Consider the following 60,948-nt stretch of genomic DNA (forward strand, 5'->3'; position numbering starts at 1 on the left):
TTCAGGTGGGCTCAAGTGTTTGTGCTGCAGAGTTGTGACCTTTTAAGGCTGCACACACACGGATCACCCGTTTTATTTCCTTAACTTTGAGAAATCTTACAGCAGGGTGTCCAAAGTGGGTCCTCGAGGCCCGGCATCTTGCATGTTTTAGTTCTCTCCCTGGTTTTACACACCTGCATCAAATGATGGCTCATTAGAAGGACCAAGAGGAACATTGACTTGCTGAGGAGGTTGTTACTACCACTAGGGAGAGAATAAAACATGCAGGACGCCGGCCCTCGAGGACCCACTTTGGACACACAGCTTCCTAAAGAAGTGTGTTCAGAGATGTTTGCTAGTGTACCTTGCCATGTTTCAGAGCATGTCTGCTTAAGAACAGGTGGTTATATTAGAATTGAATAAAAACACCACCAATAATTTCAGATCTTAATACCATAATACAAAAATAGGCACCATAAATGTCTTGTAAATATTTGGAAGTGTCTTTTTTTCCCCTCTGGTTGAACTTGGTAAAGCAGTTACATTTATTCTGAGCTCCTAATTATCCTTCTGCTAAACCAAATTAAGTGAACTGTACTGAGATTCCTCTCGCGCAAAAAACCATGCAGTGAGGTTTCCACAGTTAAAGCTCCTGAACAGCATGAAGACGTGTAGGGGAAAAGTGAGAACACATTTTCTTTCATGCTTTTAAACATAAACCTGACTTTAAATAAATGACAATATAAAGTCTTCTAACTCCATCTTCTACATAAACTTGATCTACATTAAAGCTGCAGAATGTAACTTTTATTTACATTTTTTTTTAGGTATTAAAACTATCACTAGTAAGGTTTTTGAAGACAACTCTAACAGTGAGGGGCAGTTCGGCAAAATTTACTCAGGTGGATGCCTTTTGTGGAATTCATCAAATCTTTGCCTTCATAATGTGTAGAATGATTTAACTGACCCATCATGTGACTGTTTAATAAAAAAGGTAAAATACTATTACCTTTTAGCTCCACAATGCCACCTCCCACCCCTTTATTATTTAGGTATTTATCTGTTCATTTCTCAATTTTATGTCATTATGGTGATTTCTGTTCATTAAGGGAAACAATTTGAGAAGTTATGAAAGTTTTGCAATATGTATGTAATGTCAATAAATGTATAATCTGACAAGAATAAAAAACTCACTAGTAATGTAACAGTATAAAATAATAAAGATGATCTCTGAAGCTCTTCTGCCAGTTCTCCAAATTCTAACCAGAAAATGCGCCACTCAGAACCAATCTGTGCCAGGAGGTCTCAGTGCTGTCAATCACTGCAGTGTAATGGCTGCTCACACCCTTACACTCTGCTAGGCTACAGCTGGTTCCCCACAACACAGCCTGCCATGAACGATCAGGCTAGTTGGCATGGGCACTGCTGGCGAATGAATGTTTTTTCAGTAATAAGTTGTTTCTCTGCTAAATGCATATTGAGCAGTGTGCACATGAGTTGATTGACAGCACTAAGACCCTCCTCCTGGCTCTTATTCATTCTTTCTGACCAGAAGCAATGCTTTTCTTTGGATGGCAATAAGAGCACTGGAGGTAGAGAAGCTCAATCTTTTATGTGTCGCATGTTAAAATGTTACAAATATGTGAAAAACATAATTTTGTAAAAGTTACATACTGCAGCTTTAATCCTGCTATAAGGGTATATTATGAAGTGCTTAAACAGTGTTGATTAAAAAAATAATCTGTTGAGATCTTTTATAGTTAAAAATGACACTTTTGATTAAATTAGCTTTTTTATTCTCTAATCCAATATTTTCCCTTTTGTGTTTTCTCAGAAATATAAGTTGACTAAAAGTTTGTCATTTCCTGGCATTAGTGAAACATACTCTTGTAAATTCATATTTCACTCCAGCTCAACTTGTGATGCAACACGTGTAATTTTTTTAACCTTTTGGCCACATGATCTTTGCACTGAAGGCTATCAGTTAGCCAACCTGATGTTTGTCCTAAATATAAGTTTAAACTCTTGCACAAGCCTAAATAATTTATGAATTCGCTGGGGGGTTATTCTACAGCAATTAACTATTATATTTTATTTACATCAGATTTAGAATGAAACCTTGTTGAGTCAAATTTACTTACTAACTCTCATAATGCATCTTTTTCATGAACAGGTAATGAATCTTTCGACCGTTTTTTGAGTTTGATCCTAAAAATCAAATGATCACACAATAACTTCCACAAATATCTGCATGTTTTAGTAGGAACAGGACATCACTCGCTTTTTTTGTTTTTAAGAATTAAACCAAACGGTTTTGCTTCTTTCAAATCTGCTAATCGTGACAAATAAAGTTTCTCTTGATTACTCTCATCATGATGCTCTAGTTTTATTGCACAAATTAGCAAATATATTTCAGGAGAAGCAGGCTGTGTGATGTCCCATATGGGCTGCCTGAGTAGCTTTTGGAGGGCGTAACTTTTCTCCTGTCCGCCGTCAAACCACCTGCGTGAAGCTGACACCCCACCCACGTCAAAAAATCCAGCAAATAGTCTGAATGGTTAGTGCTCCGTTTGTGCAGGTTTGTGCCGTTAAAATTTTCGTTTGTGCAGTTTTGGTTTCTGAGATATTAAACATTATTTTTTAGGTCATCTAGAGTTCACCATCCCCCCATATCGCTCCAAAACAAACCAAAGTGGGCTAGTTCGTTAGTGCTCCGTTTGTGCAGGTTTGTGCAGTTAAAATTTTCGTTTGTGCAGTTTTGGTTTCTGAGATATTAAAAGTTATAATTTTGGCCGATGACGTCACCATCCCCCCATATCGCTCCAAAACAAACCAAAGTGTGGGCTACTTCTTGTAATTCTTCAGATTCTCAGCTGTTGTACAATGTGTACATTTTGTTTTGAACTTCAATAAAGACTTAGAACAAGAAAAAATGTGTCTCATTTCAAGAAATGTTTTAAGATAGCAATGTTTTTTCACGAACGTAGCTTCTCTCCACAATAATTGAATCCTAATAAAGGACATGCAGCCTGACCCTAACGTAATGTGTATAACCTGTTCAACTGTGCTTTGATTTCGGAGGTGGTCTGAAGAATTATATTCACATTGTTGATGTACTGTCTGCTGATTATGCAGCAAACGTGTAAAAAAATTACATGAGCCTATAACGGCCAATTTGCTAGTTGCTTGAGCAAAGTTTTTGCCGAGTAAAACGGAAATGTGTCATTATTTCAAAGTTCATCCAAGTAATGTACTTAATATTTAGTAAATATATTTTCAATGCAACGATCCAATTTCTTACATTAAATGTGTATGGGCTTCAAGGATTTTGAAAAGCTCCACATGTTTTGCGAACTTTGACATAGTTCTCACACAACTGGGATTGGCTCCACCCACACTGTAGTGAGCCCCCCCCCCCCCGATCTTGTTTTGCAGAGCAAGTGTAATTTCAACCTCTCGTTAATATTCTAGCGGTCTCAAATCGTTTTGAATAAGTCATTTTGGAATTTTTTCAACCCCGATTTTGATTTTTGAACAAGGTAAGTAAATTAATGCTCAACTAGCAAATTGGCCGTTATAGGCTCATGTAATTTTTTTACACGTTTGCTGCATAATCAGCAGACAGTACATCAACAATGTGAATATAATTCTTCAGACCACCTCCGAAATCAAAGCACAGTTGAACAGGTTATACACATTACGTCAGGGTCAGGCTGCATGTCCTTTATTAGGATTCAATTATTGTGGAGAGAAGCTACGTTCGTGAAAAAACATTGCTATCTTAAAACATTTCTTGAAATGAGACACATTTTTTCTTGTTCTAAGTCTTTATTGAAGTTCAAAACAAAATGTACACATTGTACAACAGCTGAGAATCTGAAGAATTACAAGAAGTAGCCCACACTTTGGTTTGTTTTGGAGCGATATGGGGGGATGGTGACGTCATCGGCCAAAATTATAACTTTTAATATCTCAAAGACGAAAGCTGCACAAACGAAAATTTTAACGGCACAAACCTGCACAAACGGAGCACTAACGAACTAGCCCACTTTGGTTTGTTTTGGAGCATATGGGGGGATGATGACGTCATCGGCCAAAATTATAACTTTTAATATCTCAAAGATGAAAGCTGCACAAACGAAAATTTTAACTGCACAAACCTGCACAAACGGAGCACTAACGAACTAGCCCACTTTGGTTTGTTTTGGAGCATATGGGGGGATGGTGAACTCTAGATGACCTAAAAAATAATGTTTAATATCTCAGAAACCAAAACTGCACAAACGAAAATTTTAACGGCACAAACCTGCACAAACAGAGCACTAACGAACTAGCCCACTTTGGTTTGTTTTGGAGCATATGGGGGGATGGTGAACTCTAGATGACCTAAAAAATAATGTTTAATATCTCAGAAACCAAAACTGCACAAACGAAAATTTTAACGGCACAAACCTGCACAAACAGAGCACTAACGAACTAGCCCACTTTGGTTTGTTTTGGAGCATATGGGGGGATGATGACGTCATCGGCCAAAATTATAACTTTTAATATCTCAGAAACCAAAACTGCACAAACGAAAATTTTAACTGCACAAACCTGCACAAACGGAGCACTAACGAACTAGCCCACTTTGGTTTGTTTTGGAGCGATATGGGGGGATGGTGACGTCATCGGCCAAAATTATAACTTTTAATATCTCAGAAACCAAAACTGCACAAACGAAAATTTTAACTGCACAAACCTGCACAAACGGAGCACTAACGAACTAGCCCACTTTGGTTTGTTTTGGAGCGATATGGGGGGATGGTGAACTCTAGATGACCTAAAAAATAATGTTTAATATCTCAGAAACCAAAACTGCACAAACGAAAATTTTAACGGCACAAACCTGCACAAACGGAGCACTAACCATTCAGACTATTTGCTGGATTTTTTGACGTGGGTGGGGTGTCAGCTTCACGCAGGTCGTCAAACCTGGTCCGAGCTCACGGGGGCGCGCCGCCCCGCGCCGCGCCGCGCCGCCCCGCGCCGCGCCGGCTGCGGGCAAGTTGACACACTTTCCTCCTGCCTTCACATGCAGCTGGAGCGGCTGGAGTCCAGACGCTGACCGGCTATCGGCGCTCCGACGCTGACCGGATGAAGAGCTGAACATTGCTGCAGGAAACCTGAGAGCTCCGGCTAACGGAACGGAACTGGAGAAAAAGCAGCGAGCGGAAGCGTGTTGTTTGACCCGACTGAGAGCTGATGGGGGCTTTTTAGTCAGAGAGGTCAGCTGGGAGTGTGATTGTTGCGTGGACAGCGGGTACTAACACCTAAACGGCAGAGCAGCTCCGGGCACTGAAGCTTTAACCCAGAGAATAAAACGGGATTAAGTATCTGGTGGTTTGGACTGAAAGTCGGAGACGGACTGAGACAGCGGCGGTTATAGTTAGATAGCATTCAACAAGGTTTCCAGACGGAATGGGGTAAGTGTAATACTGCCTGCAAGAGGAGAACAAACTAGAGCTCTATTTAACTGAAGACTAAATCTGACTTTTTTGTTTTTACAGCAAATGAGTTCCGGTCACCTTCTAAGATGTTTCCTCACCACAGAGAAAGGTAAAGTTTTGGAATCTGTGACCTGATTCATCAGCAGATTTAAATCTTGAGGTTTGTTGCCTATGTAGGATGCAAAGCCCTCAAATCCATACCTTAGAAATTACCTACCAAGTTTTGGACTTGACAATCCGTCCGCTGCTTCGGTCGAAGAGAGACAGGTGTGTGTGTGTGTGTGTGTGTGTGTGTGTGTGTGTGTGTGTGTGTGTGTGTGTGTGTGTGGAGGGGGGGTGCAAGGGAGCACGCCGAGAGAAGGGTATAAAATACGGTCAAAACGGGAGACTTGACAGGTATGTTAATGAGATAGGGGGGAATGTTAAATCGCTCAAGATTTCCTTATTTTTAGAAGATGGGTGATCAGCCGATCCTATCCACCGACCTTCTTTCCCTCCACATAGGTCTGAAAATCAGTCAATGTCTTCTTTTGCTCTGCCATGAGAACTGACTGACTGACGGACCCGCCCACCAGGTCACATCTGCACGTGGGTGTTCAACAAGTCATCACACTTGTCAAATTATCAAATTTGTTCTATATTTAGCAACTTTTCAGACAAAAAAGATCATATTCACAAAACTCTGATTGGGCAGGTCACTTTTGGAAGAATGGAGATCAACCAGAAAACTGCAATGAGTGAACCTTGAAGCAAAACTGTTGTTCTGATGAATATTTCTCTGTTTTAGATTAATCGGATACATTCTGATGATTTTGCTTTCAAACAGTGTTCTGTTTACCCCCCTCAAACTCAAAGGTTGATTCTGACTAAATCAGTCATCAAAATGACACTTTTACTTACCATTTTCTTTGGTCTAATCCCATAATCTTGAGATAATTCACAGTCATGGCTGTTTATAGAATATTTTTTAAATTTTAAATTAAGAAATCAATCAATCACTTTAATTTTCGTGTTTTTCTCCTCACGTGCCCTGATGCAGAATTTCAGGAACACCATATCGAGGAGCCGATTGCCTAAATATATCAGGGCAGATTTGCTTTACAGAAACGATACGTGGAAATGCTATCCTAATTGCTTGAATGTCTATAGTATCAGGGTTTTATCTGACATCAAAGTAGACAAGTTGCTTTAACAAAATGTGTTTTGTTTTGCAACACAGCAACTTGTTAAAGATTAGTTGTTTTAACAACTTCTTAAAGACATGGAGTTAACGGTTTGTACAAATGCCATCCCCCTGGACAATTTGCATAGGTGGGTTGGTGTGAAAGTCAGAGTATGTGTGTCAAAGCGGATGAATGTGTGCTAACTTGATACCTGGAATTGCAAATATGTTACAATGGTAAGAAGAGTAGAAACCTTGCAACACTCAGCCCCCAAGAGCAGCGAGGGGCAGAAAGCTCTGGCTCTCGGATTGGCAGTCAAGAACTGAAGCAGCAGTCCCGGTCCAGAGAAGGGCAGGGAGGGTACGAAAGCCTCCAACCCAACTCCGCCACTATATTCCCCAAGTGCAGTCAAGCCAGCAACCTGTCCATCCCAGTGGCCAAATCACTGGCAGCAGAACTGGCCACCATTGAGAATGAGGTGGCCAACATAAAGCACTTTTGGGTCATCAATATGACCACTGAAGATGGTTTACACAAGAGCCACATTCACCTATTCACACTCACAAACAGATATGCAGATCAGTAAGTATGTTGGGGTGAAGTGCCAGGCCCAGGAGTACATTGACAAGTGGTAGGAGGATGATGAAATTAAACCTACAGTCTTCCAATTGTAAAGCGAAAACTCCACCCACAACATTTTTGGATAAAGCTCTGACTTATGGGATTGTCTATAAATACCCACTGAAAGGCAAAAATAACACAGTTCTGTTGGGAGAAACCCAATCATTTAAAGATCCTGCACTGAAGTAGTGTCCTGGTTTCAGTAATTATACATTTAAGCTCAGCACATCAACTAGATAGCTGACTAAAAAGAATGAGCAACATCATCTCTGTCATGTTTTTTCTTAGCAATTAATTTTGTTAAAACAGATTAGAAATTATTTATCATTTTTTTAAGCATACATATAGTTATTATGCCAGAGTAACTAAAAACCAAAGAACAAGTCATCTGATTAAGCAAGCCAGAAATTGTAAATCATCAGTCATGGTGTAAGGTTCATATAGAAGATATATATATATATATATATGGATCTGGTTCCAAACAGTTGATTAAGTGACCTCAGATTAATAGCAGCACATAACATTTTTATATTATGTCATTACTTATCAAAAACAGAAGCATATGAAAACCACTGCTCATCATGCAGTAGTTTTTACAACTACAGTGGCTCTGAAAAGTGTACCCACCTCCAGGGTTTAGTGATGCAAAATAAAATCATGATAAATTAATTCAAACATTTTATCGCATATAATGGACATTAACCCAGTGATTAAATTTAAAGGTGAATAAATCTGTTTTTAAAGGTGTAATATCCATGTTGTATTACCTTAATTTATTATTTAATTTAAGCTAATTTTAATTACATTTCAGCTTTCAGTCTTCTTTTATAAGAGTCTATAACCATCCCGTACCTGGACTTGACAATATGAACCGACTTTACGTTTTAAAAGTTCTCCACTCAAATTCTGTGGATCTTGTTTCCTCAGCCCTCCTTTAGTAGAGCTGGGGAAGATTTGGTTCTCTGGACTTTGGCTACGTTATTAATAAAAAAGAAATATTTCAGTGAGGGCATTCTTCCATTGGTTTGGATGCATAGTTTTAAACTTGTGTTATCCATCCATCCATCCATCCATCCATCCATCCATCCATCCATCCATCCATCCATCCATCCATCCATCCATCCATCCATCCATCCATCCATCCATCCATCCATCCATTTTCTTCCGCTTATCCGGGGTCGGGTCGCGGGGGCAGCAGCTTCAGAAGGGAGGCCCAGACTTCCCTCCCCAGCCACTTCTTCCAGCTCCTCCAGGAATCCCAAGGCGTTCCCAGGCCAGCCGAGAGACATAGTCCCTCCAGCGTGTCCTGGGTCTCCCCTCCTCCCAGTGGGACATGAACACCTCACCAGGGAGGCGTCCAGGAGGCATCCTGACCAGATGCCCGAGCTTCAACTGGCTCCTCTCATTGTGGAGGAGCAGCGGCTCTACTCTGAGTCCCTCCCGGATGACCGAGCTTCTCACCCTATCTCTAAGGGAGAGCCCAGCCACCCGGAGAAGGCATTCTACCCTTTTCCGGCTCAAGACCATGGCCTCGGATTCGGAGGCACTGAGCCTCATCCCGGCATGACACATGACACACTCGGCCGCGAATCGCGGCCGAGTGTGTCATGCTGAAATAAATTTCTATCTGATTGTTGGATATCTAGGAGACAACTCAATATTTTGGGTCAAAAGTGAAAGACTTTAGAAAGATCATTGTCCTGTTGTTGACCAAGTTTGGTCCAAGATTTAAATACCAGAGACTATGTCAGACTGGATTCTGAAGACTCTATGGTTAGATGATGCTTATGTTTGTGCCTGACAAACAACTGCAAATTATTTATTCTCCACCACCCTGCATGATACTTGGCAAGTGTTTGATGTTCTCACAACATGAAGCTATGCATTATGGCCAAAGTTGGTGCCATTTGGCCAAATTTTGGCTAAATGCTACTCTCTTTTCTGTACATAAAGAGGGTCCAGAAATCTTAAACGTTTCTTCAGTTAAATCTTGTTTTCTGCCATTTGAACTGATGGTCAAGTACTGGAAAAAAAATTGCAGTCTCCTCATATTATTTCTCAGACTGCTGAGCATAAAAAATTGGTAATTGGAGGATTGCTTTTGTCTTTCTTTTTTGGAACTGTATACACAACTGAATCCAAATAGTCAGAAAATCTGACATAGATAGACTTTGTCATTCAACTGTACATTTAGAACGTATATCTTGACTGAATTAATATGAGTGCGATCAATGTCTTTTATTTGACCTAGAATTAAAATAGTTGGGAGTTAGGATAGCAGCATGAATAACTGCTGAAGAGGAAATACTAAAAAAGTTTTTCATATTAACCCTCTGATGCGTGTGTGACTGACTGACTATGCAGTCTTCCGTGAGTGGGTCCTTTTTGACCCGGGTTACAAACAATGTGTTTTTATGCTACTTTTGTCATTTTGATTCAAAATAATGTTTTGTGTAATACATTCTACGGTGTTTTATTTCACACAAGGGTTATTTCATGTTTGAAATATTTTAATTTTTCACTTTTTCAAAACATTTTTAGAACAATTTGTAGAACATTTCTGACAATTTGTAGAGCATTTTTAAAACAAAATGACAACAGCATCAATTTTACAACAGCAATGATCAAATGTCAATAATGGACAATATTAACATCCATTATGTGTTATGGGTGTGTGTGTGGGCATGGGGGGGTACGAAAGAGCATGTTTCTTGAAACTAGCTAACCAAGCTAGCTAACATTACTGTCTATTATGGAAGCTTTAGCGAAAGTTCAAGCTGGAAGACTCCACCCCCTTCGTTCGCCCATCGATGTCATGCTCATCTCCGACCTCAGCACTGGACCTCACCCGGCGCGTTTAATCAGCAATCAAGCTCTGCATAAAAGTATCCACACCCAAGCCGTCAGCTGATTCCCAGCTGCGTTCAACCCACCACCTCCCCTTCTCCACCCACATCCTTCAGCTCTAGGATGGCACCCTTTCCTGACCACCGCCACCAGTGTCGGGCCCCGGGGGAGAGCATCCCTAATCAGTTATCGGGATGTTCATCGAGTTCACATCAAATCTCAGCTCAAATTAGCTGCCGGGGTCCGAGCGCCAAAGAACTGTTATTCATTCCTGTCATTAAATCTTTTAATTGTTCCCTTTTGTCCGTCTGAGTCTCTCCAGATTGAACTATTATTCTATGTGTATCAAGCATGTGAGTGTGTGTAAGTGTGTGATCCATCCATCCATCCATCTATCCATCCATCCATCCATCCATCCATCCATCCATCCATCCATCCAATCTGCTCGTTGATCTGCTCCATTTTTCCCTCATTGGTGAACAAGATCCTGAGATACTTGACCTCCTCCACTTGGGACAGGATATCCTCCCTGACCCAAAGAAGGCACTCTGTACTTTTCTGGCTCATTTATTTCTATAGCTATGAATTTTTATTTTATTGAGATGATAAAAGAAAGAACCTTGAACACATTGATCAACAGGTTTTGTATGTCATTCAACACACTCTCTCTCTCATGCTTTTCTCATCCAGGGTGTCGGACACACACAGAGACAAACACAGACACACACACAAATAATACACATGTACAATAAAGTATAGGTGGTAATGTTAGCTAGTTGGTTAGATAATTAGTGTTAGCTAAGTTTGAAGAAGGCTAATATGTTGATTTGTGACAATAATGCTGTCACAGTACTCATGATTGACACACAAACACATTTGTGAGATAAAAAATAAAGATAATACTTATATGTAAGAGTTCTTCCTGTGTAAAATAATATTATTCATGTGTGACACTTAGGTCTCAGTGTGTTTGGTTCACAAAAAAATGTTTTCCTGACAGTCACAGTTAGTAAGAAACAAAGATTCCCATTAAATTCCATAGGAAATGAATGCGGGTCATTTTGGACCCACTGATGGAAGAATGGGGTAGTGACATAAAACATGCTATTTCTTAAAATGTATAAAAGGTAAATTAAAAATTTGAATTACATGATATCAGTAACATGTTTCTTGAGGAATACCTGGAATATGAAGTAATAAAAACTTTTCATTACAAAGATATTGCAAAAAGATGACCTCACCGGGTCAAAAAGGACCCAGTTACGCATCAGAGGGTTAATGAGGAAACAACCCATCAACACTACAAACATTATTGCTTTGTACATAATTTATATGTTGAATATTTTTTTCAAAACCATTCTAGGTTCAGAATGAGAAGCTAAACATTATTCAAGTGAGCTAACAACATTATTTGCTAGCTTCCTTTGTACAGCTGGTGAATGGTAGAAAAATCATTCTACGGGAAAGACGGTGGGAAAAGGGTCTGATCCAATGCACACACACATATTAAGTTTTTCTCTTAAGCTAAAAAGTGAGGATGTCAGAAGGTTTTTGCAATTGCTTTACTACTCTTACCAACATTGCTTTCTGTGCATTATACTTTTTTTGTTTTGGCTCGCAAAACTTTTTTTTCTTCACAATTTCAGGATCCTTCTTGTCTTCCTTTCTCCAGGGAGCAGCCGATATTCAGCACTCGTGCCCATGTTTTCCAGATTGATCCCACCACCAAGAGGAACTGGATACCTGCTAGCAAGCATGCTGTGACAGTGTCCTTCTTCTATGATGCCAATCGCAATGCCTATCGTATTATTAGTGTGGGTGGAACCAAAGTGAGTATTAAAGACACTATAATTAAAAGAAAACTGTCAAATGGTAATATCCTTATAAAGTGACTTTTTTGCTGGATCTTGAAAGTTGTCTGGTGACATGGGTGGCCTGTCAGCATATGAGCTTCTAGAGCTCCTTTCCTTCAGGGATTTGGATTATGAGGAAGAGGTCACATCAGGGACTGGGGGAGGGTCTTTTTAGCACCTACTATGACCCATATTTCTACCTCTCAGAGGGCAGTGCGGGATGATGATCAGTAGCCAACACTGTTCTGGCTCCACAGTAATCCAGCATGTTATGCCAAACATGTCACAGCTGAAATGTGGAGTTTACATAATCATTTCTTAGAGTTGGTAAAACAGGGAGTAAAGCTCTGGGACTTTTAATCTGTTTCAGGATTGTGATCTTATAGATGATGTGGAAACCTTCAGGAGTAGAGTATATGACTACTTCACATTAATAAACAAACACTGTATGTAGGTATAGAAAATTTCTGCTGGGCATTTATCATTCTTTATAAGGACATAAATCTGTCTGTTTTGCTCTGAATGTAATATTTCATGGTGGCTGTTTTACTATAGAGTTTAAAGGGCTGCTGATCATAATCTATTTTTTTATTTTCAGTGAAGAGTCAGTATAGTCTGATTATATGTTTGGATTGTCCTGTGTACCTCAAGTTTTTCTCCAAATCATTTTCCTTGGTAAATTATTATTATTTTACATTTTAAGCAGGTGTAGATGCCATTTCCCCCAAAGGGATTGCTGTAGGTAATACATTGATTTTAATGAATCTGTCAAATATGGATCATATTTGTGTGTTAAAACTTATGTATGAGTATTAATGCCAGGCAATTATGTCATTTAATATGATGTTGCTAAACATCCATGGAGATGACCATGCATTCCTCTTGTCCAGGTAAGTGTTTCTGGGGACAGTCCCATTGTCCAAGAAGTAAAGATGTAGAATATGTTTATGTTTATGCATTTGGCAGATGCTTTCACTCAAATCAACTTACAAATGAGGATATGACAACAAAGTTTATATCAAACCTAACAATATTCTACCTAATAAAAAAGACAGACAGCCAGGTTCTTTCAGGGATGAAAATGTACCAACAGAGCGCAGGTAAAAAGGCAAGTGCAGGAATTATGTGGTAGAGGGGGTTGGTACAAAAGTAGGAAATGCTCTCTGAAGAGCAGGGTTTTCATATGGTTCTTAAAGTTAGACAGGAAAGTTTTTGTCATTTCACCACTGTGGAATAATGCATGAAAAACGTCTGGATTATTTTAGACATTATGTAGGTACAGCTAGCTGATAATTACTTTGATATAAGCCCTTGATATAAGCCAAGTCATGATATAAGCCCTCGCAAGAGCATTTAAACATATAGGAGTCACTTCTTTAAACATAATCTATGCTAACATCAATGACTTGAATTTGATGCAGTGTAGACAAGGGAGCTCAGTGAACAAATGGTTTAAGACTATATGTGGTGCCATTCTAGAACCATCTGCTGAGTTTTGACAACACATTCTAGAAGACCAGTTAGGAGGTCATTGCAGTAGTCCAGGGAGATCACCATACACTGCACCAGGAGCTAGGTGGCTACAACTATGTTTAACAACGCAAAGCGGCATGATTGAGTGACGTAGCCAATATGATTGTTGAAGGTCAGTTGGTTGCTACTAATGACACCCAAGTTTCTAGCCACATTAGATGGAGCAGAGAGATTGGGATTCATTTTAAATGTAGATATTGATGTATAATTAAATCAAATTTATTGATACAGCACCAAATTATGATGGATATCATCTCAAAATAATTGGCAAAATACGTCAATTTAATTTCAATCATACAGACATAGCCACCACATTTCCATTTGAACCTAGTTATCAAATAATGCAGTTACATTCAGGTTACTATTCAATTAAGTGCAAAACGTTTGATCCCTTTCCTTGTACGGTGAAATGTGTGTTGCAGTGTGAGAGACCAATGAAGACTTTCCAGGAATTTTGCCCTTGTGTTAAAATGAAGTATCAATTGTCCAGTGTGAAGAGATGAAGAAGATTGTTCTTGTAGCCCTGGTAGTTGTGAAAAAAATTACCCCTTTCATTGACAATTCTGAAAAGGAATTCATTTTAAATATTTAGCCAAACTAGTCTTATTTGTAGAATATTTTCTCAGATAGCAGTTCTAATTATTTAAATTATAGTCATTCTGTTGCTAAAAAGGGGAGACAATTCAAGTCAGAGAGTGATCCTTCAGTGTTTCTTAGAACCAACTACATTCAGTTTTTAAATGCAGGTATAAAGATAAGTTTTCCAGGTCACCCCTGAAGTTCCTTAGGGAAACACCATTAAAACATTTTGAGTGTTTTCACACTAATATTTAAGTGCTTTCCAGACATGACTGGCTGCTGAGGATGGATATCAGTGCCATGTGTGAATTGGATTGAGGCAGAGTGCAGTGGAGTCAGGTTTCAATAATAATAAAAAAAGTTTTAATTTCCTGTGTGTGTATATAACCAGCAATATAAAATTCACCTTACTTTCTTTCCATTTACATAGGTTTTAATAAAGACCAAAGTGTACAGGAAATCAGATTTAACATGAAATCAGACTTAAAGCAATCAGCTTTCCACAGCTATCTGTTTTTCCATAAAGTGTTATTGCTGCAAATCGTTGACTCAATGAGTCTGGGTTTCCCGAAACCAAAAACATTTTACCAAACTTAATAGGAAACTGAATCTGACTGTATTGATTGATAACCAGAAACAATTGATAACCAATTTTGTAAAATGCCTTGGGAAGACTTTTGTTTTTAATTGGTATAAATTGATAGAAATAAACTGAATTGGAATTGAACTGAATTATTGACTGTACCATTTTTGTTTTTGCATCTGAATCTCAGGTTCTTAACCTGACTTATCACCTTTGCATACCCAGGCAATTATCAACTGCACTGTTACACCAAGCATGACATTTACTAAGACATCTCAGAAGTTTGGCCAGTGGGCTGACAGCAGAGCCAATACGGTCTATGGACTGGGTTTTGCCACAGAACAGCAGTTGCATCAGGTATATTAAACAAAAATCAAACCAAGTATAACTGTCCTCTCATTTTCCTTGATTTGTCATCACTCATAGTTTTGAATTAATTAACTAAATTGTTTTTTTTGTTTTTTTTTTAAGTTTTCAGAGAAGTTTAAGGATGTTAAAGATGCTGCTCGTTTGGCCCGAGAAAAATCTCAGGACAAAGAACTAGCCAACACGGCTCTCACAATTGCAGCCCCTCAGGTGAGTGTTGCCCTTTTCATTCAAAACTTGCAAAAATAAGACGAATAATCCTGAAAAATATCTTTATGTTAGGCTAGAGCACAAGCTTACTGTAATTGTACCAAAGGAAGGATGGAGAGAGTGTAAAGAAAATCTAAGGAAATATGAGCTGGGTCACTTGCCTCAAAAGAAAGTGAGTGTGAGGAAATCTAGGACAATGATAAAATTAACGTCTGCTACTCAGCAGGACACTACATTTACATTTTGTACTTTCAGCTGCCCAGAACCCTTTTAGAGTAAATCGATCAATAAAAATGTTGGTTACATCTGGCTTTTGATCAATAAAAACTGATTAACCACAGTGTATTTCGGCTTGGCTATAGAAAAACGGTCAAATTCTGTTTAGCTTCTGTGACTATATTTAATGCACACAAAACAGCCAAATATAACCCATGAACTGCCAGCCAGAAGGAGTGGTCCAGTTAAGGTGAAATTTGGTAGAAGTGATGGTGTTGCTAGCAGTTTCAGGGTCCTCTGATAACCAGAACAGTAAGTGAAGGTCGGCAATAAGTATTGTAGACTTGTTAAACAGCAAGATCAGGTAGAGTTATGGTGGGAAATACGTAGTATCTGGGATAGTCAGAAATCACAGTGAGTTCTCACCTACTCAGATTTTTCTGTGCAGTGCAACTCAAAATTATTCACAAAAAATCCACCCATTCACTCATGTTTAATTCCACAGTATTTGAGAAGTTGAAATACCTTAGCACAACACTACTTGACACACTATCCATCCATCCATTTTCTGTGCTCCCTTGTCCCTAGTGGGGTCTGGAGGGTTGCTGGTGCCCATCTCCAGTGAACGTTTTGGGCGAGAGGGGGTCAGCCTGGACAGGTTGCCAGACGCCAGTCTGTTGCAGGGCAACACAGAGACAGACAGGACAAACAATCATGCACACACACACACACACACACACACACACATGCACACACCTAGGGAGAATAAAGAGACCATCAACCTGACAAGTCATGTTTTTGGACTGTGGGAGGAAGCCGATGCACGGAGAACATGCAAACTCCAGGCAGAAAGACCCCAGGCTGGGAATTGAACCCAGGACCTTCTTGCTGCAAGGCAACAGTGCTACCAACTGCGCTACTGTGCAGCCCACTTGATACACTATTTTCGGGCATTTGCAAAGCTTGCATCTGCAAAGCTAGTCCAGGAGCACCAGTATTGTTCCTTAGCACTGATTAGAAAACACAGAGAAGGAAGATCATGACCATTAATTCCTGTTGTGCTATGGTGGTTTCCACTGTGCAAGGTATATTTGGTGTTTATATACCAAATATACCTTAATAATCAGTTAGTACTGCTTATTAAAATAAGCAGTACTAAGGATCTCAGAGGGAGTCTCAAGTGTTAAGGTATATTTGATGTTTCAGCTGTTCACGGGTGGTTGTAGTCCCTAATCCCCAGAAGTACTGGGGAGCTGTTTGAAATGGGTTTACCAGGCAACCTACACATATTCTCAATGTTTCAGCGATCCAAAACAGATCGTTCTATTTTGTTCGAAGGATTAAACTTGCATCGGAACATCTGATCAAAGTGGTCCGCGCATGGATGTCCTCATGTACCTACTGATTACAACGTTGTATGTTTTGTAATATTGTCAATGTGCCCCAGATGCAGAACAACTGCACAAAAACAGCTAGTGGGATGCACATCCAAACTTTGACCCCTACCAAACTACCATCAACTACTGTTACCAGAACCAAACAAGGAGAAGCAGCATTCAGTTTCTATGCACCACAAATTTGGAACAAACTTCCAGAAAACTAAAACAGCTGAAACACTGAGTGCCTTTAAATCTCGACTTAAAACTCACCTGTTTAGAGTTGCTTATGGCTAAATTAGAATTAGAGTGTGGGTTTTGATGTCTTCAATGTTTTTAATGTTTTTATCTATTTATTAATTTCTTTTATTCACAAAAATCCGCATAGGACGGCGAAGTCCTAGCGCAAAAATCCTGCGATCTGATCCTCCGTATGTCTTTTTTACTGCAATGAGCCTCGATGTAGCCAAACTCCGTCAAGTATGGCATTGTTTTTATGCCATATTAGATTCATAGTGTTCATGCATTTTGACCTGCTTCACCCCACGTGCTTCAATTTTCCGCAGCAACACGCAAACTTCCCCATTCACTCAGTGCGTTATAGTTCCACATCGCTTAGGATTTGTTGCTGCGCGTTTGCGCAGTGTGAAGGAAAGAGGAGACCAGCTGCACAGGCAGGCTGAGAAATGAGATGCAGGTGATCGGTATCGGCAACAAGAGACCGTGATCGGCGATCACCGATCACGGTCAACAGTGGAGCTATAAAAGTTGAAAAAGGTTATTATTTTGGAGAAAGTCTCATCAACATCAATATTTTCACCAAATAAGAGGCAAAAAAGTGGTTTGATAGAGGAAAAACCTCTCAGACTCTGAGCTCAAAGCAAGATGCCCAAACTATCCATCCATCCATTTTCTATACACCCTTGTCCCTAGGGAGACCGGGAAGGGTACTGGTGCCTTTCTCCAGCAAGATGCCCAACCTATTTTTTTATATTAGACAATTAATTTAATTTCACATAATTATCGCGGTAGACACCATTTGTTTGTTAAATACTTAATGAAACATATTTACCGTGTTTGATGTTTGGTGTAAATGACGTATACTCACAAAGAACAAGGTAATTAGTCCAAGTTTGTCGTTTATTGAACGTTCAGAAACTGCAGCGGCTGTGATGAGCCACAGCAAAGGTAAACAAAGGTAAAACAACCTGAACAGGTGATCAACTCTGAACCACTCCTACCTTTTTACTCTCCGTCTCTCTTTGTCATTTAAGCACACTTGTTGTCATGGTAACATTCAGTCCGTTACGATAGGTTTTCAGGGTTAATATTTATTTTGCGATTATTAATAAGTGCTCCCCTGAACACAGTGGTGGTTGATTAGTTAATTGTAAACTTCTGCTCTGCTAGTTATTTTGGTAATGGAACCGAAACACACAGATTTGCGCAACACCTTGTTGAAAATTCAAGGGTGGAGCTATGGGGGGGACCAACTGATTTTAGTGGCATAGTGGGTGTAAAATATTGAATAAAATGTTGTGCTATATGACTGGCTTTATTTTCATTCTTACATTTAACTTTATGACATACAAATTTACAAGTTGATCGCCGATATTGTTTCCTAGTGTATTCTAGGTAAAACACGTCACCAACCATCCATACCGTCATCATCAGTCAAATACTTAGGAACGAATTACTAGGTAGATTGGAGTATTTTTACGACAAATATGAGTGGCTTTTATTAGTACTTTATAAAATTTTGTTCTCATGAGCTTTGTTATTTTGGGAATAAAGGGCCCGGTTATTAACCCCGCCCCCTGGCCCGACTCCAACTTGTTCTGCCACTGCAATAATTACAGAGATTATTATTTTTGTTGGGTCATTAATAAGAATTCATTGTTGATTTTTTTTTTGTTCTTTAAGTTACGAACATTTTGATAAGGAGTCAGAGGAGGACGTGCTGGTCTCAGTGTCCTGGTGGTGTTCAGTTTGTCACCTACCGCCGAGATCAACGTATTACACCGCTGCTCTAGCAAAGCACGAACAGCTCAGAAACAATATGAAATGGGGAAAAAAGCTATTTTTTAACTGATTAAGTCATGTTTTAGATTGTTCTTGAAAAACTAATTAGTCACAGCTGATTAGTGGGTGCACAGTGAACCCATTGATTTTTACAGCAGACAGCCGCTCCCTTCTCTTGCAGGTACTGCTTACCCAGGGGTGAAAATAGTTTTAAATTCTTGGGGGTACTATGACAACTATATATATATATATATATAAGCTGGGTAGCTCTTGAATTGCTACAAAATAAATCTATATTTCCTTCAGCCCACTGGCTGCAATGTTGACACCTTGAGATGCCATGAGACCTAAACTCTGAACATCACGGCATGGAGTCATCCCAGTTTTCCATGTCTGGTATATGACCATTCATTTTAGCTTTTAAACTGGTTCTATTGGTCCTGTGTCCAGACAGAGGGACAATCAGTAGCCCAGCATCATGACCTGTTTGTTCTAAAGATCCTGCAGCTTCCACTTCTCTTCCTAACATGGCGCCTCCTCACCCTGACTCTCATACTGACAGGAGGAACCACAGAGCTCTGTTAGGTTAAAGCTCATCTTCTGAAGTTGGGATATTTTTCCTCCAACAGGTTCCAGAGGAATCACCTCAAATCAGATGTTGGACTAGATTTTATTTCAATGTCATTTGTGAATGTTAGAGCCTCATTTTCACTATAAAAGTTGAAAAAAGTTATTTTGGAGAAAATCTCATCAACATCAATATTTCCACTAAAGAAGAGGCAAAAAAATTGTTTGATAAAGGAAAAGCCTCTTAGATTCTGAGCTCGATGGCACCAAACTATTTTTTTTATTAGACAATTCATTTATAATTTTACACAATTATCACGGTAGAAGCCATTTGCTTGTTAAATATTTTATGAAACATATTTACCGTGTTTAATGTTTGTTGTAAATGACTTATAGTCACAAAGAACGAGGTAATTAGTCCAAGTTTGTCGTTTATTGAACGTTCAGAAACTACAGCGGCTGTAAAGAGCCACAGCAAAGGTAAAACCCAAACAGATGATCAACTCAAAACCACTCGCACATTTTCTCTCTCTCTCTCACTTAAGCACACCTGTTTCCATGGTAACCTCCTGCGCTCCACAAGCCAACCCAAGATTACGTTAAAAATATAACATTCAGTCCGTTACGATATCAGGTTTGCAGGCTTAATATTTATTTTGCGGTGATTAATAATCCTCTCATGAACAGTGGTGATTGATTAGTTCCTTCTGCTAGTGTGTTTGGTAATGAAACCGAAACGCACAAAATTGTGCAACACCTTGTAGAAACAATAATCGCTGAGATTATTGTTGCTGTTGGGTCATTAATTTGAACATGTTTTGTTGATTTTTTTTTTGTTGTTCTAAAGTTATGAATGGTTTGATAAGGAGTCAGAGGACGTGCTGCTCTCAGCCTCCTGGCTGCGTTCAGTTTGTCACCTGATGCTGAGATCGACTCAAAACCTTCTGCGATCCACATGTTGCACCGCTGCTCTAGCAAAGCACGAACAGTTCAGAAACGATATGAAATGGGAAAAAAGTTATTAACTGATTAAGTCGTGTTTTAGATTGTTCTTGAAAAACTAATCAGTCACGGCTGATTAGTGGGTCAGCTGCACAGTGAACCCATTCATGTTTTAGAGCAGACAGCCTCTCCTCTCTCTTACAGGTACCCCTGCTAAATCTTTTAGGGGTACGCAGTACCCGACCGTACCTGCCTACTTTCACCCCTGGTTCTAACCTGTATCAGTTATGTCTGAAAGTCCCCTTTTACTGCTAGTTGGTTCTCAACTGCTTTTGTCAGAAAGTGTATTTTGAAAGGGCAGTAAGCATGGTGTGGTTATTAATGACAAATTTCTTTGTTTTTCCACTTCCTGGACTTCATCCAGTTCTCACAGGTGAGTCTTTCACAAGTCTTCTTGTTGGTCTTTATGAAGAAACTGAGCTAAAAATCTAAAAACTGACATTCACTTCAGTCAAGTTTTGAAACTTAATTTAGCAAGTATTGTATCGGCAAATTCCTAAGAAGCTGAGCTCATTAAGGACGTCAATCCTGACTCCTGAATGGTTGCTTCTCTATATTTTAAATTGAACTTTAAAAGCAGTTTATTAAAACTTTGAAAATATTTCCACCTCTATAGACAGTCACTTTGTTGTCCATTACCATGTACGTTCCATCAAGAGAGTCCATTTACTGACGTGTTTCTCAGGACCTCTCGGATGAACTCCAGTCTCCCCCAGTGATGTGTGTGAATGGACCGGAGGACAAGCTGTTTCGCAGCCAGAGTGCAGATATCACCCTGGCCTCTGAGAAGGAGAGGATTAAGAAGATGCTGTCAGAAGGGTAATACAATGGAACATTCAAACAAAAGAGCCCTCCACCCTTTCTTTAAACATTTTAATCTAGTTATTGACTCTTCTTCCTTTTAAGCCTATGGTTCCTCTGACTGTTTTAACAAATCATAATTACAGCATTACATATAAGTAGTCTTCAAATGCTTTAAAAGAGGCATTTTTCGCTAGTGTTTAGATTGATAGCTTGAGCCTGACCTGAAATTTAGGTCGGGTCAAAATTATTTGCTTGATGATGGGGTGGTGGGTCGTGCTTCTGTGGTGCATTGAATAATTCTACAAGAGATACAGAGAAATACATAGTGAAAGCCAAAAAGTAAAAAAAAAAGAAAAAAAAGACCGAATTGCCTTGTTGCTGAAAATGTGCTATATAAATAAAATTACCTTACCTACCTTACCTTATAGCAGTGGTTCCCAAACTTTTTCTCCTGGGCCCCCCAGTGGTTTCCAAACTATTTCTGGGCCCCCCCTATGGCTTACAAATAACTGTCTGGTTGGGGGGTGGATTCTTAGAGACTCCCTGTTCTACTCAGCCCCGGCTCCAGATGAACAAGGAGGGAATCAACTTTTTGGGGGGCAAAATGAATCGTAGCTGAACATAGACAACAACACCAGTAGCCTACAGGCTACTTGTTAAGTTTAAGGTGCTGTATTGATATTATCTAGTCATCTTTTAGCTAACTTTACCTGCATCCAACAGCTTCACTCAACTCAGTCAGTTAGTTTGGGGAAAAAACTGTGAAAAGTTCTTTGCGTTTTGCTGGTTTGCTGCCATGATTCTAACACACCTGCATAGCTCTGTACAGCAGCAGCAGGTCTCCTTCACTGCTGCACAGGTCTAAACCCAGCGCGATTGTCACAGTCTATGGTCGTAGCGCTCATGTTGCGTTTAAAGGCGGCTCGGAAAAATAGGTTACGACAAGTTAACAACGGATGAAACAGTTTTAACTGCTGATAAAAGTGACAGAGGACGGAAGCCCCTACTGTATCAAATTGACAGGAATAACAGAGAGTTGGCCATTCTAAGGTAAAAACCCAGCGCTTACAGTGTTCATGTTTTTCTTTCAATCCAGACAGTTGTGCAATGGCACAGCGACCCCCCTAGGGGGTGCGCCCCACAGTTTGGGAACCTCTGTCTTATAGTTCTTTGTTTAAAATGAATATATTTCATTTAAACTTATTATAATCTGAATAGAGGAGTACAGAAGCTATGGCTGTTGTAAACGATTATTTTAGTTATTGATAACTTAGTTCAGTTATCGAGTAGTCTTTTGATTATTCTGACGATTAATCGAGTAATCAAATAAAAAATTTATTAAATAAAATATTGGGAAATACTGCCCTCACAGCAGTACTAATATCTCTTATCAACATCGATCCAATTTTTCATATTTGTGCTTCCCTAGCAATTACTTTGATGTAGTTTAGATTTTTAACATGTAAAAATAATAGCAAAATTTTTAAGTTAACCTGGATAAAGAAATCAAAAATATGAAATTATATGCAATTTAATAATAAAGTGGCAGGCTCACAAATATGCTTATTAAAAAATGTCTATACAGATCTAACTGGAATGCATGTAATAAACTTGAATCTGTTTATATCAGGGGTGCCCAAAGTCGGTCCTCCAGGGCCGGCATCCTGCAAATTTTAGTTCTCTCCCTACTGGTAGAAACAATCTTTTCAGCATGTCAATGTTCTTCTTAGGCCTTCTACTGAGCCATTATCTGATGCAGATGTAATAAAACTAAAACATGCAGGATGCCGGCCCTCGAGGACTGACTTTGGACACCCCTGATCTATATGATTGAATTTACTACACATTTTGTACCTTTATTTGTCTTGTAAAGTGCCTTGAGATAACATTTCTTGTGAATCTGTGATATATAAATAAACTGAACTGAATTGCTGGTATTTATGTTAGAAATGCAAATAAGATAATACCATTATAAGTTTCTCTCCTTAATTTTAAAAGAATAAACCTATTAAAGACATTTAAATTTCATTGTTGAACTATAAAATCAAAGAAATAATTTTATTGCTCATCTGTGATAAACAAAACAGGTAAATAACATGAACATAAACATTGAAATAATTGATGTTTCTAGTAATTACTTTTAAGATGGGGAGAGAAGAACAATAAAATAGTGCATCATACATCCAACAACAGTGAAAAATATCTTTTCATTCAACATTTTAAGACACCCACACACTTAAATCCCACCATTGAATTACCAAGACAGTAAAAGCGTCATGAATCGTTTCCATGGTAAATAGTTGCCATGGAAACAACTTCAAGCTTTCAAGATGTGAATGGGCAATGCTCGGAAAAAGTATTAGAAATCAGAGTGCAAACATAGAATGAAAATAAAAAAATTTTGCCTGTACAATTCACTTTTACCTATAAATAAAAGGTAGGAAGACCTTTGTGTGCATATAATTAATGTTTGATATGTTCACAGAATGTTTTTTAACTATCTAAAGACAGCACAATTAATTTTGAAGAAACAGTAGATTTTGAAGAAAACAATATTTATTGGCTTGTGTAGCCAACATAAAGTATGCAGTCAGGAGAACATCTCCTAATCCACAGGACCTAGAGTTTGTTTCCTATGTCCCAGTTCTAGACAGATCCATCTAGTCCTTGAAATTCTTAGTCTTTGATTACTTTGTGTTACTGTACTGTATTGAATTGGAAGTATAAATCTGTCACACAACAAAAAGGTTGCAAAATTAAATGATCTAAGATTAATCCAGCAATGTTATCTACCAAGCTTTAATAGTTTAATGAATGTTGAAATATATTCATTTTAAACAAAGTATTAGATTTTTTTTTAATCAAAACTGCCTTTGTGTCTTCCAGATCTATTTGTGAGATTAACCTGGAAGCTGAGCTTTTCACTCTACAGGACAGTAACTCTAAGTTGGTGGCGGCTTTGCATGAGGCCAACGCTAATGTGGAACAATGGAAGAAACAATTAGCAGCTTATCAGGGGGAGACTGAAAGACTCAGAGAACAGGTAAACAAAATAATTGTATATGGGCAATAAAAACATCACATCCTAATCTTTTTTTAATTATGTAACACTTGGGACAACAATATGCTATTTTCTGTTGCTTCAACCTTCCTCAGAAATCGCAACACTACATCTAAAAAAATCACTGCTATGAAAAGTTCAATATTATTTCTCACTCTTTTCAGACCCATATATTATATGAATTCATTAAAAAAGAGTGAAATATTTCAAGTCTTACAGATCTTGAAAACAGTGTTTCTATTTCGACCGCCAGAGGTGATGCTTCAAGCATTGAACGATCATTCTTGCGCATGCGCAGGTTGAGTCCTAATGACAACAAAGTCTCCTGTCCGGGGACAGGTCACACGGCCTGTGACCTGTCCCCGGCAGGTGACCGGGGACACCTGCCTGTCACATAACCTGGCGTGTCACATGACTCGGCAAACAATCCCTTTTGTTCTTCTCGCACGCAGGTGTGTTGAGTACAGGTGTGTGGTCATGTGAAGCTGGTTGCTTCTGTGTGTACACTGTTGTCCTAGCTGCTTGTTGCTGGTAGCCCCATGACCGAGTTTGGTTGGAGCTGCGGGTAAGTCTTGCCCTCCTGGGGCTGCACAAGCTGTTTTCACCTTTACCAGATCTGCTGTTGCCGCTGCGATGACTGGTAAGTGTTGTTTTTCTTTTCTACAGCAGTAGTTTACTGTTCGCTTTAATTTACTGCGACACTTTTGACTCACCGGTGGAGTTTCTGCTTGTGCTGAGTTCATCTTTAGTTATTTATGGAACTCGCTGGTGGTGTTTCTGCTCACGCTGAGTTTGTAGCCTCTACGGGGTTTTCCTGCAATGGAGTTGCCAGTGGTGTTTTCTGCTCGTGTTGACTTCTGGTTGTTAGCGGGCTAATCAATCCTTTCAGCTGTATGATGCTGGATAATTTATGCTGCTCGACCTGTCTGGCTCCGTTTCAGCCCGATGACGGGCATGACTTGTGTCCCTCCTGTCTCAGTGTGGAACATCTCAGACAAGCGCTGTCGGACAACTCTTGCCCCAACTGTAGGTTCATGCCCCAGTAGGAAAGGCTAGATCGGTTGGCTGCACTTGGAGCAGCCTACTGACTGGGCAGGCACTGCGCCACACAGTCCATTGCCACCGGGACAGGCAATGTGCAAACGGACTACTGTTTGCACATTTGCACTACTGAAGCAAGCCAGATGGACCGATGCAAGGACATTGTCCACAAGAGTAGATCACCTCACTACTGAGCTGGCCCAAATGAAGGCTCTCCTCCAGTCCTTTCAGACTTATGGTGATCAGCCTCTGGTACCCATTTCTGTGAGGACCTTTCCAGAGCGGGACTCCGGGGCCTTTGGGTCTGACTCCATTGCCTCAATACAATACTCCTAATATCAATACAGCACCTTAAACTCCAAGCTTAGAGCCTTCTTTAGGCGCAAAAGATCAGAGGCTGCTTTTGTGGTTCCTCCCTTGGAGGAGTATATACGGGAACTACATGCTTTGATGGTCAGACACCAAGGCATTTTCACGTCTGACAACGGATGGCAGCACCCTGGCGGCCATGCAGGAGGCACACAGGGTTGGCTTGGGGCAGATGCCGGCTGTGGAACCGGCCATTGCCTCTCTTATTATCCTGCCTGATGAGGCTTAGAAGCACAATACCTGTTGTCCGTGGCCTCAGTGCTGCATTACTGATGATCTTCTCTGCAAGGCCTATAACTCTTTGGCCCGCATGGGATGGTTTGGGAATTCTCTCCCATCTGTCTTCCTCTTTGGAATCCATTCCACTGAACCACTCCACCCAAGGTCTGGCCTCTCTGCAGGCCTTTGCTCTTATGACAAGAAAGCTTGGACGCACACTCTCCACACTGGTTCACACTCGCCGCCAGGTCTGGTTGGTGCAGTTGCCACTTACTGTAGGAGGACCCTCCGAGCCCTGCCTGTAGTTGTGAGGAAACTTTTTGGCTCTGCAGCACTGGACGCCTTGGACTGTACAGCTCAGTTGTCTCGAACAAGGCAGCAGCTGGCAGGGCTTCACAGACGTGATCACCAACCAGTTGGCACTTGGGCAGCTGCAGGTCCTTCATGGAGGTCCTCTCACCCATCTACTTCTTTCATTGAGCCCCAGGGTCTGGTGCCAGGTCATAGATCGGTCCAAAGACCTGATCAGGGAAAACGGGCTTGAGACCAAGCTGGGGCCAGATCATTATGCCCATTTCAAGTCACACAGTCTGGTCGACCTCCTCCCAGGCCTTCACAGGGCCAGGGGGCCTGCAGGTCCCAGTGGCAGAGCAGGGAGCACATCAATACCCAGGAATTATGGGCTGTGCTTCTGGCTCTTCAGAACTTTATTTCAGGCTTGCAAGGGAAGAATGTGGTGTTGTCTGAGCTCAGATAACACTACTGTGGTTTTTCACATCAACCAACGGGGGGGACCAAGTCAAGAAAACTGTTGTGCTTTACTCAGTGGCTTCTGACCTGGACAGCTCCATACTTGGCCAGCCTCAGGGCAGCTTAAGTCCTGGGGCCACAGAACATGCCAGCAGATTTTCTGTCCTGTTAGAAGCTGCTTCCAGGAGAGTGGAAGCTTCACCAAGAGGTGGTGGAGTGCATCTGGAAGGCCTTTGGCAGGGCGGATGTGGACCTCTGTGCCTCAAGGGATGCGGATCACTGTCCCCTTTGGTTCTCCTTGGACAACACCAGCTCTCTGGGCCACAATGTGATGGCACACGACTGGTCTTGGACTCTCCTTTATGCCTTTTCACCATTCAGTCTACTTTTCAGACTCTCCTGAGGATTCGTCAGGAGGGGCACAGGGTTCTGTTGGTGGCCCCCTTCTGCCCAGCGAGTACTTGGTTTCCTCTACTGCACGAGCTGAGCTCCAACTTGCCAATGCGTTTCCCCTCCAGGAGGGATCTTCTTTCCCAGATGGGGGTTCAGATTTTGCACCCAAACCCGGACCGGCTTAAGCTGTGGATTTGGCCTCTGCAAGGCTGGGGTCCACTTTTTCAAAATATGCTGGGTCAGTAGGGTGTACAATGGGTAATGCATGGGCACTATGGTTAGTGTATTTTCAGGCAGTTCGTTTTTTTGTTTGAAATCAAAAATGAGAAAACGAAAATAGACTTGTTTTTTAATTTTTTGTTTATTAAACCAAAATCGAAAACCTAATTTGTGGCTCATTATCCGATTTTCCATTTAGTGCACAAAACGAAAATGGAAAAAATGGGTAACGAGCGCTCAATTTCAATTTTCATGATTTCATTTTTGACAAGCGGTCTAACCCGGAAGTTCTCTCTGTCCGGCTTACCAAGGGACCGTATCACATTATGCAGGCTGCAGGCAGACAAGCTTGTTCATTTCAGGCTATATACTGTAGTATTTTCTGCCAGCCGCAAGTCAGTTTAAGTAAAGCTCCTGTGAGAAACAAATAATACCGGACATCTGGTCACCGAGAAAAATGGTTAGCCTGAGTTTTTAGTTAAGTTTTTTATGTTGAAAGGCCAGAGCACCGGGGAGTGGCTTTCCACACCATCCTGCAGCCATACTTGTCTCGTCTCTCCACCAGTGAGATGGCCACCATTGCACTGCGCCACCGGCAGCAATAAATAGAGGTACGTACACTATTAATTTGGCACAAAAAGTTGTTTTAAGATGTTTTTAGGCTAGAATGTAACTCCCATAGATTTATTTACGCACTTAGTTTATGCAGTTTCTTTGAAATATACTCCAGAGTTTTCAGAGCAGCGTAGCTCCGCTAACAGAGCCAGGCGGCTCCAGGCTCAGCTGCCAGGTGGAGTGTGTTCACCCCGGTAACCGCGGCCTGATCTCGGAAAGTCACCTTGTTGTGTTCTGCTGCTTGATATCTGATTGTAGTGTTTCAAAGTGTGACATGAAGAGTTTAATGTGTTTGATATGTGTGTCCAAATATAATATTCCTCTCTGGAGAGTACAATAATTCTGAAGATGTTAGTATCTTCGAAGCCTTGGCACAGTGTTTCCTTCCAATACCAGTTACTAATATTCCCTTCCTCTAATTTTTTTGTAGTTTGTAAATTCATATTTGTGTGTGTGTGTGTGTGTGTGTGTGCGTGTGCGTGTGCGTGCGCGTGTGTGTGTGTGTGCGTGTGCGTGTGTGCGCGTGCGTGTGTGTGCGCGTGCGTGCGTGCATGTGTGTGAAATATATTCTTCCCTTCAATTGGCTTATTATGTGAAGTGTGAACTTTTTGTAATACTTATTTTTTATTGCTTCAGGCAGGAAGCTCTTGAGGAGACGCCTCAGCTCCAGGGTTAGATGTAGAATCTCCCAGTGATCCTCTTCCTCCTCCTGACATTGTCTTCTTCACTGTCTCCTCATCTTTTATATACTTAAATTGTAGGAATATTTTTTCATGATTCCCCAAACATTGGCTGAATATTTGCTTGTATGTTACTGTAATAAATACATTTTATGAAAACATTTTATCTCTGTTTATTTTGTAAGATTTGAGTTTAAAGCTCTAAATACATATACGTTGATACAAATTAAATATGAAATAATTATAATCTAGAACTAAGAAATAATGGAAAGAATCAAATTAAAAGTTGTTCATTATGTTTAGTCAGTTGAGTAATAAGTTATAAGTAAATAGTCTCATGAAGGGGACAAAGGTTTTCATTTCTAATTGGACAGTCACACTTCACTGATAAAAATGTGAAAAAATATTGTGAGGTGTTAAACCACAGAAGAGGATAAGGGGCCTATAACATTCTTCTAACACCAACTGATGTGCAAGATAATTTTTTTAGATTCAAGTTCAAATTCTGAGATTAAAGTCAGAATGATGACCTTTTTTCTTTCCCAAATCCTCTTCCGTAGGCAAACATTTATTTAGTTAAGCTTTTAATAATCTAATTGGCACATTATTTCAAACATTTTCTACCTGGTAGAAATAGATACATTTTTATTGTATATTTTTGATACCATTTTCTGAATGTTTGTTCATGACATACCGGGTTATAATTGGTATGCTAATGCTATTCAGAAAGGAAAAACTTAAAAAACTAAAGGGTTTGAATGTTCTAATCATGGTTTAAGAGTCTTTTTAAACCAGAGCAGATTAAAGATCGGTAAAAATTGGGCGGACTAGCCCTTTAGCCATTTACTGAATCGGAAGCTGCCTTTAGAAGCCATTAGCTTCATATATATACAAAACAAAGTCAGAGTATAAGGCTTTCTGTATGAAGGTGTGTTGATCAAATTAATTACATGCCGATTTGGATGAGTTTACAAAAACAAACTTCCGGGTCAGACCACTTGTCAAAAATGAAATGATGAAAATCGAAGTTGACAGCTTGTTATTCATTTTTTCCATTTTTGTTTTGTGCACTAAATGGGAAATCGGATAGCGAGCAAAAAATCAGATTTCCGATTTTGGTTTTCTAAACGGAAAACAACAAACTGCCAGAAAATACACGGACTCGAACAGTTATCTGATTTCCCATTTTGGTTTAATAAACAAAAACGAGTCTATTTTTGTTTTTTCATTTCAAGCGACAAAACGAACTGCCTGAAAATACACGGACCCACCATCCACACGAGCTGCCTATGCTAACAAGTGGGTGGTCTTTGCAACCCAGTCCTGGGATAAAGGGCAGGACTCGGTGCAGTGTTCAGTCTGAAATACTGACCTTCTTGCAGGCATTACTGGATAGGGGACGGTCTCCGTCTACCTTGAAAGTGTATGTGTCTGCTATTTCCTGTTGGCATGTTGAGCTGAATGGTTGTTCAGTGGGCTGAGACAAGGATGTTGTACTGTTTTTGACAGGTGCTAGGCATTTGCACCCACCCAACCACCCTGTGGCACAGGCGTGGGACCTTTCTCTGGTGCTTGAGGCTCTTTGGTCCCTCCCATTTGAGCCCTTGCCATATGTGGACCTCAAATGGCTCTCACTGAAGATAGTGTTCCTTTTGGCGATGGTTTCTGCAAAACATGGGGGGAATTGCAGACTCTCTCGATAGCTGAGACCTGCTGCAAGTGGAATCCTGATGGCTCAGGTGTTACACTGTGGCCTGATGTGGCAATTATTCCTCAGGTGTCACTGGCAGCAGGCAGTACCCAGCCACTCCATCTTGCCCGGTTTGACACCTGATGCTCCTCTAAACCACTGTGCCCTATTTGTACCCTTCAGGCATATATCAATGCCATGGTATCTTTCCGAAAGATGAATAGCCTTTTTGTTTGCTTCTTGGGTTCACGGAAAGGTCAGGCACTTTCTAAGCAGAGACTTGCACACTGTGTTGTGGATATGATCGCCACAACACAGTGGCGATCATATCAGCCTTTCAGGGTTGCCACTGCCGGCAGTAGTGAAGTGCCACTCTACAAGGGGCATGTCCCCGGCAGGTTAATGACAACAAAGGTGACTTTGTTGTCATTAATACTTGACCTGGACATGCACAAGAATGATCCTTCAGTGTTTGAAGCCTCTGGCTGTCATCCGGGATTCATAGAACCGTAGTAACTTTTGTTATCCCTGATGCTGCTGCACCTTTTCCTATAATACTTTCTTATTCTGCTCAACTTCATATGCTTGGATACAGAACTCTGAGAACGACCACTTACTTAAGCTATGCTCTCTTGTGTCTTCCCGTCTTTGTGGAAGGGGTCTGGGACTGTTTTCTTCAGATCTGCCCAGTCAGCAGTTTTCCCTATGATTCTGTATCCTACTGAACCAGACTGAGAGACCACAAACCTTTGCAGATTTTTCATTTTTCAGTTTTTGACAATTTTCTGAGAATTTGTATTTTGGCTTTCATTATCTGTAAGCAATAATCATCACAATTACAAAAAATAAAGACTTAATATTTCACTGTGCAATAAATCTTTGAGTTCCACTTTTGGAAATGAGTGACAAAAAACAACTAACCTTTTCACAATATCAAAATTTTTGTTGATGTACCTCTATATAGCTACATTTAAAACATTCAATTATTGAAAGGTTAATTTATTTCAGTATCCCAACTATTTAGGTGAAACACATGATAAAGATTAGACAAAGATTGATGTTATGAAGCATTTATTTCTGCTATCTCTGATGACGATCTGTGCAAAGCTAATAAAAACATAACATTTATGATTAGAATATTACATCATACCCACAAAAACAACATTTTTTATTTTGTTTTAACAATATGGCCCTAGAGAAAAGTACATTTATTAAGTGCTTTAACGTTATTTTCAAAAGGTGCTTTTAAAAAGAGAGAGAGAAATAATTCTACCTCAACAAATACATTCATACGATTGAGGGGCCTACATCGGTTAGATTGAGCTAGTTCTTCACTTTTTGAGCAAGGGGGCCAGGTGGTTGAAAATGGTTCAAGTCTCTAGGGTGGATAATGTAAGAGAGAGGGGTTTGTAGGACAGCAATATCCTACTTTCAATGGCCCAGTTAGGAGAAAATGAAAAATCACCAATGGGAGCAGTTATACACTCATTTCACTTTTTTTCTTTGCTCCTGATGCTCTTGCTTATGTGTACAATATACTTCTAAAACGGTCCACTGTGTTGCTGAGAAATTTTCTGGGGTTTCTGCCTTTCTTTTTGTTCTTTTTAAATGTGCTCAAGTGGAGCTTTGTCGACAGCTAATACTTTCAACAGACCTTGAATTATCCTTGTTCATTCATCCTTGTTTAACTCGAAGCGGTCTTACAGGGAGACTCTATAATGAAAGAAAATGGACTAAATTTATACAACAATTTTCTACTCATTAGAGTCACATTCACCCACTTATTAACATTCATACACTTTGCCCAGGAAGAAGCTGGATTTGAACCTGCAACTTAAAGATTTCAAGACTCATCCCACTAAGCCAAAGACAGCCGTAAAATGCCACAAAAGGGCATATTTTATCTAGTTCAGATGCAAAGATATTTTTGTTTTTTTTCCACTTTCAAAGTCGGCAAAAAGCTTTGACAACTGACATCAGTAGCAGAGAAACCTCCCTGAAATTACTTGGAATAGTTTTGTTCCTGATGTCTGGGCAATTACAGTTGGCATTTTTTTCTTACTCTTTAATTCTACTTACTAAGGCTACTCCGTTTTAGCAGACTGTTAAATGTGGTCTGTCTGAAATTCTTTTATCACTATGTACAATTACAAGGGTCACCTCTCACAAAGGGAACAATTATTTAAGAAAGAAGAATGGCTTAATATTGATTGTTTTCTTCTTTAATTACTTAAGAATGATACTTCTGAATATGATAGAGATGCTTTGCAAATCTTTCTGAGCAGATTATGTACAGCCTTGCATTTTCTTAAATGTGATTTAAAAATAGTGGATTGAACATACTAAGGTCCTGACCACTGAGACATAAAAAAACACACACATATGTATTTCTTAACACAAGCAAGCATGTTAAGATGACTTGTTTTCTTTATATATGTTCCATCTGTATGCCTCTTGATAATAAAAAGGACCAGCCAAGTGGAGAGTTGTTCCAAATTTTAATGATTTTTTTTTTACTAATTTGACATTATAACCATCACTTACTGTCTCCTATTTGCATTTGACAATATGAATTCGTAAAGCCTCCTCACTTACGAACTGTTATTTTAGGTTTCTGAACTAGAAGCCCATGGAGGCCAGGGACCCAGCGAGCTGCTGAAGGATGAGCTAACCCAGTCCCTGGAGGAGCTGGAGGCCTTGCTGAAGGCCAAAGATGAGGTTGGAAAGTCCCTCGTATTTCCTCACCGTTGAAATAATGATCTGCTCTAAGTAATGTGCATGTGTTCCTTTCATCTGATTTTCAGGAAATTCACATTTTACAAAGTAAGAAGGCAGAGTACCATGAGATGGAACATGAGCGGGATGAAGCCATTCTCAGATTAAGGGTAGGCGTGACAAACAATGAGCTTAGTGCATAAGTAGTAGATAGCCAGGTGTTAGATGATGCTCAACAGTAGTGAGCACACTTCTTCTAATGCGCTAATAGCAAAGCTAATCATTTGTTTAGCACTTTTGCAAATGTGCTAAAAATTTAAGCATATTTAGATTTTCCTAAATTAATTTTTAAAATTCTACAGTTCTAATTTACTTTGTTGTTTTGTAAACTGTTGAAGTTTTAATTACCATCTGGTAAGAATTCTTCAAGTGGTTCACATTGCAAAATTTTAATATTGTTGGGGGATTTTCAAAACCTGGGAGACCAAAGAAAATTTAGCATTTCATTGTAAAGTGTGTGATGTCCAGCCACATGGGAGGAGCTACACACCACACATAAACCCATTTCACTTACCAACATTCAGATGTCAGATGGGAAAACTCACAAAACCTCTCAAGACCAAATTTGAGTTCAGAGCAAACAAATATGGCAAAGAGACGACGATAGATTTTGAAATATATTTAACAAAGAAAAAACAATACAAGAATGTCTCCAACATCTACAGGACTATTTGGTGCTCGGTGGCAAGTTGTTTTGTTTTCTCTGTATCTTCTGTGTACGTTTCCCTTACTTTGCTTTCTGATTGGCTACCCGTCACATTCAACAAGCTGCATTTATATTAGTCATCTGTAGGGATGCTCCAATCAAGTTTTGTCCTGCCGATTCTGATCCTCCATGATGGCTGATCACTGATAACGATCACATAGATTGGTTGTTTGTTTCTTTCTTTAAGTATAAATGCTATTATTTGATCTGCCAAAATGGAACCATAAAATTTAGAGTGTTGGTTTACTCTAAATTCACATATGATATAGCGGGATTGTCTGTCTGGAATCTGAATGTCATTGAGAGAAATCAGTTCGTGTGTGGTGTGCTCTTGCCGTGTGGCTGAACTCCACACGTGGTACAATCAAACCCGTTATACCCATTTTCTATACACCCTTGTCCCTTAGTGGGGTCGAGGGTTGCTGGTGCCCATCTCCAGCTAACGTTCCGGGCGAGAGGCAGGGTCACTCTGGACAGGTCGCCAGTCTGTCGCAGGGCAACACAGAGACAGACAGGACGCACAACCATGCACACACACACTCGCATCTAGGGACAATTTAGGAGAAGCCAATTAACCTAACAGTCATGTTTTTTGGACTGTGGGAGGAAACCGGAGTACCTGGAGAGAACCCACCATGCACAGGGAGAACATGCTAACTCCATGCAAAAAGACCCCAGGCCGGGAACTGAACCCAGAACTTTTTTCTGGGTTCGATTGAAGGCAACCACTCCACCAACTGCACCACTGTGCAGCCCCCCTAAAATTACCCAGATAGCACAGAATGATTGAAACAACATTGACTCAAAGTTAGGGTTTCAACCATAACTGACATCAATGTTGATTCAACAATCATCTGTATGTCAATTTACATGCATATTGCATTGAATCAGTTAGGAATCAACATTGATTCAACCTTCATCTGAATGTGGATCTACATGCAGATTTGGGTTGATTTCATATTGAATGAAAGCTAAGGATTTATGTACATTTTTAGGTCTGATAGGTCTACATAACATACCACTAAAAGTTTCTTCACTGGTGTTAAACACTATTATTGGCAGATTATGGGTAAACCGTGTACAAAAGATTAAAAATGACAACACAGGTTTGATATAACATTTTATTTAAGAAAAGGGACAGATCTTTAAACATATTTGATTCCTTTTTGACTGTCAGAATAACAGTCTATTGTCCACAGGAGAACAGAGTCCATGAGGTTAAGCTTTGTACTGTATGAACCAGGGAAACAGTACAAGTTGTGGTAACCCCAGTTTGACGTCACTTTGATTCCTTGTGATGTCTTCCTCTCATTCTGGCGTGTAATGAAGCCACTTGACGGTTTTACTGCAGTCCTCAAGAGTCAGCTTTAGGTCAACCTGCAGAGCAACGGCTGAAAAACACTAAAATAAAAGTGAGGAAGGTGCCGGTTAGAAATATGATAAACATTTGAAAAGTTCTGAAAGTCATTGAAATATTAAACAGTGTACTGGTTACAGGTCTGAGAACAAACTAACCATATAGTTCCCCATGTACACTCACTGTTAATATGCATCTTAATTGTTCATCAATATTCATCTTAATGTTTACGTATACAACTACATTTACCTATCAAGCTGCATTATAGTGTAGCATTTATGATGCTGCACTCATGTTAAAATGAGGGAATCAATATTTAAAATAAAGGCTGTTCATCAGAAAACCTAAAGATAAAACTCAGGGAGGATCAGGGTTTATTTAACACACCAGAGACAGTTAATAGAGCAAAAGGTGATTAAATTTATTAAAAAGTGTCTATATGCTGATAAAGATCCCACAAAAGTAATAATAGTCCAGATCAGTTTAACCAGTTACCAATCCAAGAATCAACAGACTGAATCAGTCATTAGCAGGTTTAGTTCAGTGTTTCACCTGCCTTACATGTTTTACATGTTTCCCTTCTGCCTCACCTGGATTGAATCTGTGGATGATTAACAACCTTCTGCACTTCTTGATGGCTGCAGACTGTCATGCAGATATATAACTCAGTTGTTCTGGAACAGAGACACATCTAAGCATGTCCCTAAGCACATCATAATAAAAAATGAAAAACAAGTGATTACCATCACAACAATTTAAAGCCCACCTGCAGCAGCCAGCCTTACACTTCCTTGTCCACCACATGCTCTCCCAGACCAAACAATAGGCCCCGCCTTATTTTAAAAACTCAAATCTCACAAAATCTCACAGGATTTCATACTTAGGCCTGCAGCAGTGGGCAGGATGAAAATAGTACAAAATGAGACATGACCTCAATTATTAAAATTATCTGTTTTGCCCTAAAATAACCAGGATTACTATGGGCACAAAACAATGCCCTTATTTTTCAATAAACACATTTAAGATCAAAGTAATATTGAAAAACTTACCATAAAACTGCTGATTGCAAACAAACCAGCAGCAAAATGGCTGTTTGGTTGGGACAAACCACTAGTGTCAAAAGGGGGAGTCGGACTGTAGAACTCCTAGTAGAGACTGGAGACTTGTTTATGTGTCAACACATTATGCAGTCAGTAATAATATTTACAGACAAGTAAGAAAATGTACATAAAGGAATTACAACCCAATGTTCTCAACATGTAGTGTGTTATTTGAAACATGATTGACCCCCACTTAGTAATAAAATGTTCTGACCCAGAGCTCAAGGATGGGGGGAGGGAAGAACGGATGAGAGGGGGTAAAGAGGGGAAGGCTGGGAGGAGCAAGTGGGTGTGGGGAGTCTTGGGAGGGAGTAGGGGGAGATGAGAAGGTGATGAGGGGTGCAACAAACTGCACAGATTGCACACAATGGTAAATTAACATTGTATTATAGTCAGAATGGTTGGTTTTTGGTTGAGGTCGACAACTGATGGTGGATCAACCATCAAACAACCATCCAGCTCTAACCAAGTAACCAATGTTGAAACTGTGTCATTGAATCAATGTTGTTTTGTGGTTAAAATCTAATGACGCATACCTTCCCCTCCTCTCCTCCTCATCAGAGCTCTGGGTGAGAGCATTTTATTACTGAGTGGGGGTTATCACATTTTAAATAGTGGGATAGTGGGTGATGATTCATTTCTGTACATTTTTTTACTTGTTCATAAAAATTCCTACTGACTGTGTGTGATATACTGACACAAAAATATTTACAACGTACTACAAGGAGTGGAGCGGTCCACCCCCACAATTTACATGAGTGGGATGGCCCAACCACACAGCTGCTTTGCTGTTGGCTTGTTTGCAAAAGATGTTAATTCAATGTTGAATTGCCATCATGTGCAATCTGGAACCAGAGCAGAATCACAACTCAATGTTGTCAACACATAGTGCTTAAGTTAAAACGTGATTAACCCTCACCTAAAATGGGGTGTGCTGTGGTGGCACAGTGGTTGGTTAAGCACAACCCACATATGGAGGCCTTAGTCCTCGGCGCAGCTGTCGCAGGTTCAATTCCCGGCCTTGGCGACCCTTGCTGCATGTCTTCCCCCTTCTCTCATTACCCCCTTTCTTGTCATTTAAATTTCAAATAAAGGCCACTAGAGCCAAAAAAATCTTTAACAAAATAAAATGTGAAAATGTAAAAACCTCACCTAAAATTAAAGTTGTTTCACCCTGAGCCCGAGGAGGAGGGGAGGAGAGTGGAAAGGAGTAGATGGGGCCAGGTGAGGGGTGGGCAGTGGGGGGAAAGGGGTCTCTGTGTGTCTTTGGCAGGTGGAGGGAGAGGGGTGCTTGTAGAGGGGTGTGAAAAGCAGCTTACATTGATTGAACAGTTATATTACAAGTTCTTCCCCAAACCTTGTCCTCAAGGCAAACTGACCTGCATGTTTTCAGTTCAGCAAAACCCTGTTAATCAGACGTCAATTAAAATCATGTGTGCTGAATTAGGGAAATACCTAAAACTTGCAGGGCTTGGAGGACCAGAGCTGAAACACACTGGATTCGATGTTGGCATTTCAATCAATGGATGTTAATTGGGTAGAATTGCATGGTTTTTTTTAATGGTTGATCCAGCTTCTCTTGTTGACCTTAACCATAAATTCAAACTTTGTGATCATAATTCAACAGTGAATTAACATCTTTTGCAAACAAGCCAAGTTTGGGCCATCCCACTCATGTAAATGGTAGGGGTGGACCGCTCCACTCCTTGTAGTACGTTGTAGATGTTTTTGCGTCAATATATCACACGCAAACAGAATTTTTATTAACAAGTAAAAAAATGTATAGAAAGGAATCACCACTCACTGTCCTCTACAGTGTTATTAAAAATGTGATAACCCCCGCTCAGTAATAAAAGGCTCTCACTCAGAGCTCTGATGAGGAGGAGAGGAGGGGAAGAAGGGGTGCGGCAAAACAGCTGACATTGATTCAACATTGATCAGACGTTGATCAGACCTCGGCATTTCAGTCATTAGATTTCAACGACAAAACAACGTTGATTCAATGACAGTTTCAACGTAAGTTAATTGGCTAGAGGTGGATGGTAGTTTGATGGTTGATCCACCGTCATTTGTCGACTTCAACCAAAAATTAACGATTCTAACTATAATTCAACGTTGATTTAACGTTGTGTGCTATCTGGGTATACATAAAGTCAAAGAAATATCACAATACTGCCTATATCAAAATATTCTTAAGTAAAAAAGGAAACTTTCATTCAAAGCCAAATGCAAGTTGCATTAAAATAAATAACCCTGTGTCACTAAATCAAAACTGCCAAAGAGCATGGCTAATTGTTTTGGTTCTCATTGATTGTTATGTGGTGTAATTCTGCAGAACACACAATGGAGGCAGAGGAGCTCTAGTTTTTTTTCCTTTTTCCACATATTATCTATCTCCTGTTAGGACAGTGAACACTTTTAAAGTGTCTATATGGGTCCACACCAGAAAGTGTTAATTTAACTCTTTTTGGAGAGTTAGTACCTTAACTCTTATAAAGTGTCAAATATCAAATCTGCTGGAGTTAATCATTTAAAACTTTAACACTAATTCAGTGTTATATCTTACTATTAACTCTCACAGAGTACTTCTTTAACTTCTTAAGAGATATTTGTAATTAATATTAGGTACTTTATTATTTTGAACTTTTAAAAATTCTTTGGAAAATAAACATTTAATAAAGAATCAATAATTTTCTCAAATGCATTTATTTCAAAACGTGCACACAATTACAAAACATATTACAATGTGGAATAATGTGCATATTTCACATGTCACTCTCATTCACATGTTGCTTATTAAAAGGTCTGACATATCAGCTGTGCAATACAAACTGCAGTATGCTTAATAAATTTTTCCTCAATACTATATGCATGAAATTGTTCAAAGTTCAAGGTGGAGAAAGTAAAGCAAGAAGTTCATGTAATATGATAGAATACATTTTCTAACAAGTAGATGACTGGATATTACAGTACATAACAGACCAACCTGATAATCAGATCCATCATTTCTTATCCAGTTTCTGTTTCTGTTGATAAGAGTCAGTTCCTCTCTGACTCCACCAGAGAGATGTCCACTCTCTAACAGATTATCTTCAGGTTGTTGTTCTGTTTGTTACGTTTGGTCAGAGACACCAACATGCTCCTCTACTGCATCAGACAGTCTTCAGTCTGAGTAGGACAGTCAGTGTTGGTCTCTGGATCATAGCAAACAGAAACATGACAATGAGGAATACATTTTTACTACAACTCTAACAAGTCTCTATTACAGAAATGTAGAGTTTCAGAGATATTAACACTTGCATAATCATTTTTGGAGCTTGAATCTTTGAAGAATCCATGGAGGGATCAGGAGGGAGAGGTTAGGCTGACGACTGGAGATTCATCCTCAACCAAACTGGTTCTAATATATACAAAAAGACAATAAAAAGATTAAATCATGCTGCAAAACGTAAATGAAGACACAACAGCAGGAATAATGTTCTCAACATGAAAAAGCCTTTTACATTTTTTCAAAGGAAAAAAATCGATCAGAAAGGTTAATAAATCTGACCGATATGCATGTAAACGTTCAACATCATGAAAAAACATACAAGTTAGCCAATAATTTGATTAAATGTTCACCGGCTTGATATTTTTCAACACTTATACTCCGCTAACATTCAGCATGCTAAGCTAAACATGCTAACACCGAGCCGTGTGGCGAACGTGACGTCTATCATACAGGTTGAGCTCAACTCCAAATAATAGTTATAAACCATCTCAGAAAAAAAAATGACTTACCAAGTGCAGTAAATAACTCAGACATGTGGAAAGTAAATAGTCCTGAAATGACTTGGCTTCTGTCGCTTCGCTTCGGTGGGAATCTGTGATTCTGGGCGGAGTCAGTGAATTAACTCCTTCAGTGTTAGAGCCGCTGGTGGAGTTCAGAGTTATTGATTCTATTTTAACACCTCTAGATTTGATATGGAAACACTTTGTTTTAACACTGGATTTTAACTACTAATAATATACACCCCAGACTTACATAAACAGAATGTGACTCTATAAGTGTAAAATTAAATCTGCTTTTGCACAAAGTCTACTAACACCAAAACATTTAACACTTTTGAATTTGCTGTGTAGAGCTCCAATCCTGCTACGTCTGTGAAATATTGCATCTCAGAAGCGCGTAGCAGCGATCCAACAGCAAGAGCAGAACCCAGCATCTTCCACCACTAGCTCGATGACTTCAATTATTTTTCAGGTTATTTGCTTAGCTTTCTGACCGTTATGCTCATCCAAGTAAGTGTTGGGAATTGTGCGCTGCTTTACCTGCTATCTGGCAGCTCCAGATGTTTGTTTTTTTTCTGCAGTAAGCCTCAATATAGCCATAGTCCGTCAAGTGCTTGTTTTCTAAATGTCATATTAAATCACTGTGTTGATGCATTTTGACGTGCGTCACCCTGAGGTATTTTTTCGTTGCAAGACGCAAAATTCCCACCACTCTCAAAGTTCCACCCAACTTTGCTTATGATTTGCTGCAGTTTAATTGCACAGTGTGGAGAAAAGGAGGAGATGTGCTTCTTACTGGCTTCTGCAGACTGCAAAGTATTAGATACTGGTGATCGGCGATCACCGATCATACACTTTTTCACGGATCGTCTGATTATCGGGGGATGATCGATCGGCACACCACTAGTCATCAGGGACATGTTGAATATCAGAGCAGTCTCAACGCCCTTCAGAAAGGACCAGATCACTTTTACCAAAGACAGGAATTTCTCTCAAGATTATCTTAAGAGCCATCCTGATAATTGGGGCATCCTTAAGATTATTGGAAGAAACTAGGCATTATATGCGTATTTTAAAGTGTCTAATGAAGACTGCTTAGGCCAGTGGTGTCAAACTCATTTTTATTTTGGTCCGAATCAAAAATCTGAATGTTCTTAAAGGGCCGGTTGCACCAGAATCTATTGATAAAATCAATTTAACTGATAAAATATCAATAAATAGCTGTTACTCCTGGATTTCTGATTATTTTAGTGTTTATTTTTGCAATCAAAATGACAGATTTTGTGGTGAATATTAAGAAATATTTGTAATTGTTTGTTTTTTTTACAGTATTTACGTTAAATGTGATTCTATCACTCGCTCTATCGGTTACAGATTCAATGTTTTTGACCAATTTTGAGAAAATTAGCAGTAAAATCAGGACAAAAATGTGGACATTTTTTGATTTTGTGTGATTTTTGCAGATTTGTGAAAAACTGGACGGACCTATTGATGTAATTTGGAGTCCAGAGGGCCACATAAAAAGCTACGGCGGGCCAGATTTGGCCCCCGGGCCTTGAGTTTGACACCTGTGGCTTAGGCAGAAGTTCCATTGTTCCTCTTCACATTCTCTCTTTTTCCTTCCCAATAACCAATAATTCAAACAAGAAACATAGAGAGCCCCAAGTGCCAAAACAATCTTTAAAAAAATAAAAAAAAGAAAATATTAGCATTTACTATATATTAGAGCATTTCTAGACTACTTGTATGTGATGAATGCCTCTCTCTTGTCCTTGGTCAAGACACTTCACTCCTCTTGCCTGCTGGTGATGGTCGGAAGACCCAACAGCGCAATACGGCAGGGCAGCTGTGGTTATGATCCAGGACTTGCCACAGTTAGCATGTAAATGTGTGCATGAATGGAAATGAGTAATTTAATTTTAAGCGTCTTAGAGTGTCTTAATAAAGCACTATGTATTTCCTTATCTTACTGAAAATTAAACTACAGTAAGGTAATAAAAAATGGAATCTTGACCAAATCAATTATTTTGAAAGACTTGGTTAATTCTAAATTCCTTTTTTAATGTCACTTTCTACACACTCCCAGTAACTTCATGATGGTATGAGGAATGAGCAAATTGTTATATTGTCTAAGTCTCTGGTTCTTATTGTAACAATGTCTTATGCTCACTGTAGGAAATGGAGATGCGGAGCTCAGAGTTGGAGCGTCGCATCCAGAACACAGAGCAGACACTAAGTAATTCTCTGGAGGAACGAGATCGCATGGATACTGAGATCCAGAGGGCCATAGAAATTCTGGACATTAAGATCTTTGACCTGAACGATCTTCGGCAGAGCCTTGTTAAACTTCTTGACAAATAAGAAGGGTTGAGGAAAGATGTCAACATGGAATCAACTGACAAAAAAGGAACACCTAATGTGGTTACATTTCCCATTGTTATAGCGACAAGCAAACTAAAAAGGTTTGAGTTGATCCCTGTGCTACAGAGCAAATAAATCATTATTGGGTCACTCCATTTCTGTGCTCAACCAGATTCTGCTGTGTGTTCATCAAGATAATTTACAGTAGGTAGAGGCCTAAGCAACATCATATGTGGTAATGCTTCTCTGACCTAATCTATAGCTTCAAGTTCCATTCAAAAATTAACTAAATGCAATAAGCAAATTTTAAACATGTGCTTTAACAACATAGATTTTCAAACAAGTACTTATATTTTCATTAAACTTGTAAAAGATAGCAGCACAGTGCTATAATAAATAAACAGCAATTTTGTTCATTGTCACAACAATTTGAGACTGTAAGAAAATGAAAAGGAGCAAAACGCTTGGTGACTTTTTTTTAATGAAGAGCAAGAAAAACATACTTAGACTTGCCTATTTAAGAAACTTAACTCTAGTTAAATAGATAATCTTATAGTTAGCTTAACACGTCCAAGATATGCTATGTAATACTGGGAAGACATTGAACTAAATTTTTTAAAATGTAAGTGATCAAATATCAACAGGACTGTATTATTTGATTAATGGAAATACCAGATCTGAATTTTGACACCAAAGATCAAATGTTAAGTGCAGAGTACGTAAGACCTCGGTAAATAATTACATCTTTTTTTAAAAATATACTTTAAATTATTATGTCTGAGTAACTAAAGAATGTGTTAGTATAGAGAATTTAGGGAAACTAAATTAGGATAAATAAGGCCTTTCTACAGAATATATTTAAGCACACAAATATTTGCCATATTAATTTTACTTTGAAGATTACCTTCTGTGCATAATCTTAAACAATACTAACCTTTAGGTTAAGACTAGACATTTTAATGACCATATTACATTTAAGAAAGTTTGTTTTACCTTCAATATTTCATTTAATGTTCTTGATTTCTATCATTTGTTTCACTGATTTATGAACAATAAGCCAGGAGCTTTTGAGAGTTTGGTTGTACTCGATAACTCATTTATATTTTCTGTATAATTTGAGGAATATAATTTGAAATGGTCTTGATTGCTTGCATGATTTTTCTCTTTTCAGGCCTTACTGATCACTTCTTCCAATGGTAGTGAAGAGACTTGACAGCTTTGTCTTGGACTCTGAGTTATCAAGGGAGGAAATTAAAGCAATGTTTTTTAATAGTTTATTGTGTTGTGCTGTTATTTTGTGAAGGATATCCTATTGCCATGTTATATAAACTTTGCATATACATTTTAAGTAAGGAAAACAGGAAATGTATTTAAACAAATGTAGACAGGTTAAACATGTTCAAAAGACTTAGTTTAATACAATACAGTGACGTGTCAACAAAACTTCCAACTTCTACAAGATGACATATTGAGTTTTAGACATACTATTGATGTATTGCATATTACTAATTAAGATTGATTGAAATGGTTAGTATTGGAGTTAATAATAAGATACAAAAAAGATTTGGATGATTTTTTTGGTTTCTGACACTATAGCATGGCTAAACACTCTCCGGGTCAAATTGACCCACGAAAATTATTGCTGTTCCGAAAAGGCAAAAGAAATAAAGAACAAACTAAATCTGCCATTTATCCATCCATCCATCCATCCATTTTCATGCACCCTTGTCCCTCAGTGGGGTCGGGAATCTGCCATTTATCTCAGGAAAAAAGTAAGAATGGTTCAGTCCAACTTGAAGGAAGAGCGCTGCTGAAGGGCACAGGCTCCTTACAGCAGGGGTCACCAACTCCAGTCCTCGAGGGCTACCGTCCTGAAACTTTGAGATGTGTCTGCTCAAACACACCTGGATCAAATAAACTGCTCATTTCCAGTCTATTACAGAGAGGAATGAATGCTGGTGAGGAAATTTAGACATTTTGGAGCAGAGGTGAATCTAAAAGTTGCAGGATGGAAGGAAGCCCTGGAGGACTGGAGTTGGTGACCCCTGCCTTAGAGTCACTGAAGTGAGGAGCTAGCTGTTAGCTATGGCTCTGCAGCACAAACATAAAACCCTCCAGTAAGTAAATACTTAAAAGACCTGCAACACTTTTTATTTACTTTCATTACTCAATAAGAAGAATCACATTAACAATGAAGAGCAGACTGCAGTTCGTTATTTTTCTTGGCTGAATCATAATAAACTGCCTCATTAGTAAAATTGCTACACTGCTTTCATAGACTTAAGCTTTTTTGTTAAAGGTAGCAAACATCTCATTCATATTTAATTCTTTAACTTTTAGTTAATTAGAACAATTTGAAACGGGAGGGAGGGGCTGAGCAAGTGGACCATCTCAGAGTATGTGAGCCAAGAATAGAAGAGAGAACAGATAAAAAAGCAGAAAGTTATGCCTTTATTTCTCTGTCTTCAATGAAGAGCCTTTAAAACCACAAAATAAACTTGAATATTTTTCTATATAAACCCTGGTGCTTTAAATGTTACGTTTAAGTTATAATACCCCCAGATATTAATTTCTATAGATATTCATTTCTATCTACCTGTTGGTTCTCCGTCACCCAGGACCTGGCAAAACTAAAAAAGGCTTAAAAATAAAGCAACTTAAGTTATAATTTAAATAGCCCATAACCTGTATTGGGAGCCATTTCAATAAATCAATGTTCATGAGGAATTTTAATAGTTACTCATTGAAGCTTTCTTATTTACAACCTTCAATTTTTGTAAAGGTGTAGCAGAGATTAGATCAGTGAGACTTAAGAAAACTTGTATAGAAGTAACATTTGAGTTTGTTTTTTTCTCAATAGGCTGCTTTCTTAGAAAAACATGTTTGATGTGCATTACTAGTCATTTTTGGTTCTGCAGCTTGAATGTGGTTTAAACCACATTTTACATTACATTTCACTGTAACTTTGCCAACGTCCCCCCAAAATTGGTCTTAAGAAAGTTTTCTGTTTATGGTCCCCCCCAATAAAGAGATGAGATTTGCGCCCTTGTTGAAACCAACAGCTCAATCATCTTCTAAGACCAGTCAAGTTCTCCACAGTGCTGCTAACGACCTCATTATTTGACTCAGGTCTGTTGAAGTTGAGACGCATCTAAGAGTTGCAGGAAACAGGCCCTCAGGCCTGGAGTTGCCCACCCCTGGTCTAGACAGACCCTAGAACAGGGGTGGGTGTCCAAAGTCGGTCCTGGAGGGCCGGCATCCTGCATGTTTTAGTTCTCTCCCTGGTTTAACGCACCTGGATCAAGTAATGGCTCGTTAGAAGGCCTAAGAGGAACATCGACACGCTGAAAAGGTTGGTACTGCCAGCAGGGAGAGAACTAAAACGTGCAGAATGCCGACAGACTTTGGGCACCCCTGCCCTAGAACTATGTAGTCTCCCCATAGCCACTTCTGAAGTCACTCTTTCAGAATAGAGGCAACCACACCATCAGCCACCCAAGGTATCCCTCCAGCCTCCCTACAGTCCATCATCACATCTGCTACTGCAAACCAGCGGCACCAGATTCATTTTTGAGGTGAGGGGCCCATGGGGTTACGCACTTTGAATGTCAGGAGCGCGAACTTGTTCAATTGATATGATGGCACCTGTCAATCAGTTCAGTGGGTTTGTCGCAATCTGATCTGTCCCGAAGTAAACAGTAAACACCCCTCACCTCGAGGACGACATTTTTGGGTCTACCATGCGCTGCGGTCTGGCTGGGTTTGATGAATGTTTGCTATTAAATGCGCTTCGGTCATAAAGCTTTGGTGGAAAATAATCAGGAAAAAATGTTAAAAGTTGTCAGTGGGGGACATGCAGAAGGCAGCTTTACACAGCGCATTGAGGTGGCGGAATGGACTTTATTCCATTGTCAAAACTGGGGTCTGGAAAAACGTCAATGACGGATAAATGCCTGCAGCCGATCTAAGAACAGCTGAATACAGAGATCGACGGTATTAAAACACCATGTTTGTATGAAGGTTTGTCGTCATTACGTCATTGGTGTGAACAGACCAGTAGCAGCTGTCCAACCGGGTGGCCCGTCAGCGCTTTAGTTCGCCAGACCCCACACACACCACAACACACACACACACACACACACACACACACACACACACGCGGGCCGCCAGAACCGCGCACACGGTAAAAACCCTGGCAGGATCCAAACGACCTCTCTTTGAACTGCGGGAGGATTCAAACTGCTCATTCATTTTTAGCTTACAGAAAAGCACCAAGCCGCCATTTACAAAAGTAAACTGACCAATAAGATTCTTGTTTTCTGTTTTACTTAAAGAAAAATCTCAAGGTACACAGTGTGTACAGCTGCGGGCATCCCTGTGCTCAGCTACTTATTACAAGTCCAAAATCCACACAAAACAATTATGCCGAGGATAGATAGATATGACAAAAATCACGACTGGTCAAATATTTGTAACTTTAAAAAAGTAAAATAAAATAGATGTCAAATATTCTCCAGCAATGCCAATTTAAAGCAGCAGGACAACCTAATGGTTCCAGGGCATCACCACGTTACGGCGCAGCAGCACTGCGCTATCTACAGGTCCTTCTCAAAAAATTAGCATATTGTGATAAAGTTCATTATTTTCCATAATGTAATGATAAAAATTAAACTAATATATTTTAGATTCATTGCACACCAACTGAAATATTTGGTTTTATTGTTTTATACTGATTGTTTTGACAACGCTCATGAAACCAAATCCCTGTGTCAAAATTAGCATTCATGAAAAGGTTTCTGGATGAGCAGTTAACTCATTATCTGATCAATAAGTAACTCTAAACCTGCAAAGATTCCTGAGGCTTTTAAAACTCCAGCCCATCATGGGTCAGGACTGCTGACTGACTGCTGTCCCAGAGGTCATCATGACGCCCTCAAGCAAGAGGGTAAGACACAGAAGAATTTCTGACCAATAGGCTGTTCCGAGTATGTATCAAGGCTCCTCCAGTGGGAAGGAAAAAGTGTGAGCAAACGCTGCAAAGGGAGAGGTGACCGGCCTGAAGAAGATGGTGGGAAGGGTCCTGTTCAGACCTTGGGGGAAGCAGTGGATGAGTCTGGAGTAGAAATCCAGAGCACGTGCAGGAATGGGTACAGGTGCGCATTCCTCAGGTCAAGGTCAGCCACTTTTTGAACAGAAACAATGGCTGCAACCTGATATATAACGGACTGAATGTTTATTTTTAAGTATCTCGGGTTGGATTGTGGAGCGCAGGAGGTTACTGGAACAGGTGTGTTAGTGAGAGAGAGAGAGAAATGTGCGAGTGGTTTTGAGTTGATCATCTGTTTGGGTTTTACCTTTGCTGTGGCTCTTTACAGCCGCTGTAGTTTCTGAACGTTCAATAAACGACAAACTTGGACTAATTACCTCGTTCTTTGTGAGTATAAGTCATTTACAACAAACATTAAACACGGTAAATATGTTTCATAAAATATTTAACAAGCAAATGGCTTCTACCGTGATAATTGTGTAAAATTATAAATGAATTGTCTAATACAAAAAATAGTTTGGTGCCATCGAGCTCAGAATCTAAGAGGCTTTTCCTTTATCAAACAATTTTTTTGCCTCTTCTTTAGTGGAAATATTGATGTTGATGAGATTTTCTCCAAAATAACTTTTTTCAACTTTTATAGTGAAAATGAGGCTCTAACTTTCACAAATGACATTGAAATAAAATCCAGTCCAACATCTGATTTGAGGTGATTCCTCTGGAACCTGTTGGAGGAAAAATATCCCAACTTCAGAAGATGACTTTACTACAGAGCTCTGTGGTTCTCTGTCGTATGGGTCAGGGTGGGAGGCGCCATCGAGCTCTGGGCTCCATAACACCTCCAGCAGGGCCAGGCTGATGGCTCCATGCCGCATTGAAGGCTGCAAAGGATTCTGACCAGTATTGAGTGCTAACTGAACATTATTTGAGTTTGACTTTTTTGGTATTAAAACTTTTTTTATTGGTCGGATGAAATTGCTAATTTTTGAGACAGGTTTTGGGTTTTCATGGCTGTATGTCAAATCATCGTATTAAAACATAAAGACTGAAATTTTCAGTTGTGTGCAATGAATCTAAATATTGGTTGCATTTTATATTTGCTGCATGTTCACAATTGTGCAGGAAGAGATGTCTGAGTGGGACTGATAACGAGCCAGACTGCTGACATACTTTTGCATTTAAAACAAATGAAACCGGTGAATAATTTAATGTGCTTATTTAGCAGCAAAATTATTTCAAAGCAACAGAGACTGAAACCTCAGTAGCATTGTACTTATGGTCTGATGACTGATTGGCTTTTGGAATAGCAAGGGGGAAAAAATCATGCATTTTTTTCACTGAGCAAAATGATTCTGTATGGGCAAGTGTGGGTGAGCATTTGGTCCGACCTGTAATGGACATGGGTCGATGTATTTTTTTTCATCCAACAAACTGTGACATGTTTAGAAGAACATTGGTCAGTTCTATAATGGTGAATGCAAATCTATTTATCTTTAGGCAGATTGGTTCAGACCTGGATAGATAGAGTCGAAGCTTTTTTCAGATGTCAGACCGGTTTCTGATCCCAACCGACCGGAGCTGGCATGTGCGTAACTTGGGTGATGCTTGATCTGGACCTTAGATTTGGTCCGATTCAGTGCTGTAGGTTTATCTGTACCTCTTTCTGCATATAATCGAGAGGTGTCAGTCAGACTGTTGAGTTGGTGCAGCCTGTGTAATGTTCTGGGGGACCAGCGGACGGACAGGGCAGGCCCGTAAAGTGTGGAGGGGGGGCAATGCCCCTGGGTCCCCTGTTCGCACCTATGCTGCAACAATCTTGTCCATCTTCCATCTCCACAAACTGTGACCAAATCAGATTCACCTGGCATAACCTCCTTACTCAGTACCCACTTGAACAAAAGGCTTGCCTCTCCTCCTCTTGATATTCCTTCACCTTGATATTCTCCTTAAATTGCTCTCGCTCTATGCTTTATTGGACTCTATGTTATTAATTCGTATCGTTCCACGTTGTCTGTCTCGTTTCTTCCGTTTCGTGTCATCCACGTTCATGTTCCCAGTAAGTCAATCCTACCAGATCTCTTGTGTCTTCTGTGGTCCAGACCATATCTGCATTCATTGTATTGCCATTTCATATTATTCTAATAATCAGTCCATGAGCAGCAGCCCATCGCTCTCAGTCTCATGCAGCCACACAACCAGCATCAGCTCATCTGCGAGCTGCACTGCTTCCTCAAGAGTTCCAGATTGCAGTCTCCCTGTGATTTCCAGCCTCCTGAGTTCCACTGTGATCTCCTGTCAGAACACCTAAATGGGCCCTCCTCATCTCCAGAGGCCCTCTGTAGTTCCCTAGCACCTCTTCTGACAAGCTTAGGAGACTGGACATCACTGTGGAGCTCAGGAGACTAGAGGTCACTATGGAGCTTCCTCTTCTTAAAAACACCCAAGTTCCACAGCACCTCTACATGAGTTGTTTTCCCCAGCTCCTGAAAATCTCCTCAAGGACTCAGAGGGGGGACTGCAAAGCCCTTCAGACGAGGCTGGCTTCTAAACAGCAAGCTGCTCCAATGGCAGCCTCCAGAGACTCAGTCGTGCCGCAGTCCTGCGGGCCTCACGCACCTCTGCTGCTGCAGTCCTGTGGTCCCCAAATTCCTCTGGCATTGCTGTCCTGTGGGACCGAGGTTCCTGTGCTCATGCCCTCCTGAGTTTCAAATTCATCAAACTTCTGGGTCCCGCCAGGAACACAGTCAACCTCCAGATCTTTCTCATGGGTTTCATGGGCCAAAAGGCCGGCCTCCCGATCCTCTTCGTGGGTTGCTCTGTCACCACCGGCATCCACCAGAATCTTAGATTCACTTTCTTAGCTCTCCTTTGCCCCTTTCTGCCACTTTCTCTGCTCAGTCTGCCTTCTGCTCTCTCCCGTCAAAACTGCAACCCATTAGCTAATCAGCCCCCGGCTATTGGTGTGGATTCACCCTCAAAGTATTTAAACATCCTGCTCTCACTCCTTACTGAGTCCTCCCATAAATGCCCTAGTACAGTGGTCCCCAAACTACGGCCCGTGGGCCGTATCCGGCCCGCCTCCACATTTGGTCTGGCCCCCTGAACAATACCAAAGAGCATTTAGATTTTTTTTCATATACTGTATTTTCCGGACTATAAGCTGCTACTTTTTCCCTTAGCTTTGAACCATGTGGCTTAAAGCCCGGTGCGGCTTATATGAAGATTTTTCTTCAACCACCAGGGGCCTCTTCAGCAGGAAGTGAATCATTGGAAGTCAAAATTGGAAATAAAAGAAGAAAGCGCCCATTAAAACGGAATTGGGTTTTAATAGGGAATTGAAATTTGAGAAAGTTGTTGATCAGTTAAATAGCATTGAGGGGAAAAAGAAGATTTTTCGGTTTTTAAAAAGGTTTTGGCTCTAGTGGCCTTTATTTGATAGTTAATTGACAAGAAACTTGGTAATGGGGAAAGACATGCGGTAAAGGTCGCCAGGCCAGGAACCGAACCCGCAACAGCCACATCGAGGACTAAGGCCTCCATACATGGGCCGTGCTCAACCCATGCCCTTGTAGGTTTAAAAAAAAAACAAAAAACATTTTTCGTTTTTTAAAAAATAATACTGGGATCGTTATGAGGCATAGATATTAGGATCCAATAGATGGCAGTAGTGCAACAATAATGAATGCAATCTGCCATTGAAATGTAAAGAAGAAGAAGAAGCGGCCATTTTCATTTAGCACATGCTAGTTGCAACACGAAGGATCAGCACTTTTACTGTTACCGTTCAGAAAGTACCATAATCAGTTCAGTTAAATCTAAACTTGGCAACTTTTTCTTTTTCAACCGTAATAAATGTGATATTCAATTGACCTGTTGTGACTCAAATTTTGGGTGTCCTCCCCCCTCTGCTGCTGCTGCATCGTTGTGGAAAACCTGGAGCGGCAGAGAAATCTGTGGCTTATATGTGTATGTTTACTGTTTTTAAAAAAAAACTTTGGGGGTGAGGCTTATAGTCCAGAAAATATGGTATTTATTTCATAAAAAGTGTTATTTCCTGGATTTTTTTTCTGTGAAGAACCCAGAGGGGGTTATTTGATTGTGCTTTGTGGAAAACAATCATTTTTTACATTTAGGCACTCCTGCAATTGTCACACTTTTTCTGTTACAAACTGACTCTGGACCCCACCAGAGACGGGAAAAGTTACGTGGCCCTCAGGAAAAAGTTTGGGGACCCCTGACATAGTAGCACACCGAATGATAGAAAAAAAACTCCCTCCTGAGAGGAATGAGATGGTAATTTTGCTATTTAAGAAAATTAGCATTTTCACTTTTTTTCTGCTGCTTCTACTCATATTTCAGCAGGTTTACGTTATCTTACAAATGAATCAGCAACTTAACAGGGAAATTCTGCTTACTGCATTCATGTTACATACTGGAAACAAATATCCCAAGTTCTACATTGATCTATAAAGAAAATAAACAAATAAATAGAAAGACATCTTCCCATCAGGGAATCGAACCCCGGACCATTGTCCAAACATGTGTAGGTAGGCAGGATTAATCTGCCTTATAATGTGTGATTTATTTACAACCAGCGGTGGGAAGTAACGAAGTACTTAAGTACAATTTTCGTGTATCTGTACTTTACTTAAGTAGATTTAATAATGGGTACTTTCTACTTTTACTCCACTACATTTTACAGTAAGTATCTACGGAAGCGCATTGCTATCACGCAGGGAAAAAAAAAATTCGAGTGCTATCACGTTATAACGTGATACGTATCTTGTTAAAACGTGATTATGTATCTTGTTAAAACGTGATACGTATCTTGTATAAACGTGATAATTTTATGTCCAGGAAGTGGCGGTATTATGCTAGGCTTTTACAGTGGCTGACATGAATTGGTCAGGTTTCCCTTCATGTTTGGTCTACACGGATACGGATGCTGCTTTGCACTGTGGTTAAAACTATTAATAGCTACTCTGAGCAGGATCCTACACAGAACGGGGCTGCACAGAAGGAAACGTCAGTTTGGTTCTCTAGCTATGGCGGCGTTCCTGACTGACTGGATCGAAGCTGAAGTTGGCTTTCGATTGTAGCTTCTGATTCGGGAAATGGCTAAAGAGCGATTAGAACGGAGGCTCAGATGTATTTGCTGAACATTTTCTGTTCAGATTTATTTTTTTTAACAGTACACTTGCTGAACAACGGCAACGGCTGTTCGTAACCAAGCAACCGAAATCAACAGAAGGCTAGATAGTGGCAAAAGACAAAACTAGATCCTGTTAAGCATTCTTCAAAATAAAAGACTTCCTCTCAAGTTAAAATGCATCCCTGTAAACCACAACAGCCAAACAAAAAGGCTGGTGCTCTAGGACAAAAAATGAAAGAAAACAGAAAGCTAAAATAATAGCAAATATTGTAAATGTGATAGTTCATTTATAATGCATTCCAGATACAAAAAGGTTTTTAAATCTCTCATGTTTGAAGTTTCACAATTCAGATAAAGGTTTCACAAATCACAAACTAGGTTTGAAATATTCTGCCACTGGCATAGAATAATCTACTCCAGATTTGAAGTGTCGATGTATGTTTGTTTTTAAAGCATATCAGGTGATTTCTTAACACTTGCATGTTAAATCTAATTCCATGATTAGTTACTTATTTACAGGGCTGCACAGTGGTGTAGTTGGTAGAGCTGCTGCCTTGCAGCAAGAAGGTTCTGGGTTCAGTTCCTGGCACGGGTCTTTCTGTATGGAGTCTCCATGTTCTCCCTGTGCATGCGTGGGTTTTCTCCAGGTACTCCGGTTTCCTCCCACAGTCCAAAAACATGACTGTCAGGTTAAATGGCCTCTCCAAATTGTCCCTAGGTGTGTGTGTGTGTGTGTGTGTGTGTGTGTGTGTGTGTGTGTGTGTGTATATCTCTTTGTTGCCCTGCGACAGACTGGCGACCTGTCCCGGGTGTACCTCGTCTCTCGCCCAGAATGTCAGCTGGAGATAGGCACCAACACCCCTCCCGAGCCCACTAACATACAAGGGTGTAAAGAAAATGGACGGAGTTACTTAATTACAGTCATATGTTAAGTATAATTTAAATGCTTATTATTATTTACTGAATGTAACTTGATTGTACATAATTACAAAAAGGTGATGTGAAAAATAATTAAATTCAAAGCTTTATTTATGATTTATTTTGACAAAAAGGGAAGAGAGAGGAAGTCTTTTATTTTGAAGTATGCTTAACAGGATCTAATTTTTTGTCTTTTGCCACTATCTAGCCTTCTGTTTATTTTGGTTGCTTGGTTACGAACAGCCTATTGTACCTATTGCACCTATTGTACTGTTCAATAAAAATGTTTTACAGAAAATGTTCAGCAAATACATCTGAGCCTCCGTTCTAATCGCTCTTTAGCCATTTCCCGAATCAGAAGCTACAATCGAAAGCCAACTTCAGCTTCGATCCAGACAGTCAGGAACGCCGCCACAGCTAGAGAACCAAACTGACGTTTCCTTCTGTGCAGCCCCGTTCTGTGCAGGATCCTGCTCAGAGTAGCTATTAATGGTTTTAACCACAGCATCCATATCCGTGTAGACCAAACATGAAGGGAAACCTGACCAATTCATGTCAGCCACTGTACTAGCCTAGCATAATACCGCCACTTCCTGGACATAGAATTATCACGTTTTAACAAGATACGTATCACGTTATAACGTGATAGCGCTCAATTTTTTTTTTCCTGCGTGATAGCAATGCGCTTCAGTAAGTATCTGTACTTTCTACTTCACTACATTTCTACAAAACTGTCGCGTTACTCGTTACATCCAAGTCACGTTGTGTTTTTTTTCCGTTAAAATGTGAAGTTCAGGGTCTTAAGGTGGCGCCGTAAAATCCCAGCAATAACGTGACTTAGTGTCTGTTGTCACCCATCGGCTCCACCTTTACTCGCACGCGGAGCTCCAGACATGCGCAGTGGTTTCCTCTAATCGTCAGTAATATAATAGCGCTGCATAAATCATAAGATATGGCGACACGTAAAATCAGCAGCGCTTCGCTTTCACAGATGGTGGGACTTCGTCCAATTTTTAACGTCACCTTGAAGGAAACCTTAAAGAAAGGTAAGCTCTGTGGACGTGATGCTAGCAAAGCTAGCTGTACTGAGACACATGTTGCATCTGCGATGCAGTTGTCACTCATGCGGCTGAATTACTGTGTGGAGGTGTTGACTGAGGTGTCGCAGATATGGGACAACGCTGTGACCAAAGTGCAATATAGTAATATGACATTCATGGACGATCCGATTCTTCTGGACGGATCTTGACCAAGTCCTATAGTACTGAAGCCTCACTGAGAGCCGTTCTTTGTTCTTGTAATGCTCTGCGTACACTGCAGTAGCTATTTTATTTAATTAAAATATCTTTATATTTAATTGGCGAATAAATAAAACAAGAACATAAGAACACAGAGCATGATCATTGCTCTTTGTTTTCGTCACCTGTCATGGTGGCAGACGTTGCAGCAGGAGGGAGGATGAGAACAGTCACGGTGGACAGTGTTCATAGTTGAGCGTTGTTAATTGCTATGTTTAATGGTGCAGACAATTATTATTTCTGACATTGGCAATATGGGCAACTGCCCAGAGCGTTATTTTTTTAGGGATGGCAGGAGACCTCTGTGTATTGTGGCACAGAGATGAAAGCAAAACAGAATGAAGAAGAGTTTGAATTGTCACTGGTTAAATTTATTTCAGCTCTAAGTATTTAATATCTAGGTGTTTTTATGGGAAAGTGAATCTTTCAGATCAATTTGAGAAGCATTTTGATAGGTGCACTTAATTATTGTCATGTAGCGGGGTGCTGGTTTTGATTTGGTCTTGGGTTCAGTGGTCTAGACTACAACTCTGCTACGTGGCTCCTTGGTTCCATGTCCTCCTCTGCCAGTTGGATTTCTTTCAAAATAAATGTGTGGCAAAAAAAGTGAAGTTTATGTTATGTTAGGACAAGAGACAAGATGTTTCCATCCCTGAAATTATGATGCATAGAATCACATATCTTAGACTAAACTATGTTACAGAGTAAACATAATAAAAACATGCTTTATCTGTGGCATTGATCATTAAAATGGCACATTACTGATGTATTAAAATTAAATACGATTGGTTCACTTTATGATATTGTATTAGGGATTAGGTAATGCATTCAGCAAGTACTTTTACTTTTAATACTTAAGTATTTTTAAAAGCCAGTACTTTTTTTTACTTTTACTTAATAAGTAAAATGTTAATGTGGTACTTTTACTTTTACTTGAGTACATTTTTGTCTGTGTATTTTTTGAGTACTTTCTCCACCACTGATTACAACTGACCTTTATCTAGAAGTCTATAAATATACTTACTCTAAAACTAAAAGCTTCTTTAGTTGCTCAAACATTTGCTGGGGAGATGTGCAGCTTACTGGCTTCTACAGGCTTATAGGCTTACATTATTATACTACATGTAAAGAATATACATACTGTAACAATTGAGAATTTTATCATTTTAACACAGCAAAACTACAAGAAAAGAAATATTAGCTGAAAGACAAAAGTTATTTGCATCCTTGCGGCTGACCTTGCATCGGAAGCTGAGAATTGTTTAGCTAAACCGTCCTAAACCGTTTCCCTAGGGACGTGGTATAGGGGGAAAATGATGACAATTCCAAGGGTCTTTGACCACAGGGACCCCCCACCCCCACAAATTTTGTATTATTTTGTTTCACAACAAAGAAAAAAATGATGCCCTGTCAATTACTGTTATTGTGTTTTTTAAAATTGTTTTTAGCAGTAAAAAATAAAATCTTACCCCTCCCAGACCAAAAAGCACACATCCATATTAACACTGAACTCCCCCCTGTATCTGTGTTAAATGGCTCGTTCCTGCTTAGCGTATTTGACGGTGACGTTTTCAGCAGCAGTCAATATAAGACATGAACGACTGTGGTAGTAGTTGCCTAGAAAAATAATAGTCAAGTTTTCAAAAAAAAAAAAAAAAGAGATAATAGAAAAAGACAACAGTGTATATTTATAACCCAGTTTTTCTCTAAGAGGGGTGAGTAGACTGTGTGCGATTATCAACCATTTAGCATAGTTAGCTTAGCTACAGACTACTGTTTCTCTCCATAGCATTTAATGAATTAAGGAAAAGAAATACCAAGATATATTTAACTTGTCCCTGTACCTTTTACCACACTTGACAACAGGTGAGTCAGTCAGCAGCAGCTCTAGCCACAATATCAACATAAACCCCTTACCCCCGTCCCAGGGTGAAAATGGTCAGCAACACTATATCCAATGACAACTTAGGGAATTCTTAGGATTTCGCTGTCTTTGCTCTTTTTACAATTACACAATAAAAACTATATATTTGTTGCTGACAGAAATTCAAACAATGTTTATAAAATGATTTAAAAAAACAGCCTTCTTGTCTGGACTGCAGCCAGTCCACACAGTTTTCCTTGGCTTGTATTTAAATTACAGATATATATTGCCATGTCCCTCCTGACCCATCCTGAAATTAAAGCTGCAGCATGTAACTTTTTATTCAAAATATATATAAATATATTTTTACATATTTGTTAAAATTGTCATTGTGTTGTGACAATGTGGCATGAGATAATTTGTGAAAAACTATTTCCTCTGCCTTCTCCCAGTGCTATCTAGAAACAACCAATCAGAGGCAGGAGGCGGGTTTTAGCGTTGTCAATCACAAACTCAATCCTTCACTCTGTGCTATGCTGCAACTAGCATAGCACAGAGCTATGCAGATTCAAACTGTGAATGCTCAGTTTAGTTAACATAGCTACCAATGACGGCAAATAAACAGTTTTCTTGTGTTAATAAGTTAGCACATTTAGCAGTGAGTGAATGAAGTTGATTAACAACACTGAAACCCTCCTCCTGGTTCTGATTGGTTGTTTTTGGTCAGAACAGCGCATTACTTTAGCTAGCAACAATAGTTCAAGGAGGAAGTGGAGGAGATTGATTTTTTTCACAGATTATCTGTCTCATAGCAAACTGTCACGACATGGTGACAGCTTTAACAAATATGGAGAAAACATTTTTTATTAAAGTTCCATACTGCAGCTTGAATAAAATGCAACTACATGGCATTTTTTTGGAGAAGTCTGGATTGTTTTATGTATATTTTGCACGTTGTCTGTGACTGTTGCAAGGGTGGGGCAATCAAATTTTTTGTCATGGGGCCCAAGATTCCTGGCAGCACCCCTGCCCTCTGGATCAAGTTAAAGCTAAGGTATTGTGCTGCTAATAGAGTAATGACTCCTACTAGCAACATATTATCATACATTTAATCATAATTAAAAATAAACTAAATAATTATAAGGGAGTCACAATTAGTGAATCCTTGTAGCTGATTGGTTGTATAATTTAGACCAAACAATAATGCTACGGTGTTTAATCCTGTATTCAGATTTCTTCTATTTTCTATCACTGCAATTTCAAACAATTCCCATAATTTGCCTGCCAAGTGACATTTATTAACATTTATTAACTCTGGGCTGGGAATTGAACCTGGACCCACAGAGACACAACCATTCCAGAGTCTTTGGTGCTTTGTTTCTTTATTACATGAAACAAAGCACCAATATAAATTCGTTCAGTATAAATTTGTTTATACATTTTTCATAGAGGTATGTGTTTTTTCCATGTGTGGGTGAGGAGTAATTGTTTGTTTTTAATTTTTGCATAACTGGCATTATTCTAAATATTTATTTATTGGAATATAAACACTAAAAATATGAAAGGTTGGGTTAAGTAACATAAGCTTCTGCCAGAACTGGGACTCAAACTCAGGAACTGCTGGCATGTCCTGTTTTGTATGGTGTCAGCATGTTACACCAATTCAAGGCTGAACCACCAACGCACACATGACAATTACATATGACCTCATCAATACATTCCGGAATCAGATCCTGTCTTAGGGGTTGGGGGAGGGGTTGATGTCTTCAGCCAACCTTTGTAGAAGTGTTCCAAACAGATCTCTAATGTCCTCTTACTCCAGACTGCACTATATGCTATTTGAAGACATTTCGCACTGGTGGAACAGTCACAACAATTCAGTGAGAACACATGTGTACTGCACATAATGCTTCTACAATGCAGCAGTCTCTGTGGCGCAATCGGTTAGCGCGTTCGGCTGTTAACCGAAAGGTTGGTGGTTCGAGCCCACCCAGGGACGCTTGATTTTTTTTTTTTTTTTTTTATATATATAATTTATAACTGCCCTTGAAGCCGTGATGCCACATGATTATAAAGAAAATGTGCTATTCGATTTTAGTTCAAACATGCCATGTCAGTTTTGATGAAGCAAAATGTAAACCCAAAACTATATATATATCCCTATTCAATTCAAAAGACAAAACCTTACTCAGGGTTGGCAAAAAGTTGGGTTCTCTGGCAACAATGACAGAAAGGAGAACATTGCAGAATCTCCTGGCTATCGTGGATAATGACAGCCACCGCTTGCACACTTTCTTCATCATTCAGGAAAGTCTGTTGAGTGGGAGGCTGCTTGTTCCAAAGTACAGGACCAATAGCGTGAGGAACTCCCCTTGTGTAATTAAGCTATTGCCACTGATCCTAAATGTGAAATCACAGACCTGACACCAAACCAAAGACCAGACCCTAAAAAGGTGTTACCGAACTGAAGACTGGAAGAAACACACAGCATGTCAACTACTTACCAGATCACACCATCCAACCAGATATACGTTATTTATTGTTTCATTTATGAAGCCGAAAGTGGCAGCAGCCCAAACACCAGCTTCTTAAGAAAAGTCTTACCTCTTCCTCCGTTCTGTCTTCACATCTTCAAATCTTGTGATTTCTACATCCCCATCAACTTAAATTATATTGATCTTCAAAGAAAAAAGGCAGAAATAATAATAAAACTAAAAAATAACACTCCCCGTCGGGGAATCGAACCCCGGTCTCCCGCGTGACAGGCGGGGATACTTACCACTATACTAACAAGGAGAGTACATGTGAGAGACGGCTAAGAAGCATAGAAAAACAAAATCTGTTGTATGAGGCATTGCTATGTCTTCAACTTTTTGATATGTGAACAATCTCACCATTATGTATTGAAGTTTACAGCAGACTATACTTATTCTTATTCTAATACAGTGTTTCTCAACCTTTTTGGGCCAGCGCCCCCCCAGCCCTTAACCAGGTCCCTCACCGCCCCCACCAAAGAATTTACAGGCTACTTTGCACTGACTATTATTTTATCATTAATATTACTATCACTATTGTAGATGTTTTGATTTTTATGCTTGTTTCTGTATTTATCATCAAAAATAATTTCCCAGAGAACAAAAAAGCCATAGGAATAGAAATTATTTTCACAGGCGTCTAAGAAAAATTTAATGAACATTCAAGATATAATCTGTAGGCCTAACAGCAGCCAGTCAGAGTGGAAAAAATATTCTTATTTTGAGCCATTTTCTAGTTGTTAAATCTTCCACAAAATGACCAGATAAAAGATGAACAACATGCCAGTTTAAACTTTGAACTATTTGCAAAAAGACTGAGCTCTGCAGCATTAAAACATGGATAGAACTGTAACTACATTAATCATAACTCTTCTTCTCTTCAGTGTTTGTCAGTTTCTGGTGGTGCAGCTCTGTGCTGCCTTCAGGAGAATGGGACATCAGAGTATCATCCATAAAACTTCACCCACATGGCATTTATTGTTCAAACCAGAGCTTTCAGTGGAAAAACTAAAGTTCCAGATCCTTTTAATACCATACAAATATGAGACAGAAACATGGATTATATCTTTATATAGACATGTCTATTGATTATAGATTAATAGTTTTACTGGACAGAAATGACAAAGAACAAATCTGGTTCTTAATCAAATCCTAATGAGTCAAATTCAAAGTGTCATGGAGTCATCAGCCTCATGACATTAACACTGACATGAAAAATAATATTGAAGAAATAAAAATATCAAATCTAATTAAAAACATAAATAAGTGATCAGTTCTTTACTGTTATGGTCTGTAAGATATATTTATTCTCAGTACTAGATGTGGTCTCAACAAACCCATGACACTTCAACAATATTATTTTACCTTTTATCTGGAAATAGTGTCTGTTTATTCTTGCCATACAGTCTCTGTATTAATTATTGCTCTAAAGGTCTTGCCATACCAGTTTATTCCTCTGTATTTACTTTAGTTTCTTAGTTTATTCTTGCATTTTGTTCTTCATTCATTTCCATTTAGTTTCATTTGATTAGTTTTATCCTCAGTTGGTTTATTGCTATGTCCACTTTAGTTTCTTTCCTGTTGCTACATTTATTTGATCAATAATTGACCATCAGCAATCTTCACTCATCACCTGCTGCTCCGTCTAATCGTCATGTTTCACATCATGTGTTGATTTTTCACTGTTCAGCATCAGATTCTCTGTTTTTATGCCATAATTCACATCTAGTTCGTCGCTCCGTTTTATGTCCCGTTTCTCCTGTTTCAGAGTTTTGCTCAATGTGCTCGTCGTGTTTTTAAGCCCCTAAGGTGCAGGGC

At 39.5% G+C, this 60,948-nt stretch overlaps 2 protein-coding genes, 1 long non-coding RNA gene and 2 other non-coding genes across 6 annotated transcripts in view; 3 read left to right on the top strand and 2 right to left on the bottom strand.

Annotated features, from left to right (window-relative positions):
* The window catches only part of LOC103479258 (regulator of nonsense transcripts 1-like), a 30,494-nt gene extending 28,145 nt beyond the window's left edge, over positions 1-2,349 (top strand). For both annotated transcript variants that reach the window (XM_008433602.3, XM_008433603.3), the window contains exon 24: positions 1-2,349. This exon is cut by the window's left edge and continues 590 nt beyond it. The gene's annotated coding sequence lies outside the window, so the exon portion shown is untranslated.
* A 2,639-nt stretch (positions 2,350-4,988) lies between these two features.
* On the top strand, positions 4,989-43,592 carry LOC103479257 (homer protein homolog 3-like). Its single transcript, XM_081598302.1, has 10 exons — positions 4,989-5,444; positions 5,529-5,577; positions 11,772-11,928; positions 14,873-15,004; positions 15,119-15,223; positions 21,092-21,225; positions 24,097-24,253; positions 32,858-32,965; positions 33,052-33,132; positions 42,132-43,592. Exons 2-10 carry the CDS (start codon positions 5,555-5,557, stop codon positions 42,315-42,317), a joined length of 1,083 nt encoding a protein of 360 aa, XP_081454428.1. The 5' UTR covers positions 4,989-5,444; positions 5,529-5,554; the 3' UTR covers positions 42,318-43,592.
* On the bottom strand, positions 34,836-36,332 carry LOC145547989 (uncharacterized). Its single transcript, XR_014084258.1, has 2 exons — positions 35,676-36,332; positions 34,836-35,129 (listed from the first exon to the last, which is right to left on the bottom strand). It is a non-coding gene; the product is annotated as an uncharacterized LOC145547989 (long non-coding RNA).
* A 14,929-nt stretch (positions 43,593-58,521) lies between the features above and the next one.
* Positions 58,522-58,595, top strand: trnan-guu (transfer RNA asparagine (anticodon GUU)). Its single transcript has one exon. It is a non-coding gene; the product is annotated as a tRNA-Asn (tRNA).
* Positions 58,596-59,320: 725 nt separating this feature from the next.
* trnad-guc (transfer RNA aspartic acid (anticodon GUC)) lies at positions 59,321-59,392 on the bottom strand. The gene has a single exon. It is a non-coding gene; the product is annotated as a tRNA-Asp (tRNA).
* Positions 59,393-60,948: the final 1,556 nt, after the last annotated feature.

The sequence above is a fragment of the Poecilia reticulata genome, chromosome 17 (genome assembly GCF_904066995.2).
Source record: "Poecilia reticulata chromosome 17, P_reticulata-male-v2, whole genome shotgun sequence".
Taxonomy (NCBI): domain Eukaryota; kingdom Metazoa; phylum Chordata; class Actinopteri; order Cyprinodontiformes; family Poeciliidae; genus Poecilia; species Poecilia reticulata.

What these genes read in the sequence shown, in the direction of transcription:
- LOC103479257 (XM_081598302.1), top strand. Translation starts at nt 5,555, where the DNA reads ATGTTTCCTCACCACAGAGAAAG. An exon ending in CAGAACAGCAGTTGCATCAG is followed by an intron (nt 15,005 to 15,118) that starts GTATATTAAACA and finishes TTTTTTTTTAAG; the next exon opens with TTTTCAGAGAAGTTTAAGGA. An exon ending in AAGAAGATGCTGTCAGAAGG is followed by an intron (nt 21,226 to 24,096) that starts GTAATACAATGG and finishes TGTGTCTTCCAG; the next exon opens with ATCTATTTGTGAGATTAACC.